Raw genomic sequence first — 72,089 nt, 5'->3', positions numbered from 1 at the left:
ACTATTTGTCTGCTAGAAAAGATATTTCCGCCAGCATTTTTTGATGTTATGGAACATTTGATCATACATTTGCCATATGAACTAAGGGTTGGTGGCCCTGTGCAATATCGATGTATGTACCCGTTTGAAAGGTATATGTTTTTTTATATTTGTCTCTTTAATGACAGATATTTAAAATTTGAAATGTATATTTTTGCCAGATGCATGTTCGACCTAAAAAAAAAGGTTCGTAATAAAGCAAGAGTAGAAGGCTATATTTTTTAGGCGTACACTTTAGAAGAGATTTCAAATTTCTCATCTATGTACTTCGAACCTCATATTCCAACACATTACACATGCTCGCCCCGTAACGATGATGGAGAACAAGTAACTATAGCTGACAAGGTGTCGATATTTCAATCACTTGGGCATACATTTGGTAGTTGCCGATCAAGGCTCTTGACAAATCGAGAGCAAGACGCAACACACATCTATATTCTTTTTAATTGCTCAGGGATCGACCCATACATCGAGTAAGTATATGTAGACGCAACACAATTATAAATCCTTTTATGTTCTATATGTGGATACATGGCTCGGTAATATAAGTATTTGTGGTTTGCAGACTATTTGATCTGGAGTTGCAAAGAGAAGTTTCACATCTCACTGATGCAGAAGTACAAAAAGAACGTGAAACTAAGTTTGTGGAGTGGTTAAAACAGTTGGCAAAGAAGCTAACATAAATTTTGTACTTATAAACAACACTAAGTTACTTAATTGATCGTGATCACAATCATTGTTTATGTCTGTGTGTAGGTCCGCCATGGTGATGTTAAAGATCAAGGAATATATGATTTAGAAAATGGTCCGACCAAAGTTGTGCAATGCTACAACGGGTACATCGTAAATGGCTATCGATTCCATACAAAAGATTACGGTATAAACAAATCAACGATGAATAGTGGCGTGTGTGTCAAGGGTAGCAGCTACGGTGAAAATGAACATGATTACTACGGTGTTATAGAGGAAATAATGAAGTTGACTTACTTAAGCATAAATAACAGGGTAACTTTATTCAAGTGTCATTGGTTTGATCCAACTGCAACAAGACTCGACAAAGCTTTAGGCATTGTGGAGGTGAATCATAAATCCAGATTTGGAACATATGAACCATTCATATTAGTCTCGCAAGCTCAACAAGTTTATTATACTTCATATCCGAGTATAAAAAAGTTAGATAAAAATGAATAGCGAGCAGTTTGCAAGGTGAAGTCCAAACTATACCCTGAGTATGATCAGTTACAGGAAGATGAGTTAGCTGAAGACAACGATTACTATCAATCAGATGATATCTATGACTTCGCTTATGGTCACAATGTTGCGCATGATATGCATGTCATATCTCCATTGGCCGATGAAACATTCATAGAGGAATGTGATCCAAATGATGTACCAAGTGGATGGGTAAACAATGAAGAAGAAGAAAAAGAAAAAGAAGAAGAAAAACAAGAAAGTCAAACAAGTGACGAGGAAGAATTCTCAAGCTAGTGAGCAAAATCTTGTAATACAAACCTCTATTTAAATGCATTACAATACTTAATGTGAATGATTTGAATTATTTGAATATATTGTAATACTTGATGTGAATGAATGAGTTGTATTGTAATACTTGATGTGAATGATTAAAAAATTTATTTGAATGTATTGTAATACTTGATACGAATTATTCGAATGCATTGTAATACTTGATGTGAATGATTTGAATTATTTGAATGTATTGTAATACTTGATACGAATTATTCGAATGCATTATAATACTTGATGTGAATGATTTGAATTATTTGAATGTATTGTAATACTTGATGTGAATGAATGAGTTGTATTGCAATACTTGATGTGAATGATTAAAAATTTTATTTGAATGTATTGTAATACTTGATGTGAATGATTTGAATTATTTGAATGTATTGTAATACTTGATGTCAATGAATGAGTTGTATTGCAATACTTGATGTGAATGATTAAAAAATTTATTTGAATGTATTGTAATACTTGATACAAATTATTTGAATGCATTGTAATACTTGTTGTGAATGATTTGAATTATTTGAATGTATTGTAATACTTGATACGAATGATTTGAATGCATTGCAATACTTGATGTGAATGATTTGAATTATTTGAATGTATTGTAATTTATGCAACGAATGATTTGAATTATTGCAATACTTGATGTGAATGATTTGAATTATTTGAATGCATTGTAATACTTAATGCGAATGATTTGAATGCATTGCAATGCTTGATGTGAATGACTTGAATGCATTGCAGTACCTGATATGAATGATTTGAATGTATTGTAATACTTGTTGTGAATCATTTGAATGTATTGCAATACTTGATGCGAATGATTTGAATTATTGTAATACTTGATGCGAATGACTTAAATATATTGTAATACTTGATGTAAATTATTTGAATGTATTGTATGACATATGTTATTTGTTAGAATATGGTTCGTGGAAGTTACAGTGGTCGCTCATCTATTAGTAGTCAGGCCCAGCCTTCATCTTCACGGGCTCCTGTGATAGGTATATCATTTAACTAATTGGATGCTTGATTAGTTCAAATGTGCATTCTGAGAATTTCTAACATATTTTTTTACAGATGATGTTTCGCCTGTACACGACCCACCTACACCAGTTGATCACACAAGTCATGAGCTAACACAAGAAGCAGAGTCTTCTTAGTCTGGCACAAGAAGACTCATTCGAATAGTGTATATCGATAATCGACCGTAAGTATTTCGTTTTCAATTATTGCATATCTTATAAATATTTTATATTGATATTTACTGTGTACCAATTCATGTGCAGCACGAGGTTTGAGCCATAAGAAGTAGTACGAGAGATTAAGAATTCACTACTTCAACATCTACCAGGACCGGTTGCTCAATGGAAAGAGTACCCAAAGGAGGTGTTAGACAGATTGCGGTTCTCATTCACGGTATACAGTTGTTCCTCATATTTAATGTGTTTTATATTTAATTTTTTTAAGTAATGTCTACTAACTTTCTGAAAATATTTGTAGGCTTCGAATCGCTTCGCAACTATGGTGGAAGAAAATGATGCAAGGAAGGTATGGCAGAAGGTGGCTGTCAATCGATTTGCAGACATGATGCATAATATGAAGACTGCAGCAAAAAAAGCATCTGGCGTAATAGATGATCCACTACAGTGGAAGGGCCATGGCCCTATTACTATCAGGAGAGATTATTGAGATGAAATGTGCGATAAGTGGGCGGAAGATGCATTTCAAAATCGCTCTGCGAAGGCTGCACAAAATCGAGCGAAAATGCCTGAAGCCCATCTACACACAGGTGGATCTAAGACATTTGGGAGCCACCTGAAGAAAATGGTAACTCATCAATATATAATATTAATTTTAAATGTATTATTGCAAACTTGTGAACTAAATCTTGTGTCCTTTAACTTCACAAGAAGCAGAAAAAGGAGGCATTGTACCATATAAGGATGTGTTTGTTGAAACACATAAATAGAAGACCACAGGAGTCTTCGTATCAGAGAAGGTGAGAACGACAATGATATGTATTTATTCTATTAATAATCATTGCAATATGCAAGTTATCATAATGTTATCATTAATTATTAATGCATACTTTAAACATTATTTTGTAGGAGGCATATGAGCAACAGATGATAAAACGATATGGCGATGACGCTACTCAGCATCCATCATTTGATCTTGCAGCATGGGTGACTGCAGCAGGTGAACCCCAAAAAGGTCGTGTGTTCGGGTTTGGGAGTAATATGAACACTTCACCAGTTATTGCTTCTTCATGTTACGACTCACAGACTTCTTTCGCCGACATAAGCTCCAAGCAGCAGTCTATTCTTTCTGGTGATGATGTACGTCAGATCATTAAGGACACAATGAATGACTACTTCCATGACACCATCGCCCCCTTTCTCCGAGATGAGATCAACAATCTTGTGTTGAACAGGGGATCTTCGATTGCAGGTCCCTCTCAGGTATAATCACATATTCAGTTTTTTGTCTGCCTTAGAACACATATGAGCATAATCGAATCACATATATAACTTTTTGCCTGCCTTAGAGCACATATGAGCATGATAGAATCACATATAGAGTTTTTTGCCTACCTTAGAGCACATATGAGCATGCTATAATTACATATAAAGTTTTTTGCTTGCCTTAGAGCACATATGAGCATGATAGAATCACATATAAAGTTTTTTTGACTGCCTTAGAACACATATGAGCATGTTATAATCACATATTCAGTTTTTTGACTGCCTGAGAACACATATGAGCATGTTATAATCACATATTCAGTTTTTTGACTACCTTAAAACACATTTGAGCATGCCAAAATCACATATAGAGTTTTTTTACTGCCTTAGAACATATATCATTCATGATAGAATCACATATAAAGTTTTTTGCTTTGCCTGCCTTAGAGCACATATGAGCATGATAGAATCACATATAGAGTTTTTCTGTCTGCCTTAGAACACATATGAGCATGCTATAATCACATATTTAATTTTTTGACTGCCTTAGCACACATACGAGCATGATCGAATCACATATATAACTTTTCGCCTGCCTTAAAGCACATATGAGCATGGTAGAATCACATATAGAGTTTTTCTAGCTGCCTTAGAACTCATCTGAGCATGATATAATCGCATATAAAAAAAAATTTATGCCTTAAAACACATATAATTCATGATAGAATCACATATACAGTTTTTTGCCTGCTTTAGAGCACATATGAGCATGATAGAATCACATATAAAGTTTTTTTATTGCCTTAGAACACATATGAACACATGATAGAATCACATATAGTGTGTAATTTATTTCATTATATTTTGTTTATTAATAATGACTGTTCTTTTCTTGTGTAGGCTGCTAGCGATAATCAGCGTAGCGGAGCTGAAGGGACAGATAAAGGCAATGAACAAGAAGACGCACAAAATCTTGGCAATGATTAGAGAACTGTGTTGAAAAAGTTCTATTTTTTTTTGTTTCCTAATTGTAATTGTTGAATTGTAAATAATTAAATTTTTTACTTTTAAGGTGGAATGATTAATTGTTGTAGATTCCTTTTATATGGATTTTTTTGTGTAGTTTGTTTTTTATTTACAGGAAATATAAATTGTACAGGAAATATAAATTGTACCATTCTCGGTATTTAATTTTCAAATAATTTTTTTTTTCGTGTTTGCGACGGATTAGCGACGGAAACATCCGTCGCTATGGATATAAATCTAGCGACGGCTTAGCGACGGACGTAAATCCGTCGCCAAGCCGAGGTCACCGTTTAGTACCGGCGGATTGGCGACGGAATACATCGCTCGTTATTCTGTCGCAATTAGCGACCAACCTGGCGATGAATATATTCCGTCGCCAGTTAGCGTCAAAAAATTCGCGACGTAAGCATACCGTCGCCTCGTCGTCGCTAAACCGGTTACCAACAGAATAGCGACGGAATATGGTCGTCGCTAATCCATTGCTTTGTTGTGGTGCTCGTAGTAAGAGTTTGACAATCTTTTCTACTCAAGCAATGCCTCTTTTAACAAATCAATCAGTATATCGAACAATTTGTTACTTCAATTGTTCATTAATTTGATATGTAACAGCTTGAGAACGAAAGCTAATTTTGTTAACTTTGTACAACCTAGATATAGATTGCTCTGGGCATCACCCATTAAGTCTTGAAGGGAACTGTGTTTGCCATCATCATCCAGAGCTGCATCTAATGTTGTTCCCATAATGGCGCCATTCATCATTTCTTTAACTCTCCTGTCATATTTTCACTCTCATTATGATGTACATGCAATGCATCTACGTGAGTTTGGGATATACTCACATAGGATTGAATATATTTTACGATAAAACCATGTTAAATCAAGTATAGTTTGATTAGTGGTAGAACTTTATATTTTTTATTCTTGCATTGCCGACATGGGTATCACATTTTACCAGCGGAATTGACACGTGCATGTGACGCTTCAATGAATCGATCAATTTCAGATGTATAAGATTCAAAAATTTTGTCATGAATGTGTATCCATGATTGATCCATATTCACATACGGTGATCACACTATATTCAATAAGAGAATCTTTTATCAATAGCATTTATAAATAAAAATTCAAATTTCAAATCAAAATTATTATATTCTTATTTTGCATTTAGTCATTCATTTGTATAGGAAAGTAGTAGTCAATGTAGCAAAAGAGTGTCATCTTTTCAGTTTCCTTCTCACTCATAATGGCATTGGATGCAAAAGCATCCTTTTTTTAAATGTTAGACATGTTTGCTTTATATGTCTCAATTCTATATAGTAGTGGCATGTCATACAACTCATGTCACCTTTACGTGGGCATGTTGAAACTGATTTTCTTCACCATATCCAACAGAGCTCTTCTGAAAGGCAAGTCCCAAAAGAGTTCATCCTACTTTCTTCAACAGTAAGCTCTAAAAGATCATGTGCAATAACAAGGAGATTGACCCTATGAATCGTAGTTTTTCTCACATTATGAAACTCAAAACTTAGTGCTATGAGAAGCTCTATCACCTTGACTCCTTCTTGGCCTTAGTATGCATTTCTATACATGTCTTACAATCTTTACACTTTTTACATTTATTGGATTTTATTAAAGCAAGAGAATCCCTTACTATCCATTTATGCACATGTCTTACAATCTTTACACTTTTCACACTTATTGAATTTTATCAAAGCAAGAGAATCCCATAGTTGTTGCATTTCTCTATAGAGATCTTGAATAGGCTTATTTTCTTGCCTCTGATGCCTTCAATTCAGTAGCCCCCGGTTACAACATTCAAAGGTTACATAAAACACCAAACATAGCAATCTCAACAACAAATATGATTTATATGCTCAAAAATTATTAAGATATAGCTAACAATGAGTGCAACAAACAAAAATTTCAATGACAATCTGAAAGTCAAGCTATTAGCACAAAACCTCAAGATGAACAACCATAAAAAAAACTCACTATATTGATGAGTATCATAGACAAGAAAATGAGAACTGTATAGAATTGTTGGCAAACTCAAAATCTCACCAATACTAACATAGTAGGTTTAGTCAATGGCAATGGAGAAGTAAAAAGATGGGTATTTTCTGCTATATATTATCCAAAATCTCAACTTAACTCCTAAACTATATCATCTCATTATAAAACTGGTTTCAAAGTGCTCCTAAAGACAAAAATGACCAAAATAGCATTGTCCCCTAAAAAACTACTCATGATAACAAATTCAATGTTTTCTCAGACCTGGTCCAAGCTCCACATGAAACTTAAAAATATTAGAAAATTTATAGAAAATCAAATACTTGTCCAAATCATATGATATTTGATTTATAGATATTCTAAACTCACCCCTTATCAAACCTCAAATCATAACTATCAAGTTCCAAACTTCACTCCAGGCATCTTCAATGGTGATGTCACCTGCCACAAATCCCGATGCAGATGGATGAAGCCTTCTTCCTTCCTCCAATATAAGTATCTCCTAGATGAAGAAATTGGATATGATACCATGATAAAAACCAATCTATCGTGGAGCAAGCATAGGAGAAACCACAAGAGAGAGGAACTAGAAGCTTCATTAGAATAACAAGGGCTCTAATAAACTGCACACAAGGCATGGCTCTCTTTAGTTACAATTTCTTCTTGGAAAAAATACCCCTAAACTAATAATAGATTTTTACATGTATATGGGGTGCACAATGACTAAGCTGCCCCTCCTATACAAATGCATGATTAAATTCTATAACAACCATATAATGTCGTTGTTATAGAGAAAGGCTATAACGGTGAGATTTATATCTCGCCGTTATATATCAATAGCGGTGATATTATATTTCCATTAAATATTACTATAAAAAAAATTAACGGCAATAATTAACGGCCATATAATGTCTCTGATTATAAACATACATATAACAACGATATCTAAAGTCATCGTTATAGGTTTGTCTATAACAATGATATATTTAATGGTCATATAATGTTGTCCTTATAAGCATACCTATAACAACGATATATAAAGGCACCGTTATAGACATGTCTTTAACGACGACATTTATGTGAGGCCAAGGCATTCACGGGGATATCTAAAGTCATCGTTATTTCTATTCAATAGTGGCATTTTTTTTTGTCATCGTTAAAGAGTCACCACTATTGACTATGTTCCTTTGTGGTGATCCCTAAAGCTTTCATGGAAACCTTGGTACCCAAACATGACTCCTAATAAAGAGTGTAGGGTCAACAAGATAGAAGTCAAAGGTCACGAGCGTTCCGGTGGGTAAAGGTTCCGGTGGGTAAAGGTTCTAATCTCCCAATGATGAATACTGGTAATATTTTTCTCACCTCCAACAAGTTATTCTCTTTGAAAAATATTTTACATGTTGTGACTAATAAAAAGAACGCCTTGTCAGTAGCTTGATTCACAAAAGATGATAATTGTTCAATGGAGTTTCACCCATCTAGCTTTTGTGTAAAGGATCCGAAGAAGGAAAGTATACTCTTAGAGGGGTGTAGTAAAGATGTACTTTACTCATAGCCAACTGGAACTGTGAGTCGATTTATGGTGGTAAATCTTGCATGGTGTAGAGATAAGTGCACAACAAAAATTTGGCACTGCAGATTAGGGCATCCTAATCAGGCAGTTTTTAACTTCTTATGTAAAAACAATTCATTATTTACTCATGATATGGTTTTACCTAGTTTGTGTTCTATTGGTGTGGTTGGCAAGGCACATAAATTACCTTTTAAGAAGTCTGGTAGTCATGCATCTTATCCATTAGAGATTGCTCATGCTAATTTGTGGGTCCCTTCCTTATTTTATCTAGAGAAGGGTATTAATATTTGCTGGTGGTTGATTATTTCTATCATTTTGCATAGTTATTCTCTTTGGTGAGAAAATATGACACTTTTAGCTCTTTTTAAAATATAGTAGAAAAGCAATTGCAGATATGTTAATAAGATATTTCACAATGATGGTGGTAGTGAATTCTTGAGTAGTGTTTTTCAAAAAATTTAAATGATTGTGGGATCAAACGGTGGGTGTCATGTCCTTACACAACCCAACAAAACAGAGTAAGCACAGACACGTTGCTGAGATCAGACTTATCATGATGACATGTGTTTCTCTTCCTTTGGGTTGACGCTTAATTTTATATTGTAGTACATCTTATTAACAAGTTGTCGACTCCCAATCTTGGACACAAAGCTCCTTATGAGTTGCTTCTTGGTAAGATTCCTAACTATGAATGCATGAGAATCTTTGGTTGCACCTGCTATCCATATTTGGTTCCCTATAATCCTACAAAAGCTTTTGTCTAAGTTCTGAGCTTTTGTGTTTCTGGTATATGGAGTCAATTATAAGAGATATTTGTGTTTTTATCATGTGGCAAACAAAGTCTTTATATCCAGACATGTGTTTGACAAAATGAATTTCTTCTATGCTAGAACAAGTTCATTTGTTACTAGTTTAGAGGTGTCCCAATGGCTTAAGTCATGCGGGACAAATAAGTTCAATTGTGAACTAGTCTAGGGCTATAGTTGCTAGTAACTTGGCTGCTTCACAGAGTCATACTATCATAGAAGAGGTCTCACATGCTGATATGGAACCTGAAACAGATCATATTCCCAATCAGGTTGATGGGTCACGACATCATGATATGAGTCCTATTCAAGACACATCATGTAACGTTTGAGTCCACCACTAACCTAGTGCAAAGTTTGTGTCATGCGTCGAGATACAATTAGTTGTTGATATAACACCTTGTATTGACAGTCAGCCTCCTCCTCCCTTGAGAATGCACCACATGATCACATGGTCTCGGGATGGCACAATGAAATCCAAAACTTTTCTCACTGCCAAGGTGTTGCCTTAATTAGTGAATTGACACAAGAGATAGAACCAAGAGTTTTTTATCAAGTTTGTCAAGACAGTAAATGGCATAAGGCAATGATGGAAGATTATGCATCTCCTATTCACAGTGAGACATTGGCACTTGTGGGGTCGGAACTTGGTGGGGGTGTAAGTGGACATATAAAATCAAAAAACATGTTGATGGGTCAATTACATGGTGTAAGGCTAGGCTTATGGCAAAAAGATAAAGTTAGCAAAGAGGTATTGGCTACTTTAATACATAGTATGGTTATCAAACCCACTATTGTTAGAGCATTTTTGTCTATTGATGTGAGTTGTGATTGGGTTCTGCACCAATTAGATGTAAGCAATGATTTTTTGTACAGGTTCCTTCACAAAGAAGTGCTTATGATGCAACCTAAAGGGTTTCAGAGTAAGGAGTTTTCTGATGGGGTCTTGGGCCTAGGTTAGGAATTTTGGGCAGCAGATAGGCTCGCTTGGTCAAGGACTAGGTCAATGGTCAAACTCTAGTAAACATGGTTTTGTTTCTGATAGGGTTCTTTAGAAAATCAGTTGCACCCAAACATCATCATAGAAAATTTCCAAATTTTGAAGGATGATTTTGGATACCTTGGACTAGATTTGGTTGAAATTTCATGGGCAGGAGACACAGGGACAGGGATAACTGATTTTTTAAAGTCTCCAGACAAACAATACAAGATAGGAGCAAATTAGGTTTTGGGACAGACATGCCTGACTTGTAAAATGGATTTATCCTTCAAGAAAGTTCAATAAATCCTGATTTTTAAAGAGTCGACACTAGACACCCTAAAGTGTAGCGAGTCTAAATTTGAGTCTCAAACTCGTTAAGGTTTGGGATGGGCAATTTTATGAAATCTGTCTACTTTCAAGGGTAAGTCAGAGTTCAGGTTTAGCTGAATTGGGTTAGTTGAGGGTTTGCACGACTTGCTAAGGCTTAGCTGAGTGAGTTGAGGACTGCTAAAGAGGTTGGTCCAACTGGAGAAGGCTAAGGCTTCACGGGATCAGCTTGGGAAAGCCAGGAATACCAGAGGCTTGGAGTTGGAACCACCAGATTGAGGTGGGCCTTGGCTATAACCTTGGTCTGCTGGAGCAAGCTGATCCACTAGGGATCAACACACTAATTCATAAGAAGGAACTAGCCCTTGAAAGAGAAAAGCAAGTCAGGGGTAGGAACTCAAGCTAAAGAGGGTTGCTATTTAGAGAGAGAAGGGGGAGGGGGGGCAATTTTAAGAGAGAGATGAGAGAAAAGATTCAAGTTGATTTTACTTTATTTGATAATCCTTAAGCTTAATTAGAACAGAACCCCTATATATAGGCCACAGAGGGGCACTTATTGCCTTACACAAGTTACAAAAGCAAATATAAATGAAAACTTAAAAGTAACTAGGTCTAAAAATGAGCTAGGACTAAATCTAGTTAACCCTACTTGGACCAAGCTAGAAATAGGGGTCTTCATCTCCATTTTTAGCCCACACCCTTACTTCCATTTTTTTTTTGTAGAGCCATTAAAATACTTTGCACGATTTTTAGGACACTCCAAAAATAAAGGAACACGCCCCATAGGGTGGGTCCCACTTGGCTCCTCCCTAATTCTAGCTCTCCCATTTTTAGAGACCTCAGAAATAGAGCCTTCTTATTTGATTTCCTTTCTCTTTTCTTACCGAGGCATTCAAAGCCCTCGAGTTTCATGGAGTTCTAGAAATAGGTGGGGCACTACTTGGTTGAGTCCCACTAAATATTCATGCTCAGAAATAGGAAGGGGTGATCCACAGGTGGATCCCACTTGGTCTACACAACTTGAATTAGGAGGTGGTGCCCCATAGGTGGGCCCCACAAGTTCTAGCACTTGAGATTTTGGATTTGAATTTGGGTCTTCAAGGTCTTTCACAATTGAGCCTGTATCATCCCCTCCTGGAGAATTGCATAGTCCCTTAGGCAATATTCCAAGAGAATGCTTTTAAAGGGGTATTCAATCTCTAAGGTTGGCGCACTCCTTCATAGTTTTTGGCAAATTGTCTTCCAGCCTTGAATACCATGTGACACCCATGCGTCCTTCCAACGCATGAGTCATCTACACAAGTGAGCTTCTAGAAGAGGGAGATCACTTTGCAGGTGGTGGATCCGTTATTAGTTTTTACTGAGATAAAAAATTGAGCAAATTTTCATCCAACTATACGAAAGTTTTATGCAAATTTATACTATTCAATACAATTTTTCCTTCTAATTGAGCAAATTTTTATCAAACTATACGAAAGCTTTATGCAAATTTGCATGATTCTATGCAAAAACTACATCAGTAAAAATATATATTTTTTTAAAAGAGACTTTTGTCGATGACATCTATCGTTGGCTATATCAAAGTTAATAGCGATGATATTTATTGTTGATTTTCTTAATATAACCGATGATATTTATCGTCGATTATTTGAACACATATGACCTTTCAATATATATACTATGATAATTATCGTCGAGTTTAATCTATACCCAATGATAGTTATCGTTAGATATTTTTGACATATATGTTTTTTAATATAAATATAACAATAATTATCATCGCCTTTAAGAGAGAACGGTGATAAATATCATCGATGTTATTAAATTTATTTGACAATATTTATTGTTGAATTTAATTACTATAACTGATGATATTTATCATCGGCTATTTAAACATATATGATTTTTCAATATCTCTACGACGATAATTATAGTCGACTTTAAATAATATAGATGATGATATTTGTCATCGGTTTTAATTAGTATATCTGATGATAATTATTATCGCCTTTAATTACTATTATCATTGATATCCTTGAGTCGATGGTTTTATACCGACTATATCAAATCATTGAATTTATTTTTATAAAAATGATGATATAAAAATATTATCAAAAATAGTAATATAAACGATCATAAAAAGTTGATGCATGTGGCGATAATATTTATCATCATTTATGTTATTGGCTATCATAAATCATATATTGTTGATCATAAATATCATCGACAATGACCTGTTTTCTTGTAGTGCCTGCTTATAATTTTAAAAAATCACATAATTCATATTCCAAAATCCAAATGGATTTTTGAAGTAAAACAACAATATAATGTATGTCAAAACATCCAACGGTATGTGCCGCTATCTATCTATCTATCTATCTATCTATCTATATATATATATATATATACATGCAATAAAAACAAAATCAATTCATAGTATGTGAAAGCATCAATCATCAACCACCCACCCCAACTCCAAAAAGTGCACATCATCCCAGCATGAAAATACATCAAATAACTAAAAAAAATAGAGAAACTAGTAAGAGTCCCATGATAAGAGAAATGCAGTATTCCCTTGAACATCTCTCAGTCTCTCTTGGGTACATCCCTTGTTGCACCCACCTTCTCTTCACCATGTGCTCCTACAACTGTCTATTAACTTCCTCAATGTTAGTGAATTATATGTATACTTTGCCTATGTATTTGTGCACATGTGATTGGCATGCCTTCAAAAAGTTATAGATGCTTCTGGTCCTCTCAACGAATACAACATAATATCTAGGGCAATACATCGTCATCATCATGACTTTTAAAGACAACAATACAAGTAAAACATGTAATATCAATCCAACACACATGAAATACAAATTTTATTGAAACTAATATTAAAACAAAATCAAATCATGCAATTGTAATCATCAAACTTATGTAACAAGTAACAAAGTATTCAAAAGTGGCCAATCATTCTATATTTGCGTTGAATCAGCCTCAACTCTCCTTGTTGGCATGGGATGGGTGCTAGAGGGAAGATCTCCCTCTCAATTGTGCATCAGATAAAAGACATCTTGTCCAAGAGTCCAAAATTGTTATGGGGGAGAAAACAAGATACATGGAAGGGATTGACTTCCACTAACGACCGAATTTTAGAGTGTAAAATATTTATCGTGCTATGGAAAGAAGCGGTTATCCAATTTTTTGGATGGACTTCTTTCCAAAACGTGGACAATTTCTGAGATTGGCAAGTTGGTAGGATAGGATCTAGGGCTTTTGAAAAGAGAACCTGGATCATTGAATGTCAAACTCGAGATTTGGGGTAGGAATGAAAGGTCTATTATCATTTCTCGTGTCAATCTGCCCCAAATGTGGTAAGTTTTTCCAAATGACAATATATGCTAACGACAAACAAACAAACCAGAGTTTCTAGAACCTTCTTAATGACAAAATATGAGATGCCAATGATAATACAAAGTCCTGATGACACTTCATAAGGATTTGACGACAATATAGCCATTTGGTGGTCCTACTGACAACAATGCTTGAACCTCTAGTGACAATCCAGAGTGTTGTTAGTACTTGATCATAATCTAGTTTCTCATTATAAGTAGACTGAGATACCATTGTTTTGGTCATAACTTTTTCTCTAGGTATCAATTGAGATATGATTTGCTGTGTTAAAAAGTTAACATCCTATATTTTAATTCATCTTTTAGTTGAAAACCATGAGGACTGTGTATTGAAGGCAAAAAATATATTTAAACTTGGTTTTGACTCGAAAAGACCTGAAATACCTTGTTTTGGAAATGGTTTTTCCCAAAGGATTATTCGGTCAAAATTGGGGTGTCTACAAGTTATAAATCAAGCCTTATCGAATTGAAATCAAACCAAACTTTATGTTGCTTGAGTTTGATTGATTTCTTTTTCAAACCTAAAATTAGTGTTTACGTTTGCATTGTTAGCATAACAAGTTGACTCAAAGGAGCTTTTAACGAGGCAAATTGAAGTCAAGCTCAGGTGGCTTGACTAAGTAATCAACCCTAGGTAGAGCCAACAGTAGTTCTCAATGGAATAGATAGCCATACAGAATATGTATTTGTGGATGAGTTGAATAGTATGCCATACAAAAAAGGTTAAAACTGAAAACCATGACTGATTCAAACCAAGGAAGCAAACCAGTTTCAAACTATTGCTAATATTCTTAAATGACAATTTCAAATAAACTTTGAATTCTAATTGAAGGAGTTTATTTTGCTAGATTCATTTAATCATTCAAGATAGACGAAAATACAAAATCAGTGGATGAATCATGACTCCAGCTAGGAGTTGTACAGGACCATCTATGTTTTGTAATATTATATTGTCTTTGCAACCTGGACGAAGAATAAAATGCAATGTTATCTGGAGGAATTGGATAATGCAGTGTTGATGTGTTGCCAACTGCCATTATTTAGAGTTATCATTTGCTTACTTTCTCTTGGACTACAAAGAAGGTTATGCACGAGTAAAATGGGCAGCGCTTGTTGGATTACATTGTTGATGTATGACCAACTTCCTTTATCGTTTACGTCCATTCACTTGGTCTTTCGTGGATAAATACGCCTAAGATCACCAACGGGACTCCGCGTGGTTGGTAGGAACTGTCAGTGCAGGTCTCCTTGTGGTGGGGCATTACATTGCAGGTTCAAAACCCAGTGGTACGTTGAGTAATAACTGGTGGGATCTGCCTAACCCTGCTTGACTTTAAAAAAAAAAAATGGATGGCTCATGAAAGGTAGAAAAAAGCCTCCATGCCATTCTTTGGATCTTAGCACGAGCCTCAAGCCTAAGATCAAAATAGGTGCTGACATCCAAAAGAGAGATTCACTCTCTCACCTACCCTTTATTTACCTCTCCCCTCGTACCATATATATATCCCCTTATAATTTCTTGCTAACCATAGCTCACTTTCTTCAAATCACTAGATCCACTTATACAACAAAAAAGATTAGTCATAATCTTAAGAAAAAAATTGTGCATTGTTATCATTATTATAAATTTTTTATTGTTATTTTTTATTCAACTAATCCTTCGAGTGAAGGTTAACTGGAAGGATTGTGATGCAAGAGTGACATGGGTCCATAAAGTATCTGTTTTAGATTTTGGATTTTGTTTTGGATCTTTGTGCTTAGATATTGGATCAATATGTTTGATCCATTATGATAATTAGTTTTATCTTTTTGAGAAGTTATCTAAATATATTAATTAATTTAATTATAATTAGGAAACTCTCATCTATAAAAAGATTAGAGATCTAGGAGGTTATTCAGAGTTGATTTGAGAATATTGAATTGAATTATTTCTTGTTTTTCAGTTGGTTTTCAGTTGTTTTCCTATTATTTTCTGTTTTTTACCACTTTCCTTAGATTTAAAATAAAGGTAATCATAGTTTGTAGTTTTATCTTAAATCAAGCCATTTGGATTTACATCAGATTTGCAGTGATGTAGAAGTCGGTGCAGGTTTATTTGGCTTTCATCAAGAGAAGTCACTTTCTCCGTGTAATTGACAAAGTGCACATTCAAAGTGCCTTTTCCTTTTTGTCCCCTCATGAGACTTGATGTTGATGGGGCAAGCGAGAAAAAGGCAAATTTGAATTGCAAAGCCAAAGGTGGGGAAATGATTTCCTAAAAATAGGGCAAAAGGTAGAATGAAGAAAGTTTTCCAAGTTAGGGAAATGATTCTTTAATCTTTTCTACTTTTCCAGTTGGCATTAGTAAGGATAAAAAACATACAAGAGGGTTAGTTATTGGTTTGCTTTGCACACAAAACTAGAGATCTAATGAAAAATATGCAGAAATTGAAAAAAATACTTATACATTCATTCCATCTCTGAAAATAAAAGCCTTTACAAGAAGTATTTATAGAGAAAACACAAAACCCTTAGAACCGAACACTAACTACAATCTAAAATCCAATCGAATGCCAACTATTAAATTAAATCTAATTAAAAAAAAACAGAAGAAACCAATTGTATCCAAATGGATTCTGGACCCAAACATGCATCGCTTTTATCCTGCATCACACCCCTACCAGATGAAAATGAGTGGTTTCTTGGAACATGTTTCTTCAATATGGAAATGCAAATTTTTTAGCATAAATTTCTGAACATAGTCAGATAATTAAAATTTTCAAGCAATATAAAAAAAACCTACTTATATATCATAATTGCACGTTCCAAAACCTGTTTGCTACTAAACAAACCATATAGATCACATCTGTAGGCTTTGACTTGCCAAACCAAAAATTGTAAAAGAATGACATTTTATACCCATCATGATGCAATCAATGGCTAATATTAACTATATGTATCCATAATTTGTCAAGACAAAAATTCGGTGAATCAGTTGAATGATCTTCCCAACAAATAATTTTCAATTCAACCATGTTTAAGAGGGGATGTTCGGATGGAAGACGCAAGTAGAATCTCTAAATTTGACTGAACACAGAATTATGATGGGAAGATTTAAATATCATAAATATGCATGTCCACCCACAGAAAAGACAGGTGAAGTGGTAGGGCCATATCAGATATATTGGTCGTTGATGTTCGGGGACAGAATTCTTTTATGCTATGCTTCCCTGTTGGTTGGTGAAGCGTGGCCTTCGGTGACTTTTGGAACTTGGATGCATGAAGAAATCTCGAATAGCCCATTCGTTCATTCAATTGCATGGGAACAATTGGTAGCACGCATTCCAAATGAAACTTCAAGTAGAGATGGCAGTGGACCGGGGGAAAGCGGGGGCCCGCCCCGCCCCGCCTCGCCCCGTTTGGACCAGGGATGAAGGGTATGAAACGGGGATGGAGGCGGGGACGAAGGTTAAAATCCATCCCCGTCCGGGGGTGGAGGCGGGGATGGACATGCACTTTTCCCTGCCCCGCCCCGTCCCCGCCACGATCCCCGCCTCATCCCTGCCCCAACCCCGCCCCAACCACTTTTCCCCGCAATATCCCCGCCCCGCCCCGCCCCGCCCCGCCTCATCCCCGTTTGAACCGAGGATGGAGGACATGAAACGGGGATGAAGGCGGGGGTGGAGGATAAAATCCATCCCCGCCAGGGAGGCGGGGCGGGGTGGAGGATAAAATCTTGAGGCGGGGCGGGGGTGGAGACCTTGTCCCCTGCCCCGCCCCGCCCCACTGCCATCCCTAACTTCAAGGATATTTGGCATTTGTACCAGTGCATGGCTAGATGTTTCTTCATTTCAGGAAAACATGATGCAAGTTTTGATCAAATCTGACATTATAGTTGGATTTAATAACCCTTAGATCAAATTTTTCAATGAAAAAAATATGATTTTTTAAATCAGTAAATTTTGTATTTTGTCAACTGCTATTTTTCAATCTGACAGAAAATCCTACACACAAATCAGGGTGATTTAAATGTGAATCTCACTAAATGAATGATGTAAATGACATCTATGGAGTCTGATTTAATCAAAAACAACTCACATCAATGAAATCCCAAGGAGGGGTATAAAGATAGAGATGACGTAGGGGAGTAGTGTAACTGATTTGAACTCGAAACACCTCCAGGGATTAGGTATAAAGCAATTGCACGAGATCAAAGCAGGTTATATGTTCTCCCCCCGAACAGGCCAGTTAGCTACATCTTGTGTTCGGGGGGTCCCAAAAAGCACCACGTATTTAAGCATGTGTGTCTCGTATCCCCAAGTTTGTCAGCATTAATTAGCATTGGAGTTTGATGCGATTGCAAAGACTTAAGTACCCTCTCCTCCATTGGTGCAAAAAAAATGACGATTCTAGAAAAAGAGTGGTTGTAAAGACTTAAGTGCCCCGAAGATGATTATTTAAGACTCAGTCTCTGCACTGTAGAATTATCCAAGAAAGAAATCTTTCTTGGAGGAGGCCATGAACATCAACCCTCTCACTCTCTCTCTCCCTTCTCCTTCTACTTTTGTGGACATCCAGCATAAGATCCTACATTGCTCCATCAAGCACCGACTGACCTGCACATTGACTGTTGTGGAGCCTGATTCAGAGTTTTTACCCTTACAGGAGAAGGGTTTGGGGGCTCCTCTCAGCGTGGGTAGCATCATTCAACTAAATGAGTTGTTGATCCTGATTTAGAGTTTTTACCCTTACAGGAGAGGGGTATGGGGGCTCCTCCCAGCGTGGGTAGCATTATTCAACTTGAAGAGTTGTGGAGCCTGATTTAGAGTTTTTACCCTAACAGAAGAGGGGTCTGAGGGCTCCTCCCATCGTGGGTAGCATCATTCAACTTGATGAGTTATGGAGCTTGATTCAGAGTTTTTGCCCTTACAGGAGGAGGGTTTGGGGGCTCCTCCCAGCGTAGATAGTATCATTTAACTTGATGAGTTGTGGAGCCTCATTCAAAGTTTTTGCCCTTACAGGAAGGGAGTTTGGGGGCTCCTCCCAGCGTGGGTAGCATCGTTCAACTTGATGAGTTGTGGAGCTTGATTTATAGTTTTTACCCTTACAGGAGGGGGTTTGGGGGCTCCTCTCAGCGTGGGTAGCATCGTTCAACTTGATTCATTGTGGAGCCTGCTTTAGAATTTTTGCCCTTACAGGAGGGGGGTCCGTGGGCTCCCCCCAAGCACGGGTCCCGGGTGTCATGGTCAAAAAATGCACAAAGTGTCGTGGTGAGAAAGACATATGTTTGTTCCAAGCAAGGTTGGAAGAAATCAATGGAAAATCCAACAAGGATCATGCCAGAATCAAGACGTGGATGTCAAGCGAGAATGGTGTTGTGCAACTCAAATAAGACAGAATAATAGGGGTCTGGTTTTTAGTTAAAATAGAGAATGAAATGACAATTAAAATCACTGAAAATTTACAGGAATAAACTAGACTCAATAACGAAGACACCACTTTTTACGGATTTAGAATATGACCTTTGGTTAGGGAGATATGGCCCTGACAAGTTGATCCTAATTTGGGTAGCGATTTACAGCAATTTGCTTACTGAATAACACTATAAATCGCTATAGTGATTTGCGAAAGACACTACAAATCGCTATAGTGAGATCCAACAACACTATAAATCTCCGTGGGGCTCGTTGGAGACTCAAAAACACTATAAATCGCTATAGTGATTTGTGGAAGACACTATAAATCATTGTTGAAAAGTCAGATAACACTATAAATAGTTGTGGGGCTCGTTGGAGACCCGAAAATACTACAAATCGTTGTAGGAAAGCCCTATAATACTACAAATCGTTGTTGAAAGGCCCCAAAAAAATTTGGTTCGGAGGGCACTGCCACCCGATCCCCCCGCCAGGGGAGACCCCCTGGACCCCCGCCCGTTGACCGCGCAGCGGGATCCGCACCGGGGGGAGCCCCCGGACCCCCTCCTGTAAGGGAAAAAACTCTAAATCAGGCTCCACAACTCATCAAGTTGAATGATGTTGCCCACGCTGGGAGGAGCCTCCAAACCCCCTCTTGTAAGGGCAAAAACTATAAATCAGGCTCCACAACTCATCAAGTTGAACGATGCTACAGTCAGTGTACAGGTCAGTCAGTGTTTGATGAAGCAATGTAGGATCATCCGTTGGATGTGCACAGAAGTAGAGAGAGAGTGAGAGGGTTGATGTTCATGGCCTTCTCCAGGGGAAACTCTTTGCCTCCCTTGATTTCTTCTCTAGAGAGAGAGAGAGTTTTACAGTGTTTTACGGAGAAGGAAGAAGAAGAAGATGGCGATGAAAAGTTCAAACAGACATTTTTGATGGCTCAGGTTTGTTTCGTCGGATGACCATCGCATCGTCGACTCACCATCGGATCGTCGGCTCACTATCGTTTCGCCGGATCACCATCGGCGAAATGATTAAGGTTCGTTTTGTTGTGTAGACTTTGAAGAGTCAACATCATTCTCGACTTTCTGGATGGAGGACATGTTTGTCCTTTTTTTGAACTGTTTGTTTTTTCTTTTTTGAATGAAGAGCATTTTTGTCATTTTCTCAAACCGTCGCTTTATGAGAAAAATAGTAAGAAAGGGTAGTTAAGTCTTTGCAATCACACCAGACTCCAATGCTAAGTGATGTCAACATACATGAGAATACGAGCCTCATGTGCTTGTATACGTGGTGCTCATTCAGACCCCCTAACACAGACGTGGGATTCAGTGAATCATCGGGGGAGAACATACACCACCCTCCCCCCGAGATGGGTGCTGTTGTGGATCAGAAAACATACCAGTGAAGCCCACACTCGGACTAGACACTTATTGAGCAAGGAGATGGGTAAGCACACATGCTTTGTGCATTCACATTGCATTGCATTTAATCCCTGCACGTTGATGATGCGGTGCTGCCTCTTTTGAAATGCTTTAGCTGAGGGCATCAAATCAAGATTGTACAGCTGAAAGTCCCAGTCATAGAGGGTGGATCACATAAAAATGTGTGATTGGATTCAAATCGTAGGCTTAAGCTGAATTGGACCGTGCCATTGCATGAGAAGGAGAAGCACATGTTTTCTTGTGCAATCACATTGCACTTGGAACCAGTCATAACTGTGGCCGAGCCAGAAGTCCAAATTAGAGAGAGAGAGAGAGAGAGGGGGAGGGGGGGGTTACGGGCACAGGTGCTTTGGCGTTGATTCTCCCACTTGCCGAAATAAAGGATGAGAATTATAGATAAAAAAGCATTGCATATACAAGATGAAGACGCATGCATTCTTCCAGTGGACAGGGCTGACTAGACCTGTTAAAAGTACGTCTGATTAAAACCTTGCGTGCTACTATTTGGAGAATCTTGAATGGTCCAACTCTGTCATAAAAAAAAACACAAAGGAAGGGGTGGCTGTTGTTTTGGTAGGGGTCTGCCTAACCCCATCTTGCCTTTAAAAAAAAAACACAAGTCAAAAAAAGGCAAAAAAATATTCTTTAAAAAAATGGAAAAAACATGATAAGACATAAAAAAGAAGAAAAGAAAAAAAGGTTAAAGCTTCCCCTCCAGTTGATTATGAAGGATCCAGACATTCTCAAAAAGATTTATGGAGGATCTAAGGGATCTTGTAAACCTGGTACTTGAATTATGTAACCTGCTTTCTTCTTTACATAAACTCCAGAATATGATGTATTGGAAAGACAAACCTTGATTGCATATTCTAAGTGGCATTTTTTTCATGCTTTCTTACGAAAAGGATCATATTTTATAAGAAAGAGAGGCTCTTTCCTAAAAAGGGTGAAATTAACATTTCCATCAGAAATATGAGATGGGGCTTTCATAATAAATGCTAAAAAAAAAAACTTTCTTGTCAAAATAGGTTCACATCTCCCTCCATAGGAAAGCATTTACCCTCTTGGGCATCTCTTTCAAAGGAAAGTGGTTTCCCTTGGGGAGAGGTGTGTGGTTTCCCTTGGGGAGAGGTGTTGCAAAAATGCTCCTCAATTTTGTGAATCAAAGATGTACTATTTGTCAGGAGGGGGCATTGATTCCCCATGATTTTTATTTAAAAAAAAAACGAAAGTCCCAAGAGCTGGCGGTCATGTGTCATATGGTCGGCCTGTTGTTATAACACGATTATATTTTGCCATTTTCAAAAGTATAATCTGATCCAAAAGTTACTAACTCAAGAAGCATGGGCCACTGGATTCCCTGTTTCCCTAAAAATGCATGTCCTTGCATGGGATTCAAACATCATTCAAAGCCATAGTTGCTAGAAATGCGTAAGAGTACCAGCTACTGGTATTGTTACGTGAGGGGTTTAAAAAGTCTTATGTATACTTTGAAACACATATTGTGTGGCTTCAAAAGATATTGATAGAAAATTTCTATACACTATTACTGTTCCCAAAAGAATTCGTTCCTTCTTAAAAGTCCTAGAGAAAATAGTGTCTTACTATCTCTTGTCAAAAAAGAAAGAAAAGAAAAGTAGTCTCTGTACTGATAGAAACCAGTTTGATATAATAAAAACTTGTCTCTACTAGAGATGGTATAAGTTTTATAAAATTAGTTGAGATAAATTTCTTAGTTCACGTCAACATGTGTTGGGACGTTGCAAGTTCAAAACTGGTGGGGATCTGCCTAACCCCAGCTCGCCTATCACAAAAAAACATTAGTGCTTATATTTATGGTCTGGAAATGAGTTTCATACCTGTACTTGGTATAAGTATACCTGCTACGTAATGCACTTTATGCAACCATGACCAAAGCGTAACCTGGTTGGATTTTGTACGGCCCCTTTCACATAAGATGAATAGTCGGACTCGGTTGATGATTTTCATGTCTAACCCAATAAAATCTGAAAACTGGAAAACATTGCGAGTCCAAGGCTATAAGGTCGCATCTCTTTGTGCAGCCCCATTAAGTAACTGGTTCTCAGTGGTGGTTTAATCCTAACCCGACCCGGACCAAACCCTATATGGTCTGCATACAGTGACAAATAAGAAGACCCGTGTAAACCCCCCCCCCCCCCCCCCCGCGACGAAAACATCAGAGAGGATAGAGTAAAAAAAATAAAGGGGGAAGACGGTTTCCCATTTGAGGGAACCGCCACCGAGGGACATGAGGATAAACCTCAACCCCCACGATCTTTGGGAGGGGGTGAGGTTTATCCTTATCCCCCTCACCCTATGTGAGGGCTATAAAAGCCCTCACGTAGCCCCCCTCCTCCATCAATCAAGCGTGCAACAACGGAGGAGGCGTAGAATAAAAAATAAATAAAATGAGTTGCAGAGAAAGGAGAAGTGTACCGAAGCTCACCACAAGCAGGTAAGTGTCATGTTCCTCTCTTTGTTTTTCGATCAAGAAGAGGGCCAGCAGCCATGGCCGCCGGCGAGTTGTAGTAAAGAAAAAAAAAGGAGGGACTACGATGGAAAGAGAGAGAGAGAGGGTCGGCCAGCCCCATGAGGAAGGAGAGAGAGGGCCGACTCACGGGTCGACCCCTCTACGTCTGAGCGTGTTTTCTTTTAAAAAAAAGCAGACCATGTCGGTCTAGGTGCGACCTAGGTCAGACAGGGTCAGTCTGGGTCTCACCCAGACCGAACCAGATATATTAAAACATAAATTGGGATGAACTAATTCAGCCTGAATTGGTTCAGATCGAACCAGTTCGAATCAACTCAAATGGACCGAACCGGTGTAGTTCACAGTTTGGATCTGATTGGGTCTCGGTTCTTAGTTCAGAGTAAGTCTGATCTGGATCAGGCCGATTTTGGATCCAGACAATCGACATTGATCCAAATGAAACTGGATTCACAAATATCTAGGTCTGGATCCTGTCTGACTATTCTAGATCAAGAATAAAACTAAATCTGGTTCAGATCAGTACCAGATCTAGATCAAAACTAGATTTGGATCCAATTGAATGGATCAATTTTGAATCTAGGTCTGAATCCAATCCAACAGATCTAGATCCATATCAGAGCTCGATCTTGATCCAACTCATAATTGGATGGACCAGTTCTGGATCTAGTCAGATAGATTTAGATCCATATCATAAAATGAATCTGGATCGAGTGTATGATTTAATTTTGAATTTTGAGAATAATTAATGAAATGGTCAAAGTACCTTCGTGTGTACCCAAGATCCATTTTGGTAAAATCGGCATAACTTTGCACTTTAAATTCAGAATTCAGTGAGGTTTGGTGCATTGGACTCGTATCGTAAAGGAGCATCTACTTATTCTCTGGTTTTGGTCAAATCAATGGCATAAAAGTTGAGGTCTCATGAGTCAATTTGGGAGATATATTTTGATAATTTTGTTAAAATATAAGATGTTATATGTATTAATATGAATATGCTTATGTAATAACCAAATCATACTATTAGTGCATCTTAAGACTTTATTGCAACTAGAGCACAATATTCGTATTCGAGGTAAAGAACATTATAAGTAATTTTATTTGTAAATAAACCTTTTTGCATTGCATGTTATTGTAATGTTGTAAATTTGCATGATTAGAAAGATAGCTTTAAGTGTGAACATGATATACACAAAATGACCATGCATGAAAATATGAGATGATTGCATACACATGTTAGTCGTGATATGTCATACATATTAGAAAGACATTATTTTATGATAGCATATCTATGTGATGAATTGTTAATAGCATGCATCATGATGAGATTATGATTAGACTTGAGTCTCTTTATTCTATTTATATCATATGAATGGTTATATTAAGATTAGCATGCATAACTCCTTCAATCCCAAAAATAGTAACCTGTGGTAAGGGCTACCTAGTTTGTGGCCAAAGTGCAGCCACCATGGATAATGGGTCGTCGATGATTTAATAATGTAGAGACTCTACATCGTTATGTGCTTAGTATGAGATAAGTGTGAACCCTAATGTTATCCTAACATTAAAGAGTAAGATTTGTCATGATCATTTCACGATATCACTCATGAGAGAATGAATGAAATATGAACTTGATAATGTAGTTCAATGTAATGAACTTAATTTATGACTGAGGGTTATACTCAGACAGTATTTGGGACTATAGACGACCATGGATGGTTGAGAACCATCATGGTTAGGATATAGCATGAATGATGCCAAGATTGAGATTGAGCCTGACCTCCCGGCTAGCTACCAGTGAAGTCCCTTTTTTATTTCACTGCAGTGTCTGGTGGTCCGGGGATCACTGGGAGTATATAGTTCATTGTCCGACCAACATATAAAATTGGAGTGTTCTATATGGGTTGCTATGCCCATAGATGGCTATGACCGGTATAGCTAACCTAGGATTAGTTTGGTGGGACAGAGTGTTTGAGAAAGTTAATGAAAGATAATTAAAATATGCAAACTTGTGTGGTATCTCGAAAACTAAACTCAGACTATTGAATTAGAACCCATTACAATTGTAAGTTGAAGTGTTTCTTTGCTTATAATTAATCCTTACTGGGTTGCAGACTCACCCCTCTGTATAATTACAACTATAGGCTTCAGGTGCTCTAGCATAGGCAGGACGTGATCGGCTACTTCTTTTTTGACTGAGCACTTAATAGTTTTTATTTTTCTTGTCATTGAACATTTATATACTTGTTATTTTCTCATGTTATAAATGATGAACATTGTGAAAGAAAGTGATTTATTAGCAAAAGAATGAAAAAAAATTAGCTATGTTTTCTCTGTATAAACTCTATGTGTTTTTTCTCTAAGAAGTAATATCAACCGAACTCAGACTCACGAGGTCTCAAATCAAGGTATTGCAAAGTGGTATCAAAGTTCGGTTCACACCAAAGGGTTCATCATTAATAATAAGTTCAATGGCATAGAATAAGATATAAGTCTCTGCTCGATAAGAACATGTTAGTGATTAGATTATTTTGCGATTATGAATGGCTAGCGAGCATGATAATCACAAAGTTCCTAGGGTATAAGACCCTTTTGAGCCATCGATCGTAGGGAGAGAGGAGTTTGTCACTATAATGATGGTGGCTAGTAGAGTCATGGCGAGCATGACTCAAATAGTTAGAGAGTTGACATCACGACCCCCACTGATTTATATCATCGCCAAAAAAAAGTACTGACAAGACTATCGTAATACTACTTACAAGCGACAGCCATAGCCTAACGAGAGAGAGACTCACTAGTCCCACCATTAGAAAGCTTGGTCAGTGCATGGGCGACTGACGAGAGATTGGATGGCAGCTCGAGGAGGAGTCGCAAGGAGAGCATCTCCTAGCACAAACTTTATGTCTTGGAGAGGGTCTAGAATAACTAGTGCACGGGGATGACATATGTTCTGAGTCAGCTATACGACTACCATGAGTACAACCAATCGAGGAGTTTTGTATCCAGTCAAAAAAAAATTCTGAAGAAACCAAAAGAGCTGCAATTCAGGCCACAGAAGCGAACGAGAGTGACCCAGGATCAGAACAGGTATGAGTAGCATCAGGAGGTTCATTGGAAGGAGGCGAGGATGAGGATCCCACTGTTTATTATGACTCACCTACCTACACTCCTGCTTTGCCCTAATACGACTTGAATACTCTTCCTAAGACCCACCCTCAGCAGATTCGAAGGAGTTCAAGAGAGAACCAAGCTTTGGATGGATTAAAGAGTGATATGACGATGCATTTAACAATGCTTAGCCTTACTTAATCTAGTTCTTTATTTTTTATTTTGATTTGTTTACTTCTTGCTTGCCTAGTAATATTTATGTATTGGGATGTTTAATGAAATAAAATATTTGAACAAATGAGTGTCGTAATCACTACCATGTGATGGAATCTTGTGCGGGTATAAATGATTCAAATAATAATAAACTTATTATATGATAATTTCAATGCAGCATATATGGCTACTCATAGGGTGAACATCTTATCTGTTTAAGGACACTATAGCTACTATATGAGAGATGTGGCAGCTCGACGCAGCAGTTGGGGATGGGGAGCACTTTGGTGGACCATCCTAAAGGGCGCCATTATCATCTCCCACCTCAGAAGATGCACCAATTCAAATAGCGCCTTTATCTTTTTGAACCCCTAAGAGGCATGCTCTACGCGGTGGTGAAGAAGAGAGTATGGAGATCCTACAAGGATCACTAATAGGAAGCTCAACAAAAGAAAGTACAATGATACCTCCTAAGTATACCACGAACCACATTTTGTACGAGCTCTTGCAGGCGACCTGAGCTCAACAAGATTAGCTCCAAATGATTACTTTAGCATCACCTCTTAGGCTGAAAGGTTCAAGAACATGCAACCTCTACTTTTCGATGACACTCATGATGGCGTAATCACAAAAAAAATTGGCTCATGCAAGTGAAAAAGGCCTTAGATGTCATTTAGTGTGTAGAGGATCAGAGCATATAGATAGCAATATCGAATTTGACCAGCAATATAGAACACTTGTGAAGGACTATTCGTGACACCCAAGAGCAGAACTCATATTTGCCATGGTCTACCTTTGTGGGGAGGTTCTACAAACAATTCTTTCTGAAGTGTCAAAGGGTGGAGAAGGAAGATAAATTCAAGAAGCTGAAGTAGGGTTATATGATTGTAGCCTAGTACATAACTTGTTTAACTCTCTTTTTCGTTTTGCCAAGTCCTTGGTGGCGAATGAAAAAGAGAAGTGCAAATGATTTGAAAAGGGCTTGAGACCCAAAATTTTGAGGTTAATAGGGCCACAACAGATAAAGAAATATAGTTGGCTCATGGACTATGCCTCAAGGTACAAATTTTGAGAGTTGAGAATGAAAGAGAAACCCCAGGAGAGAAAAGCACAAGACTAAAGACAAGGACAAGCACAACAGTGGTGATGTGCCAGAGTCCTTTCGAATGAAGTTTCAATATAAAAAGCGATTTCAGCGATAGCACAAGAGGCAATATGGAGGTCAGGCCAGTGGCCAAACCCAGGGTAGGCAAGTCAAGAATGTGGGAGGCTAACAAGCTAAGAGGCAGAAGATTCAAAAGTCGGTCCAATCGGATAGTGCATGCAGAACTTGTGGTCTTCAAAGACACGAGGGAAAGTGTGACCTAAGGAATGTCAGGTGCTTCAACTTCCAGTAGATGGGTCACTATGCCAACTACTGCCTACAACCTGATCAGAGAAACAGTGCAGTCTCAAAGCAAAAGCTCGCAGTACCATGTCAAGACTACGCGGCTTCTCTTCAAGAAGCGCTTGTCAGCTCTAAAGTGGTCGAAAGTACATTCTATATTTCTGGTATTCTAGCACATGTGTTGTTTGACTCTGGAGCTACACATAGTTTTACTACATCAACTTTTGAGAAATGGATGTCAATTGTATATTCATGATTGAGTATTTCTTACTTAATTGAAACACCTATAGGCGAGTTCATTATAGTGGACAATGTGTATAACAATTGTATAGTAAAAATAGAAAACCGTTAGTTGCCTATAAACTTGTTACAACTCAACTTCAAAGATATAGATGTTGTCCTTGGTATAGACTGGTTGTCGGACCACCATGCCACTATTGATTGCAAAAAGAAGTGTATCAGTTTTCAAACCCTCTAGACTCCAACTTTCATATATCAGGGTTTATGAAACTACTCAAGCCAACGATCATATCTTGTTTGAAGGCTAACAAATACATTCAAGAAGGATGCATTGGATTTCTAGCCTACGTGAATACCGAAGGGAGAGAAGACATCACCATATCAGATATGGAAAGGCGAATGTAGTCATTGACTCTCTTAGCAAAAAGTCAGGAGCATTGTCAAGACTCACAAATTGGGATTTATTTTCTTCTGTCACGCATCAGAAAGTAGAAGCTTGATTCTTACCAGGTTGGTTATTGTTTGTGCAAACCACGTAGAGGTCAGAATTATAGGAGCAAATTAAGGAAAAATAATCCTTGGATCCAGAGTTAGCCCAAATTACAAAAAAAAAAAATCAGAAAGTGAGGAGTCAAACTTAAAAGTTGATAACCAAGAACTCCTCAGATTTTATCATAAAGTGTGTATTCTTGAGGACGATCAACACCAGAATCAGTTTTTGGTTGCGGCACACCATTCTAGATATGTCATCTACTCTGTCAGTACCAAAATGTATCGAGATTTGAAGGATACGTTTTGGTAGAGCGAAATGAAGAGAGACATTGTCAAGTTTGTGAGCAAGTGTTTGGTGTGCCAACAAGTAAAGATTAAGCACCAATGACCCGGTAGACTACTACAACCACTCCTCATACCTGAATGAAAATGGGCAGATGTCACTATAAACTTCATCTTAGGACTTCTAAAGACCAAGAATGAGATGGATTCAATATGGATGATTGTAGATAGGCTAACTAAGTCAACTCACTTCTTGGCCTGTAAGACAACTTACTCTTATGATCAGTTAGCCCAACTTTTTTATCAAAGAGATAGTTAGACCTCATGGAGTACCCGTTTTGATTGTTTCGTATAGAGACTTCAAGTTTATGTCACGATTCTAACAAAATTTTCAAGAGGCAATCAGGACGCAGTTAAAGATGAGCTTGACATTTCACCCTCAGTCAGACAGACAGTCAGAATGAATCATTCAGACCCTATAAGACATGTTATGAGCATGTACTTTAGAGTATAGTGACTTGTGGAATGATATCCTACCTCTAGTGGAGTTTGCCTACAACAATAGCTTTCAAACAAGCATAAGCTTGGCTCCATTTGAGGCAGTGTACGGTCATCGGTGTCAAACACCCTTGTGTTGGGATGAGGTCAAACAAAGAAGATTGTTAAGGACTAATTTGATGCAGTGTATCACAGACCAAGTGAGATTTATTCGAGAGCATCTTCTGGTAGCACAAAGTCAACAGAAAAGTTATGCAAACCAAAGACCTCACGAGATAGAATTTAACCAAGGCGATCATGTATTTTTTAAGATATCTCGATAATGCACTTTGGTCGAAGAAGAAAATTGAGTCCAAGATATATTGGACCCTTTGAGATACTCGCGAGAGTTGGTCAGACAGCATACCAATTGCCCTTGCCACCTTCCTTGTCCCAAATTCACAACGTGTTTCACATCTCTATGTTGCAGAAATATGTGCATAATCTCTCCCACATACTAGATGCAATTGAGTCAGTTTTGGAAATACAAGATGATTTGAACATTAGTGAGAAGCCTATAAAAAACTTGGGTGTGAAAGTATAAAAGCTGAGAAACAAAGAAATATCTCTAGTATTAGTCAGATGTGGTCATCACAACAAAAATAAGGCTACATGGGAGCACAAATCAGACATCTGTGCATAATTTTTATAATTGTTTTCAGGTAAGATTCGGAATGAATCTTCTTTTAAGGATGTAGAATTGTAAACCCACCCTCTCCCCTGACGAAAACATAGGAGGGGATAAAGTAAAAAAAGAAAAAGAAAAAAGGAGACGACTCCCCATTTGGGGGAACCGCCTCTGAGGGGATGAGGATAAACCTCACCCCCCATGATCCGTGGGAGGGGGGTGAGGTTTATACTCATCCACCTCATCGTCTGTGAGGGCTATAAAAGACCTCACATAGCCCCCCTCCTCCATCGATCAAGCGAGTGACAGCGAAGGAGGTGTAGAAAAAAAAGGGGACAATGAGTTGCAAAGAAAGAAGAAGCATACCAGAGCTCACCGCAGGCAGGTAAGTGCCTTGTTCCTCTCTTTGCTTTCTGATCAAGAAGCGGGTTGGCAGCCATGGCTACCGGCTAGTTGCATTGAAGAAAAAAAAAGGGGACTGCGATGGAGAGAGCGAGAGGGGGGGGGCATCCCCTTTGTCACAAGGAGGAAGGAGAGAGAGGGTCGGCCCCTCTATGTCTGAGAAGACGGAAAGGGCTCTTTACCCCCTTCCACGTGTTTTCTTCAAAAACAAAATTGGGTCAAACCAAGTTAGTTCAGACCAAATCGGTTCGGACCGAACCAGTCTAGTTTATATTTTGGATCTAACTGGGTTTCAGTTCTCAGTTCAAATTTGGTATAATTTGAATCAAACTGATTCTAGATCTAGTCAGTCTGGACCGATCCAAATGGAATTGGATCCACATATATCTGGTTCTGGATCATGTCTGACTGCTCTAGATCCATAACAGAACTAGATTTGGTTCAGATCAGTATTAGATCCATATTAGAATTGGATCTAGATCCAACTAAATGGATCAGTTTTGAATCCAATTCAGAACTAGGTCTGGATCCAGTCCAATAGTTATGGATCCAGATCAAAGTTGGATCTAAATCCAACTCATAATTGGATGGACCATTTCTAGATCCAATCATAAATGGGTCTAGATTTAGTCAGACAGTTTTGGATCCAGATCAAAAAAATAAACTGAATCGAGTGTGTGATTTAATTTCAAATTTTGAGAATAATTATTAAAATGACCAAAGTACCTTTGTGTATACCCAAGATCTGTTTTGGTAAAATGGGCATAACTTTGCATTCTAAACTAAAATTGAGTAAGGTTTGGTGCATTGGACTCATATCGTAGAGGTGCATCTACTTGTCCTTTGGTTTTGGTCAAACCAGGAGCATAAAAATTGTGGTCTCATGAGTCAATTCGAGATGGGTATTTTGGTCATTTTATTAAAATATAAGAGGTTATGTGTATTAATATGAATATGTTTATGTAATGATCAGATCCTACTGTTAGAGAATCTTGAGACTTGATTGTGACTAGATCATGGTATTTGTATTCAAGTTAAGGGATATTATAAGTAATTTTAGTTTTGAATAAACCTTTTTGCATTTTATGTTATTATAATATTGTGAATTAGCATGATTAGAAAGATAGTTTTTTAGTATGAACATGATATACATAAAATGATTATGCATGAAATTATGAGATGATTACATACACATGTTAGTCGTGATATACCATGCATATTAGAAAGATATTATTTTGTGATAGCATATCTGTGTGATAAATTACTAATAACATGCATTATGATAAGATTGTGATTAGACTTGAGTCCCTTTATTCTATTCATGTCATGTGAATGATCATATTGAGATTAGCATATATAATCCATTAAATCCCAAAAGTGGTGACATGTGGTAAGGGCTACCTAGTTCGTGGCGATAGTACAACCATTATGGAGAGTAGGCCACCAGTAATTTAACAATGTGGAGATTCTCTGTCGTTGTGTGCTTAGTACGAGATAAGTGTGAACCCTAATGTCATCCTGAGACTAAAGAGTGAGATCTATCATGATCATTTCACAATATCATCCATGAGAGAATGAGTGAAATACGAACTTGATAATGTAGTTCAATGTGATGAACTTAATTTAGTCAAGCTATTTCTTGAACCTCTTGCACTATGTCCTAGATCATTGTGCTCATACAATCGATCGAGTTCACTGATACAATCCTAAATTCTGCAAACTCAGATCCAGCTCTTAGGGTTCAGAAAGTGCAAAAGGATCTCATGCAGGATGAACAGGATCCATTACCCAAGCTTCACTTGTTGCAAGTTGTGCCTCGTCAAAGCAACCACCTCCATGTGGGACCCCCCTGGGCACCTCCTTCATTGATTGCAAGTGGGACCCAATTGGGGTATCCGCTCTAGAAGCATCCAAGAGGAGCGTGTGGGCCACAGCTCTTGGCGCCAACCAAGGGCACTCAAGCCCCTTCAAGGAAGTCATGTAGACCTCTTTGGGCCTCCCTTTTTGGTATCCCAAATGACCCTTGGTAGTTGGACCCCCTTTAAGCCATAGGGAGATATTTTCTTAAGTTGGAGTAGGTTTTATCTAAAGTAGAGATTTTGCTTTAATTATTGTTTTATTACTTGAGAAATTTCTTGGGCTATTGTAATGCTTTTATGGAGTTCACTTGACCTATAAAAGGGGCTCTCTTTTGTATTTGAAAAAAAAATAGAATAAAAAATGTTTCTCTCTCTCTCTCTCTCTCTCACTCTCTCTCTCAAGAACTTGCCTCCCTAAGGGTGATTTTTCATCTCTCTCTCTTTTACCCCTTGGCCCCTAGGCTCTCTTCCCTACTTCCTTACCTCTGTGAGTTCCTACCCCATTGACTCATTCACTCTATCTTGGGCTCTTCTTTTGTTTACTAAGGTGGTTTCAATTTTCTGAAGATCTAAAATTTGACTAAGTGCTAAGTAGAACTAATTCTACTTAGTATTTGTGTGGATTGTATCAACTCTCTAGTGAACGTGGACCATCTCTGCATCAAGCGAGGTTCTTGAGCTTGCCCGAACATATCAGGCATCTTTCAACTCTTAGGACACTATCCCCAAACTATGTAAGTTCTTAGAACCCATTTTATAAACTCTGTTTAAGACTAAACCTCTCATAAACTCAAATTTATAAAACAACATTTTATTATTGTAATTTTCAGAAATTAAACCAACTTTAAAATAACATTTTTTTTTAAATTGTTTCTAGTTCAAACTTGAAAATTCAAACCTAGCTACCCCCTACATGTTCTCAACCTACCACCAAATCTTGGAGCATAATTCTTCTCTGTTTAGGAGAATTAAATCTGAAACCAAAACCTATTATGCCCAAAACCAGTCCAAAAAAGACATGATCCAAACTTGTGTTCTGAATTTGCTTATTTTTAATTCCCAAATGAGACAAATCAAAACTCTCAAATTTCACCTCAACCTTCTTTGACCCGTTTTTAATTTAATTGTATTTTTTGTGAATTTTTTTATTTTTATTGTGAGAGAAATTATTAATTCTCTCAAGGTCTATCAGAAATTGAACAGAATCCAATTCTCAAATAAACCCAGAACTTCCCAAAATTTTATCTTTGCAACCCCAAATGTTGCGACCCTTAAATTTTAACCTAACTTTTCCTAACATGTCCTCAATCATCTTCTATTTTTTCAGTATTTATTATGTTATATTTTAGGAGAAAAACTAACCCAAGTTTATCTAAACTCTAAAACCTAAACGTAGGCCACCAGAACACATCATGCACACAATTTGTACTTTTTTTATGAGCCTATCTGTTGTAAGTTGAAGTCATAATACAAGTGTTTTCTTGCTCATATGATGTTGAACCTGAAGCTCATAATGGATGGTGGTCCTTGCGATGTCTGAAACGTAAAAGTTGGGAGCACCAAATCTTGCATGTGCAAGAGAGAGCTTTTTTCGTCAAGCATCGCAAGGAAACGGCTCTACATGTGTGCCTAGTCATTGACACTGCAGAAAATGGCTAATGGTGTAAGTGTTGTGTTTTCAATGATAATAGTTCAATTTGTTCGTGGTTGTCTGCCTTCCTTGGATGACAGTGCACCATACTTTAGAACTATTGTTTTTAGCATTGACGTTGTGATGGTGGCTGCCTACCACACTTCATTTTGAAAGCCAAGGATGGGGGTTTCAAGGACACATATCCTAATGACATGTCCTTGTATACTGTCACTATTCTCAAATGAACAAAAAAGTGGGGTCATGACAAATGTGATGGCGGCATCATAGCAACTGCCCTTCATGTTGCAAGGTGCAATACCTCAGGTGGTGCTATATTGGGACCAGACAAATGACACGAATGGGGGCTCTTGGGCAGCCAACAAATTCATGAGTGAAGGGGCAAAGTTGCTGCAATTATTAAGCAGCAAATGGAGTTGTGTGTGAATATAGAGCTTGTTGCAAAGACATTAAAAAACATGGAGCAAGTATTGTGTGTTGAGTGGTTAGAAGTTCTTGAACTCTGATCATGTGAGGGTCGTGTAAAGAAACCTTTTAGAATGGTCCCGTTGTTTGAGAAGTTGGCTGATCTTGCAGCTGCACCTGCTGCTCTAGCTCGACGATCCCTTCAGTTAATGGTGTAGAGGACTGATGTTACTGATGAATCTATTATGTTGGACCCACACACATGTAGTTGTCACTTAGAAGTCATTGACAAGGTTCTACATATTTTGAAACTTGGTGTCCATCCAATGGAATTGTCATACTAGTTGGCTGCCTTGAGTGGACAGTTCCACCATGGAATCACTCCAACCCTTGGGCTAACATACATCATAACTTGAGTTTGAATCTCAATACAAGCCCCAACATAGAGAAGCTTGCAAATGTGGAAAGATCTGGTGCATAAGCTTAGGAATGCTAACAAGCGCATAGAATCATGCAAATTTGCATAGTACTTCTATATAGTTTGATGAAAATTCACACAAATATAAGAAAAATTGCATGAAATCGTACAAATTGGCATATAACTTTGGCATAGTTTGATAAAAATTCACTCAATTAGAAGAAAATGTGCATAGAATCATGCAAATTTTTATAGAAATTTTGCATAGTTATATGAAAACTTGCTCAATTATTGAAAAATTCATATGGAATCGTGTGAATTTTTTATAGACCACTTTAATTAATACAGAAAATATAACACTTCAAACTCTGATATTACATAACGCTTCAAACACATTTCAAACCTCAATTCAAATTGCAAATTTTCCTGTTTTTATATAAACTGCTCTTCAATTCAAATAATCGTGCATGTACAATTGAAAACACTTCATAACAACAATTTTTACAGTAATTTTAATAATGCACAATAAAAAGTTCCATCGATAATCAGTAAAATATAAGAATGCCCCTTGGTTTAACCTCACTAATATCTAACACAACTTAGGCAAAGGTAACCTAAGGTTAGATGGGTATTAAAATGCATCAAAACAAGGATAGACTTGATTGGACAAGACATTGACCATGTCTATCATGACTCATATGGTCCCATGTTCATCTATGTTATGTCCAATAGTGTTAAAAAGCAGCAGAATGGCTTAGTCATGTCCCTTTGACAGGAGATATTGTTCATTACATTGATATTTCTCTGGCACAAAAATGTTTTATAATTAAGTGAAACTGAAAAAGTGTTGTCCAACTTGAAGGTTAGACAACACACAAAGAGAGAGAGAGAGAGAGAGAGAGCTTCAACCAAGCCCTAAAAATGAATCCACATAGTGTATCAGTCATGCCCTCCCCAACCGAAACAATCCCTCTCCAACCAAGCCCTAATAATAGAACTGACGAAGTGATGTAGCCATGCCAACCTTGAAAATGAAGAAAAAAGTTTAGAAATAGGATAGGGCCATATAGCATACAAACGTGATAACTTTTAGAGTTGAAACAATGTATTCAATAGTGGCTAGTTAAAAAACTCTTTTAAACATTCAAAGGGTAGCATGTCGATTTGATCCAAATAGGCTGACAAGAACAAAAATAGTCAATAACATGAGCAACTAAAAATTAGGAAACTCATGTCTCAAAAAACAAATTCTTACCTACTAGGTTTTACAGAAATTTTGCAAATGAACACACATACAAGATAAAAGAAAGAATTGAAGTGTAAAAAAATGTTCATAAGGGTTGCCACTATATGTATGCCTAGAAGATGATGCAACTAAACAAGCATGTTGTGTCACCGAGCCCTCCAAGTGAATGCATACACAACCAATTAGAATGCAATTGTCTAATACAAGTTGTTGAACAGAGAGTGAGGGAGAGATTTTTAAAATGCAAAAATTCAATGAGGATAACGGGAGAAGTAGAAGCCAAATGCATACCATATGTGTACCAAATTTGTATCCTATATTACAACTCAAATTGTGGATTCAATTTCATTAAACATCAAATATTTTGATTGTCTCAAATAAATCATGCCCTCTGCACCAATTTAACGCTAATAATTGATCACAAAAGAAAATGCATAAAAATTGATTACTTTCTCCTCTATAACCCAAACATCTGCAAATACATTATTCATACAGAGAAAGAGATGTTATACAGAGACCTTCAACTGAACCTTGAAAAACAATCTACAATGTTCTCCAACCGAAACAGAAAAATAGGGACAGAAGAGAGGAAAAAATATAGGTAGATGCTATTAGAGGCATAGATGATTACCAATAAGGAGAGTTGAGGCTGATTCAACTCAAATATGGAATGATTAGCCACATTTGAAGACTTTGTTACTTGTTAATGATTACAGATTGCATGATTTGATTTTGTTTTAATATTAGTTTCAATGAAATTTATATTTCATGTGTGTTTGATTGATATTATATGTTTTACTTGTATTGTTGTCTTTAAAAGCCACGATGATGATGTTTTGCCACAGATATTACATTGTATTTTATGGGAGGGTTAGAGGCATCTACCACTCTTTGAAGGCATGCCAACCACATGTGCACTGATACAAATGATTCACTTGAAGAAGTTGATAGCTGGTTATAGGAGTACATGGTGAAGAGAAGTTGGGTGCAGTAGCAAGGGGTGTACCCAAGAGAGACTAGAAGATGTTCAAGAGAATAATGCATTTCTCATCATGAGACTGTTACTAGTTTTTTTGTTTTTTCTAGTTATTTGATGTATTTTCATGCTAGGGTGATGTACACTTTTTGGAGCTGGGGTGGGTGGTTGATGATTGATGCTTTCACATGCTATGAATTTATTTTGTTTTTGCCATATATATATAGTGGCACATACAGTTGGATGTTTAGACATACACTATGTTGTTGTTTTACTTCAAAAACGCATTTGGCTTTTGGCATATGAATTATGTAATTTTTTAAAATTATAAGCTAGCACTACAAGAAAAAAGTCATTGTCGATGATATTTATAGGATTATGTCGGGGATCTTCTTATGCCTCTGAAAAAGAGAGCATTAGAGATAAGTCTAGGTTCACCCTAGGTCAGATTACCTTTCTACGGCTTTCTCCAAATATTGACCTCCTCATTTCAAGAGATATGATATGACTTTCTCACCCTTTCATGTGTAGCCTTTTTGTCTCTTTTTTATTTTTTCATGTGTGGCCACTTTGACACATTTGTTTCTTGAGACTATGCTACCTGAACCTACGACTAAGTGATAACTTTACACATAATCACCAAGCCTAGGCGTATGTCAAAGACTTTTCTCACTTTGGGTACACAATTTTTACTCATTGTCATCTTTTTGACCTTATTCTCCTCCCAATTGGTTTGGCTGCTAGATGAAGTCCACCTTAGGTTAGTGACTAGAGATTCCCTGAAATCAACTAAAGGAGGTTGAGAAGCAAGGTCAAGCAAAAGGTGACTTTTGCTCTTAAGCCCAATGAGTAGGTCATCTAAGGAAGTCCTATATGTTGTAAACTCCCATGATTCATTTCTAGAGATCCTTGGCCAATATACAATGATTTTGGCAACTTTGCTTCATCGTCATTTTCTTTTTAGACTTCTATAGTTTCTTTCTAATATCATCTTTAAGGCAAAAAGTGCATTTTCACAAAAAAAAATCTTCAAAAGAGATATCCAATCTAACAGTAAAACTTTTTCAAACACATCACATTGATTGGATAAGGTAACTCAACTCCTTTCAAAATTGTTTAACTAGTAAGAATTCTCAAGCAAGAATTGTTTGACGACATAAGGTCCTTCTCAATTTGGATGTCATTTCTCTAAAGGGTGTGGTCTAGTATGGTGAATGAATTTTAGGACTATCTCGTTGACTTGGAAGGACCGCTAAATCGCATGCTTAGCGTAGTATCTCTCCACTCTTCTCTGATATTCCTTATTGTGCTGAGTGGCTAGAAGTCTCTTCTCATCAAAGAGATCTAGTTTAGTCAATCTAAGATCTTTTTGAGCTTCTAAAGGCATCTCTAGAGCAACAACTACCCTGAGTGAGGGTAATTGGACCTACAAAGGCAACACAACCTGAGCCCCATATACCATCTCAAATGGAGTGGCATTGGTGAGTGTGTGGTGATAAAGCCCAACTCCTCAAGCATCCGGTTTATTGGATCTAACATGCAATACAAGGCAAGCATAAACATAAGGTTGTGCGCATGGGAAACAACACCACAATATTAGTGGGGAATCTAGCGGGTGTGTCCAGCTAGGCAGGCGGACACACTAGAACATGCAAAAAAGCATACGGCTCGAGGGAGAGGGTTGTGTCCCAAGGTAGGGGATACAGTCACGTGAACCGTGAAGGAGGAAGGGGCAAGTCTGAGTAAGGACTTGGCCAAGGAAGTATGGTTGGGCATGTCTCAGGGATAGGACACGTCTAGAGGGGAAAATGCAGGGAGAGATGAGAACCTCATATGACAAACATGGTTGGAAGGGAGAAATCCATTCCTAAGTAGCCATTGTTGGATGGAGATTGATGGTGGTTTAAAGGAGAAGAATCTTTCACCCAGGGAGCACTCACACACAAGAACCAAAATAAAATTTAGAGATTGAACTCAATAAATCTCTTTGAAAATAATTAATAAGGTGCATGCTTATTTATGAAACAAAAAGAGAAAATAGGAGAGCTAATCTAGAAGAATTAGTGTTAATCTATACATCTACAATCTCACCCTAGATGAAACTCCAGGGAGATCGTCCAACTATTAAGAGAATCCTGGGCTAGTTGGGAGCACCTTGGATTGGACTCCAAGGGCCCCCCCACTCTGGAGAGAGTCCTGAGATAAGTGGGAGTCTCTCTCTCTCTCTCTCTCTCTCTCTCTCTCTCTCTCTCTCTCTCTCTCTCTTCTGCACAAATCCCAACTGGGTGGATCAGGGATGGATCTAGGATCTTGCGGGTCGGACCTTACACAGAGGTTTGTAACAATTCACCTCTCTCATACATGCCTTGTCCTCAAGGCGAGAACTCTAGATACTAAGCATCTATCTAATCTTCCTCTTTCCATGTCGCTTCGTCTACACTACTACTCGACCACTAGACCAGAATCTTTATAACTATGAGATCATCCTTCCTTCCTTTTCTCTTCTCAAAGACCCTGATCGGCTAGGGTGAGGTGACACCAAGGTTGGGCACCCATTGGGAGGCTCTCCTCTATAGGGATTAAGGCACAAAATATGAAACACATGGTGTACCTGGGCTTCTGCGAGGAGGTCTAAGCAATAAGCCATTGTCTTGATCCTCTCTAGTATAAGAAAAGGCTTGTAAAAGTGGGGTGCCAACTTGTGTTGTTGTACTCATCATATTGTGCTTTGCCAGTGTGGTGTCAACTTCAGGAGCACAAGGTCACCCATCTGAAACTATCGCGGTTGATATCTCTAATCATATGTCTACATTATTTTCTCATGTACGGCAACCATATTTTTACGCAGTAAGCATAAAAGGTGGTATCTCTTTAGTAAAGTCGACTCAACTGTGTTTGCTCGTGTAGCTCCCACGATATAGTTGGCTACAGTCGGTGGAGTCATTCATATACAGCCTACAACAGGGTTGCCTAAATGGAGAAGTGGTAGGCTATGTTGTAGGACCACGGAAGGAGCCTCACTCATGCCTTGGGTGTGTCACATACGAAGGCGCAAAGGTAGTCCTCCAAGCATCGATTTTGTACCTCGATATGTTTGTCTATTTGGAGATGGTAGGTGGTACTCATGGACAACTTGGTACCTTATGATCAAAAGAACTCTACCTAAAAAGGTACTGATGAAGACTGGATCTCTATCACTAAAGATGGTATGGGGCATCTCATGCAGGTGGAACACCTCCTGTACATACAACTCTGCGATGAATGTGGTGGTATATAGGTGGGATATGGCCAGGAAGTTCTTGTACTTGGACAGACGGTCCACCACAACCATGATTGTGGACTTTCCCTACACATAGGGAAGCCCATCGATGAAGTTCATTGACATATCCTCCCAAACATGATTTGGCACTGGAAGAGGCTGCAATAATTTGGCGGGGGAGGCAGTCTCATACTTGACCATCTGGCATACATCACATTGCCCCACAAATTGTCGAGCCTACTTCTTCATACCCTTCCACACAAATTCCCTACTCAAATGCTGGTAGGTTTGTTGGACCCTCTCATGTCCCAATACAAGAGTTGTGTGGTACTGGGAGGAACTATTATCCGATCATGGTGCATCATCAAGTTCCCTCAAATTTCGAGTATGGAAGCCTCACCTCTCTAAATTTGTACATGTACTATAGAGACAAAGTCATACGTTGTATACTCCTAATGGAGGTCATCTAGGAAGGGTAAGGTGATGGTGGTCATGCTGTGACATGTCAACTCGTCCTCGTGTTCCCATCGCAAGAAGGCATCAGCCACCTGATTGTTGACTCCCTTGTGGTACTAGATCTTAAAGTCATACACCAGGAGCTTCGAGATCCACTTCTATTGGGTAAGAGTATTCACCTATTGGTCCAATATATACTTGAGACTCCTATGATTTATTCTAACTATAATGTGTCGATCAATCATATATGGTCTCCACTTGTTTACAGCTAGGATGACAGTCATAAACTCCTTCTTGTATATGGATAGTCTTCGCTTCACAATAGCGATGACCTTGTTAAAGTAAGTGAGGGGTGTTCTTGCTGCATAAGAATAGCCCCTATATTGAGCCCAGAGATGTCGATGTCAACTATAAAAGTTTTTGTGAAATCCGATAAGGCCAGAATGGGCGCCCGAGTCATAGCCGCCTTTAGAGACTCAAAGGTTGTGTTTGCCTCTTGGATTTGGTGAAAGGCACCCATCTTCAAGAGGTCTATCAGGGGATGGAAGATCTAAGCATACCCTTGAACGAACTTTCAGTAGTACCCGGTAAGGCCTAGAAATCCCCATAATCCCTTTAGTGATTGGGGTATCGACCAACTCTATATCACCTTGACATTTTCAAAGTTTATCTCAATGCCCTGACCTGAAACAACATATCCCAAGTAATGGACACGGGTCTAACCAAAGCAACACTTGGTCCGCTTAGCATATAACTTATGTTCAGCTTGGATCTTCAAGGTAATATGCAGGTGCCGCATATGGTCTTCCCAAGAAGGGTTGTAGATCAAGATGTCATCAAAGAATGCCAATATGAATCATCATAGATAGAGCCCAAATATATCATTCATCAGGCTCTGAAACGTTGTTGATGTGTTAGTGAAACCAAAAGGCATCACGAGAAACTCGTAGTGACCGTCATGAACCCAGAAGTGTATGTATCAACCACAAAAGTCTCTTTGAAATTTGATAAGGCCAGAACATGTGCATAATTCATTGCCTCCTTTAGAGACTCAAAGGTTGTGGTAGCCTCATTGCCTTCTTCAAGAGGGTCGCCAGGGGGTGGGCGATCTGAGTATACTTTTGAAAGAACTTTCGATAGTACCCGATAAGGCTGAGAAATTCCTACAGTCCCTTAAGTGACTAGGGTACCGGCCAACTCTGCATTGTCTCTACCTTTTCAAGGTTCATATCAACACCCTAACCCGAAACAATATGTCCACAAGTAATGGACACGGGTCTGACCAAAGTTGTACTTAGTCCACTTAGCATATAATTGATGTTCAATGAGGATCTCCAGGGTAATCTGCAGGTGGCACATATGGTCTTTCCAAAAAGGGTTATAGATTAGGATGTCATCAAAGGAGACCAGTATGAACTGTTGTAGATAGGGTCAAAATACATCATTTATCAGGCCCTGAAAAGTTGATGGTGCATTGGTGAGACCGAAAGGCATCACTAATAACTTTTAGTGATGATCGTGAGTCTGAAATGTGATCTTATGCAAATCGTCTAGGGCCCATGTAGATTTGGTGGTAGCTGGATTGGAGGTCCAGCTTCGAGAAGTAACGCGCCCCATGCAACTCATCCAACAACTCATCAGTTATTAGAATCAGGTACTTGTCCTTAATCGTGATCTGATTAAGGGCCTGGTAATCTATACAGAATCGTTAAGATATGTCCTTCTTCACCAATAGAAACAAAGAAGAATACGAACTCTTGCTAGCCTCGATTATCCCATCTGAGAGCATCTCTCTCACCAAATGCTCAATCTTCAAGTTTTAAGTATGTGCATACTTGTAGGGTTGTACATTCGCGAGCTTAGACCTAATGGGTTTCGGGACCTAAGGAGCTAACAAAAGCTAGTTTAAGGCTAAGTAAGGTTGGTAGAAGTACTTAGGAAGTATGTATCATGTTGGGATGGGATTTCACATGTTTTGGATCTCAAACACATGGTATGCAATGTGAAGATGCCACTCGGCTCACTAAGAAAGCGGAAAGCACGGTCCAGGCATTGGGGGGAGCTCAGGCTCCAAAGAAGGGTTGGATATCCAACCCTCATATACCTAATGTGCAAGGGGATCAAAGGTCATGAGAGATGAGAGAAAGAGAAAAGAAAAAGATAGGCATTAGAGAGAGTGTGAGAACTTCAATCAATTAATAATTTAATAATCAAATAAGTTCCCCCAGACCTCCTTATATAAAAAGGGTTGGGTTGAGTCCTAATTATTTAGTACTTCATCTAATTTAAAAAAGTCAATAACTCGTCTAAGTTAGGACTACTACCTATCTAAGAACTTAACACTAATTAATCAAACTAATTAAAAATACTTAATTAAAAAACAATTAATGAATTTCTAGAAGGCAAAGACGTCTCCTAGGACTCTCTAGATTCACACCCCACTTGTATGGGGCCTCTATGCTAATTGGCCTACCTCCTTGTAATGCCACATGTTTGGCTTCTCCTTTTCCTAACTAAGACTGAACAATTAGCCTTTTCTTAATTGGAGAAGCCACATCAGTTGTCATGTCATCACCCAGGGACCCAGAAAGTATTGGTCAACCCTCGTGGGGCTATGGAGGTGGAGTATGGATTCTAAGCACTGGATCTATATCATCTTCTAAATTTTAGGCTGTAACATTTTCTGACCTCTTTTACCAGAAATTCAAAAGAACAAAAAAATTAACAAATTGAGAGGAAGTCATCTTTCCAATACCTCTAAAATCATTGCGATCTGACAGATGGTTACAGAGATACACCTTTTGGACAGCAGGCAGGTCATTAGTTTCAAAATGCATAACATTTTTTCAGTTTCGGTTTTAAATCCCAGAAACAAGAACCCTAGAAAGTATTTGGATCTGGATCAATACTAAAAAATTGAAAATTCAAGTTTTTCTCAATGAGTTACAGACCAAAGAACAAAGGTTTTTTCTAGAAAATAGTCAAAATTATGATTGTTTTTTCTCTTCAAACATACTTTCAGAGACTTTAGTGATAGAATCTGCAAATACGCCAGACATGTGAAACGTAGTGTCAGCCATCTGATTTCTAACGAGTCCTAGAATATTCAAAAGAAATCTATGGGCAGAGAGATATAGTTATGTCGACATGATAGTTTCTTGGGAAACATAACACAGGCAAACGAAAATTGTTGGATTTGGATATGAGTTGGATCAAGATCCAAAAACACAATGGTACTAACCTTGCAACACTAAATCTCAAAAATTTGAATCTTTGAGTCAAATGAACAGTCCCAATATGATCGTCATTCTGTGGATCCCTCCTAGATTTTTGAAAATAAAAACAACAAGACTTTCACTAAAAATATAGTTTTTTTAAAAAATAGACCCAAGACCCATATCCGAGCTTGAGATATAGGGGTTGTTCATCAAGATCTTGTATCTTTCCTCCTCTGTTGAGGAAGGATAAGTCGGACCATGGACCTCAGATTAATGTTTTTTGGGGTGATGGCATTGCAAAATTATATACCTTAATTGTAGACCTAAAAAAAGGTGAGTTTGGTAGTAGAAACCACCAACACTCGAAAAAGACACAAAACATGAACAATATGATATTGTTAGAATAATCTAGACTTAAAAAAATGAATAAAATAAATGAAATATAAATTAAAAGGCCCCAAATCTCACCTCTGACTTAGGTAGCTCTTTCTATGGTTGGTGAGTGCGGGAGCACATACAATATTTCAGCTAGGTTTGTGATCCAAATAGGTGTGAGATTGGGGGATTTGAACCATGGACTAAGCTAGGCTAGGTGTGGTGGGCTAGACTAGGCCGTGTAGGAGTTTTTGCAAAGTAAGGATGCTAATACTAATTGATTTTAGACCTTTGAAATAGGGAGAAGGCTTCCCTATTTATAGATTTTTAGCATATTCGGATACATTATGTGTATCCATGTAGGGTTTTTGCAGAGTAAGAATGCTAATGCTAATTGATTTTAGACCTTTGAAATAGGAAGAATGCCTCCCTATTTATAGGCTTTTAGCATATTCAGATATTTTTTCTGTGTATCCGAGATCCAAAGAGAAATCTATAACTAAGATTAAAGTGATTTGAATTAAGGTTTAGGATTAACCATAGGGGAGGAAATTTAAGATTATGATCTTGGTTTTAATGGGAGGTCACTAATGGGGTAGGATATCAAGCTTTGTGTTTTGGAAGGCTGGCATGTAGATGAGGGCGGGATGCATTTTCCAAGAAATAACCAAAATTTGATGATGAAAAATGTGATAACAACAAAAGTTTTGTTAACGAAAAATGTGTTTGTTGTTAATGCATCTGATAATGACAAATCATGAAAATTGATAGATGATGATGATAAATTATGGGGAGTGACTGCTCTTAACGATAAATAAATGTGATGTTAAGGGATGTTGATGTCACGACCCTAAAAATGGCTGATGATGGCGACAATTCGAAGAAGTTGACAACAATTCAAAGTGTGATGACAATTATTGAGAAAAAGAAGTGTCATCATCACCTAAAAACTCATTTTGGTCATAACTTTTGATTTTGGTATTTGTTTATCCTAATTTTGGCTTGTTAGAAAGCTTAGAACATCCTCTTTAACTATTTTTTTGGTCAAAATCTCAAAGAGGTGATTTTGAAAGTCAAAAACCAAATTGAAGTCAGTTTTGGTAAAGAAAATGGAGAATTTAACATGAAAATATCTCAGTCTAAAATGAGGTGTCTACACCAACCAAACAAAAATCACTTTGATCTGACACTAGAGTGAAAATTTCTAGCTAAAACAAGTTAGACTTTATAAAAAAAAATTTTGAAAAGTAGGGCCCATTTTTTGTGCATTTTTTACCAACCATACAGTTGAATTTGGTTTTTTACCCAAAATACTTTTGAGGAGGATTTTAGCTTTCCAACACTCTAAATTGTGCATCAATCTGATGCACAGTTGTAGATATGTGACTAAAGTACTATGAGTGGGTTGAGCTACCAATTGGGCTAACAGCAAGACCCCCTCTTGTCGCTAATCAAGTCATGACAAGATGGGGTCTTACTGCCAGTTATGTAATGGCAAGAACCCATCTTGCCGCCAATCCCTTATTTTGGCAGTTTTAACCTATAGATCAGCCTCCTTTTCCCATTTGCTTCCAATCTCAAATTCTCCTCCTTGAGACCATTCTTAGTAGGTTTCTTGAGGTTTTGCAGGGGATTTTCTCTTGGGTTCCCAAACGTCTCTCTCTCTCTCTCTTTTCTCTCTGTCTAAAATTTTCTCTCTCTTTCCATCTTTTGACCTCGAAGTGTTGCCAAGGAGCCCAGATCAAGCCAACCTTCACCAAGGAAGGAGCCCAGAAGTAATCTCTAATTTCTTCCAAATTTTTATTAAATTTTCATTTGAATTCCTAGCTTTCTTGGAATTTTTTTTCAAGATTTTGGTTTTCTTATGTTCTTTTTTCCAAGAAACCTTCTTTCTTGGAATCTTTATTCCAAGATTGATTTTCGTATGTGGGCTCGAGACAATGTCACCATGTCATATTATCGTGAGGAAGGGCCTAGGGGGTCCAAGAAACTCAAGTAAATTCTCTCTCAACTTTCTTGTTTTCTTTCTTGAATTTTCTTTGGATCTTGCTTTATTTTCTTGAACTTTCTTGGGATTTTTTATACCATACACTTTTTTGCTAACTCATACACACATTTTTGATTCTTGAATCTTGGATCTTGCTTGAGTGGCTCCACCATCCAAGCTTACCTCATAGGTGCGCAAAAAAGCATTCAAGAAGGCTTGGAGCAAAACTTTCTCAGGTAAAAATCTCAACCTTGGATGAGTTATGTTGTGCCATTTAGGAAAGAACAGCTTGACCTTGAATCAAGCAAAGGGATCCTATCACTCTTTAAAAATGGAAGTGAGTTTATAAAAAAAAATTCTAAATTAATTTTTTCAAAAATATTTTCAAATCTTGTTGGTGATTTTTTTCATCAACATATCCTTTTATTGCGACTATGATGGGACCCACTTTCCTCCATTGTTGAGATCTTCTTAAGAAAGTCTTTTCTTAAGAATTTTTGAATTCTAAGCACCTTTCTCACATACATTGCTAGGGATTTACTTGGCATTGATCTTAGGAATCAAATTTCTCACCTTTAGCAATTTCACAAAAATGGTCTGTAAAATAATGTATGCTTTGTGTTTGTTGTTCCTTCTTTTTATCCTCTTTTCTGCATTGGATTAGACCCACTATGATTTTTTGCATGCAAAAGTTCTTTAATTTTCTTGTCCTATTTCTTGGATTACAAGATCCCCCTACTATGTACCAAAAGCCCTAGGCTTGGGTATATCGATAGGTGACCCTAGATTGCTAGTGTCATTGATCACACGTACCAAAATCCCTAAGCTTGAGTATATCACGAAGGTCCTAGAAGGGAACCCTAGAACCTCCAAAGAAGCCTCCTAAAACAAACCCTTTATTAGGAAACCAATATTTTTTAAAATTGTGTGTAAGTTGTTCATCTGTGACACCTTGAATGTTATCCTAAGCCGTGAGTAAATCTAAGAAGGGTATAAGTGATATGGATGAGGAGTTTGACTTGGGAAAAGGGATACATGACCTTACCACATCTAGGGTACTCACCATGGCTGAAAAAGGTAACAAATCTGAGATCTAAGAGATACCTCCAAGAGAGAGGAAAGGTCCAACTAACCAAGAATAAGATGAGTGAGAAATAAGCAAAAGAGGAGCCTAGAAAGGATAAAACCCAGAAAAATGACTTGAGAAAAAGAAATCTTGGAATATGATGAAGAAGATTGTAAAAAAGAAAGAGAAAGTCCCTAGAAGGAAAAATGCAACTGAGTCACCCAAGGGGACTTAATGAGAGAAATAATAAAGATCATGGAAACCCTAGGTGAAGAGTTGAATGGTGAAAGAAACTTCCTCCCTAAGAAAGACAAATCCCCAGGAAAAAAATAAAGTGGCTAATGATAGGGGATGTCCCCAGATGTTTGATGAGAAAGACTATCCTAGAAAAGTAAGATTCAAGGAAGTCAAGAGCAGAAAAAACTATGAAAGCTCAAGTGAAAAAGAACATTATCCCAAGAAAGTGAGGACCCTAGAAACGAGGTACAGAGAAAAATGGCCCAAGATCAAGGGACCCAAGAAATACTATGAAGAATCTGATGATGAGGAATATTATCCCAAGAAAAAGGCTTACGCAAGATATTATTAAGAAGAACACAACCTAAAAGGGAAAAAAGTACCTAAGAAATATGAGGATTCATCTTATGAGAAATATATCCTCAAGAAAAGAAGACCCCAAGAAAAAGATGAAAGACATAAAAGGAGAATTCCAAGAAACTAGCAAGATTACTCTACTGATGAAGAAGAAATTCTCAGGAAACCTAGGTACCATAAAAAGATAGAAGAATGTCAAGATTGAGAATAAATGGCCCAAAGGAAGCTTAAATATGAAGATAATTCTTAATATTCAAAAGAAGAATATGTTCCCAAGGTAAGAAGAATCCTTCAACCCATGAAAAGGGAGGAAACCTAGAAAAATGAAGAATCTCTATAAAGAAAAGAAGGAAAGGTAGAAAGGAAACAAGAAAGAATTCCTTGGGAACTGAGGAAAATAGCCAAAAATAGATTAATAGAAAACCCTAAAGATAAAAAATCCTAAGAAAGAAGAGAGCTACTTCAATGCAGGATCAACATATCCAAGAACTTTAAAATACAGTAAGGTAGTTGACATTCCAAATGAAAAGCCTGGATACCAAGGAGTATGATTCAAAAGACATCTTGATTCAAGGAGATGAAGATCCAATCATGGCTCCAAAGAAATTTATGAAATTTAATGGAACTGGTGACCCCTATTCACACATGATGGTGTTTGTAAACAAATATTCTACACTTAAAGAAATAACCAATGCTTTCCTCAAAAGATTTTGATATAATGTGGAAGCACTCCCAACTATAAATCCTTATATGAGACTAAACACAACAAAGATGAGAGTGCAACCGAATTCATGAAAAGATGGAGAAAGGTTTTCATCAAGATGGCTGATCCTATTTAAGAAAAGAATGTTCTTATTATAATTTTGGATAACTTTGCTCAAATACTAAAAAACCTGATAAGCATAGTTCAAGTGAATAGTTTTGAAGAGTTAATAAAGTGGGCCGAATGTATTGAAATAGGATTAAAAAGAGATCTTTACGAGGGTATCACTATAAAATCAGGATCATATAAAGAAGAAAATTACAATGAGGGGGTTATTAGAGAAACCAAATCAATATTGTCAATGTTGACACCCAAATTTTTATGGGTTCTCAACCAACAAGCATGTTGGCCCCGACACAATAAAGTCACCTCGAGGAGATCTCGCCATGGAGAAGATAGAAGGGATATCCAAAGAAGGTTCAATGGGGATGGGATGTTGACCTATCTTCTGATGAATTGTACTCCTATAGAAATCCAAGATACCATGAAAAATACATGAGAGATCATGAAAGGAAGTATGAAAGGAGAAAATTCAGCAAATATGATAACTATTCATCGGATGAGGAGGAAATCCCCCAAGAAATCAAGGTATCATGCCAAGAAAGAGGAATCAGACAATAAATTAAAGAGAAACTCAAAAAAAAGAATCACCAAGTATGATTATTCATCTTTTGAATCATAGCCAGAATCCATTTCTAGGAAATATAATATCCCAAAAACTCAAGAAAGAAGGAGAGAAGAATCTCCCAAGAGAGTGGAAAAGGTCCAAGATAGAAGAAGGGAAGAATCTCCCAAGAGGATGGAAAAGGTTGAAGGAAAGAAAAGAGAAGAAATTATTGTGAAAGAAGAGGCAGCCAAGCAAGAAGCCTGGAAAGAAGAAACCCTTCTAAGAACTTTTAAAAAAGGAGATACATTGGCACAATCAAAAATTGTTGAACTAAGGGATTCAGTAAGACAACTAACTCTCTAGATCAAGAGTCGGGATACAAAGAAAGAATATGATACCAATGATTTTTTATTCCAAGGAGAAAAAGAGTCAATTGAAGCTCCTAAGAAATTTGTCAAGTTTAATGGGACTGAGAATCCTTATTCACATATTACAATGTTCGTGAATGAATGTTTAAAATTTTGAAAGAATGATTGTTTGATGACAAGGTCATTCCTGAGAAGCCTAGATGGGGATGTGCTTACATGGTTTTCGACAATGGATTTGCAAAGAATAAAAACATTTAAGGAACTAAACAATGTTTTCTTGGGCTGATTCAAATATAATATGGAAGAACTTCCAACCATTAATCATTTATATGAGACAAAACATAAGGATGAAAGTGCAGCCCAGTTTATCCACTGATGGAGAATATAGTGTATAACAAGATGGATGAGCCAATTCCTTGAAGAAATGCCTTGACAACCATTCTTGACAACTTTCCCAGCCACTAAAGAGTCTAATAAGCACCGTCCAGGTCATGAGCTTAGAAGAACTCAAGCAAAATAGATTAAAATTGGGATAGAGTGAATTTATGAGGAGATAATTATTAGGCAAGGGTCAAACAGAGATGTCAACTTCAAGAAGAATGGTTTTCTAAAAGTCAAGTAAACATTGTCAACAACAATTATCAAAAGGGCAATAAGACTTGATTGCCTAAGAATGACAGAAAGGACCATGGCCAGAACCAGGCTCCAAAAAAAAATAGGTCCAGATAGAATTAGTACAATCTCAACTGGCCTAAGGATAAGAAATTTATAAAAATATGGCAATCCTATCAAGAAGTCATGAATATATTAATTCAGATTGGAATATTGAAACTGCTACCAATCTCATATCTGCTAGTGATAAAGGGAAGAGACCCAAGAAAGTTACGGCAAGTTTCATAGATTACCTGGACACGATACTGAAAATTGCTTAATCCTAAAGCATATAATGCAAGACAATTTTGACAAAGGAGAGTTGAGGGCAGGAAAGCCATCTACCTCCAACCAGGATTTAGGCATATATGAGAATCACTTCCCAAACTATTATAGTGTCCAAGATGTGGGCATAGGGTCATTCGATCAAGCTCATAATCGGCCTCAACCTGTCAATTTCCTTGAAATCATTCTATTCCCATCTTCATCTGGAAGTCCTTTAAACACCATTTCCATATCCTTAAAAACTGTGGAAAGTTCTTCCCAAACAATATCTATCACTCTACTTCAAGAAATCTTTCTTGAATCCTATGAAGACTATTCCTTAGAAAGACTATTCTAAGGAAGAAAACTCTACCCAACCATGTCTAGAAGACTATCCTTTTGAGACACCAACTGCTTCTCCCACAAAAGTCCTAAATTATCATAATGGGAACCAAGAACATAACCTGCTCATATGAATCTAATGAGATAGAAGGAATTGTTGAAGTCAGAGAAGTGACCTCCTTAAAACTTCCTTTGATAGAGGTTACACCATCCGTCCTACACCTCCAAAGTCAGAGTCATTCCTAAGGTTCAGGTTGATCTAGGAGATAGAGCCAAGGTAATACCAAGATGGACCTAGATTATGGTTATTAAAGTAGGATTCAAACCATTCTAAAAGATGAAACCATATCTAGAATCTAGAATCAATATCATATATCTGGATCAAGAAACGTGACAAATCACTAGAGGCCCACCTCAAAATGACTCCCAAAAACCATTTGCAAAAATCTTACCTATGGTAGCTCTTAATCCCAATGCAAACTGAGGGGAGGCAAGAGAGTGGCACCTCCACCAGAACAATACTAGAAGGAAAACCAAATTTCTCTTGCAAATCCTGACCCTGGTGAAAATCAAGAATGGAAGTATGTCCTCAAGCATCATCTTTACCATGGCCCACATATCAATCCTGGATTTGATAAGAGCCTCATCTGAACACTAAAAAACACTAGATGAGGCCCTTCAAAATACAAGAGTTCCTAGATCCACATAACCAGAAAATCTGTTGTCTTTAGTTTCCCAAGTCATGACCAACTTATGCATGGTATTCTCTGAAGAAACTCACCCAAGCCTACTTTTCCTCACACAAAAGCTCTGTACATAATTGTTCAAATCAATGGCATTTCAGTCGCCACTTACTTAATAGATGGAGGTGGAATGAATATTTGTCCAAATATTGTTGCCAAAAGGTGAGGAATCCCAAGGTCGAAATTTGAAACTCATTGTATCTGGGTATGATGAAAATACTACCACAACTAAAGGACCATGCTTTATGTGGATGTTGGACCAATCTGCCACTTGATTGGTAGCAAGATTGGTCTTGCCGCCAGTCCAACTGGCAAATCGACTCACTCCTGGTATTTTGGTCATATCTTTGCAAGCTGTCATATTGATATGCAGCTTAAATGTATTGAAAAACTAACATCATCCTAACTTTTTTTGGTGGAAAAACCAAAAAAAAAAAGTATCAATTGGGTCACTGAGAGTGGGGCCATTAGCAAAGATCACCACAACTTTGTCTTTCTAGAAAATTTTGAGGCATTAATGGTAAGTGGATGGTACAATTTTGAGACCATGAATCCAAAGTTTTCTTAAGAGAAGGTTGTAGGATACTGGGATATCAACTACATGGATGAGATTGCCACCATTCAAGTGGCAGCAAGACCTAGTCTTGTGGTCAATCCCTTATTTTGGTTGTTTTAAAAGGGGCTCCCAAACCTATGAATAAGTCTCATTTTCCCATTTTCTTTTGATCTCAAGTTCTCCTCCTTGAGAGCATTCTTAGTGGGTTTCTTGAGGTTTTCGGGAAGATTTTTTCTTGGGTTCCCAAAAGCTCTCTCTCTTTTTTCTCTCTTTTTTCTCTCTTTCCATCCTTCCACCTTGAAGTGCTGCCAAGGAGCTCGAATCAAGCCAACCTTAGGAAGGGGGCTGAGGTAATCTCTAATTTCTTCTAAATTTTCTTTTGAATTTCTTGCTTTCTTGGAATTCTTTTTTCAAGATTTAGGTTTTCTTTGGTTCTTTTTCGCAAGAATCCTTCTTTCTTGAAATCTTTTGTCCAAGATTCATTTTTTTATGCGAGAAAGCTCTTTTTTTCACTGGGTCATCATCATCAAAGGCTCAAGACAGCATCACTGTGCAAGATCATCGCAAGAAAGGGGCTAGGGTTGACAAGAAACCTGAGTAAGTTCTTTCTCCTACTTTCTCATTTTCTTTCTTGCATTTTATTTGGATCTTGCTTTATTTTCTTGAATTTTCTTTTGATTTTTTATAGCATACACCTTCTTGTTAACTCATACACACGTTCTTGATTTTTTGGCCCTGCATTGGTGGGTCCACCATCCAAGCTAAACTCACACTTGCGTGAAAAGGCATTCAATAAGGCTTTAAAAAATACTTTTTTGAGTAAAGATCTCAACCTTAGTTGAGTTATATCATGTCGTTTGGAAGGAAATGACTTGATCTCATACTGAGCGGGTCTTTAAAAATGAAGGTTTTGTAAAATCATTTTCTAAAAAAATCTTTTTTAAAAATATTTACAAATCTTGTTGGTGAATTTTTTCTACATGATGATGGTGAGAGCATGGGACTCACTTATCGGGTCTTTTATTCAATGATAGACTTCTCTCCAATGGTTTATGAAGTCCAGAGCATCCTCATCTTTTCTTTGCTTCAAGTCATACAATTAACTAATTGTGGGCAAGGCATCAATCTTGTACCTGAACATCTTGGATCTCATAAGGTCTTTGCTCGTCCTTCGCACTTCGAACTTGATGACTGATGTTTCGTATCTTCTCTTCCAAAACACAGACCCAGTCCTCATACTCATCGGATTGAGTTTGAGGGAGTCAGTTTTGAACTTAAGAGACTGCACTCTCCTGCTTGACTTGTATTGGGTATACTTGAACTGGGGATTTTTTGACGAACCTTAATTTGTTGCTACTGCTGTAAAGCTTTGAACTTCTTGTCGTTCTCTACGATCTTGGTTGGATCTCTTCAAGCATTGCAATGTTAGTTATTGTTGTTCATGTAGTGGTTAGTTTCTGGCTTTTTATTTGGGGAGGTCTAGACTTTGAGTATCATTGCAGTTAACTTTTTACATTAAATACATAAGATACACTTTACTTTGGGATAACATTTGGTAATGGCGCGATCATGTAAAAACGCCTTTGGATCTACATAGCATAGATTGTTTTGATCCGATCTGACCTCGTGGATGGATTCAACATGTTCAAAATAATGGGAACCGGCATTTGGGTCATGTTTTTTTGATGAAAAACAAATTTTATGACCCGAGAAAGTATCACACATTGTAAGCTTGAAATGTAAAAACCCACCTATAATTGGACAATTTATGAGTCGATTCCCACTAACCTAAACATGTAGATCACACCTGTAAGGTTAGTTCCATGAAAAAGAACAAAATAAATAAATAAATAAATAAAATTGATTTGTAGTTAATGGCAACATGACCAAATGTAATCCCCTTTGTTCAGACTTTTAAAATAGGGGTAAGTTAATACTTCTACTTCAACAGTTATAGGAGTAGAATGATAACTTCAAAACATGAATTAGTGAGGACAACCCAAACTCAGTTTATGAAAGGAAAAATTTTGATTAAACAATGACACTCATACTTGTGGTTTGTGAATTAGACAGAAAAGTTTTGGGGGAAATTGAATTTTTTTCTAATCTTTTTAACAAGTCTACCACCTTGCTGACATGCCCAAGTAATCCTTCAAAACTACGTCATGTTAAGAATAGATCATTAAAATCAACAATATAATTAATGACTTGGATACCACGAGATAGGCACTTTTGTGTAAGAGAATTGAATGCATGGGCATTGAGCTCACCAGTGGATGGCAACAAGGCATACGACATATCTGCCTTCTCATTGCATAGGTCCCAGGAGGAGAGGCTCGTGTCACCTTATCAGCTGTACCATCGATGACAGTAATAAAAATGATAAGTTTTACCAGATTGGATCTGGAAGTCCAAAAAACCAGATCCAAGACTGAAAGTACCTAAGGCAATTCCATGTCACACTGGGTCTTCAACACAATAAAACAAGCTTATTACAGTTCAAATGGCACGTCAAGTACAACCACTTCGTGTTAGACACAGGTCACCATCCTGAGCCAATGCACAGCCACATATGATGCTACATTTGATGGACTCACACAAGGTATATGGGCCCCATTCAGTTGTAGAGGATGAGCATAACCTCTAGTGATGGAAGTGTACAAACGTTCACTAGTCAAACCAAGCATTGCACTTTCTTATGATATCTTATACAATCAACTAGACCATGTTCATGTCTTGAAAACTTCTGGCAAGGACTTGCCATCCAACCCCTTGGTAAAAAACTTAGTGAAGAATTCCTTCATGGTGAACTGACGGTAGAGAGGAGGACTTTCAGGGGAGAGCAGCTCCGGCAGGGGGCCGTAGTAAGTGTTTTCCTCCCTCCGGCCTGGAGTGTAGAAAATGGCGGTCGAGACCCGAGCGTCTCGAGAACGGTTGGCGACAACGCAGTGCTCCACACTCTGGTACTGCCCATTGGAGATCATCTGAAAGATTCACAAGTTTAATAAAAAAGTTGCAACGCTAAGAAATTCTCATGTAGTTTCTCTGTAAGAGCTTCGGCAGTCTGCAAACAAGGTCTTGGTCGGAGCCCAAAACACTCCAATCTAACAGGAGATTGGGTCTGGACCTATAAGCTTATTGAGTCAGGTCACTAGACTTGGAGTTGTCAGTCCTAGACCTGATGTGGGCATATCCAGGCTTTACCTGGACAGGCAGATTTGATCAAATCAGGCCTTTTACTAGGGGTGTCAACAGGTCGGGTTTGGTTCGGACTCGGGTGGAATCAAACTTGAACCAGATTTTTTGGTATAGTATCGGGTCTGGATCCGAGTTTAATGGGGTTCACTATAAGAAAAACTATAGAACTACATGAACCAATCCCAGACCATACCCAGTAAAACCATATTTTTTATCATTTTTACATTAAAAATTTGCAGGTCATAATCAAAACAGGCGTCGGGTGCGAGTTTGGCATAAAATTTCACAAACTATACCCAGGTCCATGTATTAATTGGACCTTCAGGCCCAGACCCGAGTCTTAATCAGGTCATATCATTTAACACCATACCCAGATCCTATAAGGTTTGGTTCAGGTAGGGTCGGAGGAAAAACGAGGCCCGTTGACACCCCTACCTCTTATTGGATTGAATAACATTGCCGGATTCGTAATATTATCTTAACCGAGTAGTCCAGAATTCAACCCGCTGGAGGTTAACACCAAGCTTGGTTATATAACAACCAAAAAAATCTATATTAACAAATGAATTGGGTCCAAGTCTTGCTCAATCAGGTCGATCTAGAACCATATCCACCTACACTAGAACGGTGTGAATCTGAACCCAGTATTTTCATGGCCCCATATGCAGGCTTATCTAGCAGTATCTAGTGCATTTGAATTTTGAAGTGTGCTTGGACTCATGTGACCAATGTATAATGAGGCATCGTTAAGTTTCCATGAAACTTTGAAGTTTTTCATATTTCTTAAGATTAATCAGCAAAATATTGGCAGAATGGATATATTTAAAAGAAAAAAGGGTATGTATACAAAAAGGAATAAAAATATTTAAAAAAATGCAAACGTATAAATGCTTTTTTTATCATGAGATATGCTGATAAAAACATAAATATCACAATAAATTTCACAAATTGAAAAAAATCAAAATGTTGTTATATTTTGAAAATATCCCAATATTTTGCCTGCATGAAAAAGCCGACAAAAAATCACAATATTTTAATGATAATTTCAAAAATATATCATGATGTATGTAACACTGAGAGGGTGGTGTATGTCCGCCCCCGATGATTCACTGAATCTCACGTCTGTGTTCGGGGCTTTGAATGAGCACCACGTATACAAGCACATGAGGCTCGTATTTCCGTGTATGTTGACATAACTTTGCATCGGACTCTGGTATTGTTGCAAAGACTTAAGTACCCTTTCTTGCTATTTTTCTCATAAAGTGATGGTTTAAAAAAATGACAAAAATGCCCTTCATTCAAAAAAGAAAAAACAAACAGTTCAAAAAAAGGACAAACATGTCCTCCATCCAGAAAGTCGAGGATGATGTTGACTCTTCAAAGTCTTCTTCTTCTTTCTCCGTTCAAAAAAAGGATAAACACGTCCTCCATCTAGAAAGTCGAGGATGATGTTGACTCTTCAAAGTCTTCTTCTTTCTCTGTTCAAAAAAAGGACAAACATATCCTCCATCCAGAAAGTCGAGGATGATGTTGACTCTTCAAAGTCTTCTTTTTCTTTCTCCGTAAAACACTGTAAAAACCCCTCTCTCTCTCTCTCTCTAGAGAAGAAATCAAAGGAGGCAAAGAGTTCTCCCTCGAGAAGGCCATGAACATCAACTCTCTCATTCTCTCTCCCTTCTCTCTCTACTTTTGTGCACATCCAACAGACGATCCTACATTGCTTCATAAAACACCGACTGACCTGCACACTGACTGTAGCATCGTTCAACTTGAAGAGTTGTGGAGTCTGATTCAGAGTTTTTGCCCTTAAAAGAGAAGGGTTTGGGGTCTCCTCTCAGCGTGGGTAGCATCGTTCAACTTGATTCATTGTGAAGCCTGATTTAGAGTTTTTGCCCTTACTCGAGGGGCAGCGCCCTCCGGACCAAATTTTTTTGGAGCCTTCCAACAACGATTTGTAGTATTATCGGGCTTTCCTACAGCAATTTGTAGTATTTTCGGGTCTCCAACGAAACACTATAGTGATTTGTGGAAGACACTACAAATCGCTATAGCGATTTGCGGAAGACACTACAAATCGCAAATCGCTATAGCGATTTGTAGTGTCTTCCGCAAATCGCTATAGCGATTTGTAGTGTCTTCCGCAAATCTCTATAGCGATTTGTAGATTCTTCCGCAAATCGATATAGCGATTTATAGTGTCTTCCGCAAATCACTATAGCGATTTGTAGTGTTATTCAGTAAACAAATCGCTGTAAATCGCTACCGAATTAGGACCAACTTGTCAGGGCCATATCTCCCTAACCGGAGGTCATATTCCAAATCCGTAAAAAGTGGTATCTTCGTTATTGGGTCTAGTTTATTTCTGTAAATTTTCAGCGATTTCTATTGTCATTTCATTCCTCATTTTAACTAAAAACCAGATACCTATTATTTTGTGTTATTTGAGTTGCACAACACCATTCTCGCTTGACATCCACATCTTGATTCTGGCATGCTCCTTGTTGGATTTTCCATTGATTTCTTCCAACCTTGCTTGGAACAAACATGTCTTTCTCACCACGACACCCTGTGCATTTTTTGACCACGACACCCGGGACCCGTGCCGGGAGAGCCCCCGGACCCCCCTCCTGTAAGGGCAAAAACTCTAAATCAGGCTCCACAACGAATCAAGTTGAACGATGCTACCCATGCTGGGAGGAGCCCCCAAACCCTTCTACTATAAGGGCAAAAACTCTGAATCAGGCTCCACAACGAATCAAGTTGAACGATGTTATCCATGTTGAGAGGAGCCCCCAAACCCTCCTCCTATAAAGGTAAAAACTCTGAATCAGACTCCACAACTCATCAAGTTGAATGATGCTACCCACGCTGGGAGGAGCCCTCAGACCCCCCTTCTGTAAGGATAAAAACTCTGAATCAAACTCTACAACTCTTCAAGTTGAATGATGTTACCCACGTTGAGAGGAGCCCCAGACCCCTCTCCTGTAAGGGTAAAAACTCTGAATCAGGATCTACAACTCATTTTGTTGAATGATGCTACCCACGCTGGGATGAGCCCCCAAACCCTCCTCCTGTAAGGGTAAAAACTCTGAATCAGGCTCCACAACAGTCAATGTGCAGGTCAACCGGTGCTTGATGGAGCAATGTAAGATCTTTTATTGGATGTGCATAGAAGCAAAAATAGAAAGGAGAGAGAGAGAGAGGGTTGATGTTCATGGCCTCCTCCAGGAGAGATTTCTGTCTGAGATAATCCTGCAGTGCAGAGACTGAGTCTTAAATAATCATCTTCGAGGCACTTAAGTCTTTACAACCACTCTTTTTCAAGAATCATCATTTTTTTTTTGCACCAATGGAAAAGAAGGTACTTAAGTCTTTGCAATCGCATCAAACTACAACGCTAATTAATGCTGACAAACATGGGGATACGAGATGCACATGCTTACATAAGTGGTGCTCTTTGGGATGGGGGACATATAACCTGCTTCGATGCTTAACTGCTCACAAAATCGTCTCCTAGTCGACTTGATAGCCCTATTGAGCATTACCAACAATTGGGCACAATTGTACTAACAAGATCTCGATATTCCGTGAAACTTGATCAACTGAGATTGGTGAAAAGCTTCACCTGCTACTTGATCACACCCACCAAGTCACCTCTACCAGATGATTGAAGCCAGCATTGGTGACATCGGATTTACATCCCTAAGGCTCTTGTGAGAAATTGGATCCAGATAAAAGATCAATTAGGATCCATCCAAACGAGAGAGAGAGAGACTACCTGGAGCAGGTCGCCGATGTTGATGACGAGCGCGCCGGGAATGGGGGTGGCCTCGACCCACCGGTCGGCGTGCTTCACCTGTAGACCACCCACCTGGTCCTGTAGGAGGACCGTCAGGACGCCGGGATCCGCGTGGCCGGTGAGCCCCCACGTCAGCTCCGGCTGCGGGCACCATGGATAGTAATGGGCCACCAGCTGCTTCCCCTTCATACAGGTCAGCTCCTCCAGCCTGTCGGACCCCACGCCCAACCCCTCGCACAGCAACCGCATGAGCTCCCTCGCCAAGCCATCCGAGAGCTCCCCCCACCGCAGGATCTCCTCCCTGCAGGCCGATGGGATCTCCTCTCCGGTCACCGGTTCAGGCCCCATCCGGATCTGCAGCGTGTCGCGCCAGCTCGCAGCCTTCGTCACGAAGAGGTCGAAGTTCGACGAGAACGCCACGCCGCTTCCCATATCCCGCCGGTAGAACTCCGCCTTCCCGGATGCCGGAAGCTCATTGAACTCCCGGACGGCCGCGATCGTCTCCTCAAGGACCTCATCAGGGATGCCGTGGTTGATGACCTGGAAGAAGCCCCATGTCCGGGATGCCTCCGCAATCTGGTCGACAATTGCCCCCCGGATGTCCGGATCAGAGGCTCCAGAGAGGTCAATCACCGGAATTTCGAGAGGGGAGTCAGTGGGAGGAATCGGATCAGGAGGGAGCTCGCCGGGCGGGTGAATGAAGAAGGGGGGGATGGCGGTGGCTCCGGCGTCGATGAGGCCCTTGACGCCCATCTTGGAGTTGTCGAACTCCTTGACTTCCTTCTTCCGGTCGTAGCCCTCCACCGCAGCGGCCATGTCCTTCTTGCAGGCGATGTAAGAGAGTGCCCTGCGAGCAGCAGGGAAGGTGGGATGCGGTGGGTGAGGAGATAAGGGTTTTGGCAGACAAGAGAAGGAAACCATGCCCCCCGATTGATTCTGACGGACGATATAATAATAGACGTCCTCCGGTTTACGGTATCGACCTTATCGCATAAGTGCAGAGAAGTCTCTCTCTCTCTCTCTCTCTCTCTCTCTCTATATATATATATATATATATATATATATATATATATATATATATATATATATATATATATATATATATATATATAGGGATGGCAGTGGGCCGGGGAAAAGCGGGGCCCCGCCTTGCCGCGTTTGGACCCGGGATGAAGGGTATGAAACGGGGATGGAGGCGGGGACCAAGGTTAAAATCCATCCCCGTCCGGGGGTGGAGGCGGGGATGGACGTGCATTTTTTCCCGCCCCGTCCCCGCCACGAACCCCACCCCGACCACTTTTTCCCACAATATCCCCGCCCCGCCCCGCCTCATCCCCGTTTGAACCGGGGATGAAGGCAGGGATGGAGGATAAAATCCATTCCCCATCGGGGATGGAGGTGGGGGTGGAGGATAAATCTTGAGGCGGGGCAGGGGTGGAGACCTTGTCTCCCGCCCCGCCCCGCCCCACTGCCATCCCTATATATATATATATATTAGTGACTACATGTGTCAATAATAACTAGAAATAAGGGCATTTTTGTTTTTGCAAATTAACCATGTGAATGTGTTTAGCATGGCTAATTTAATAGGAATCAACTATTGGATAGTGTATTTTCAATAAAAAAATGTGATTTTTGAATGTTTAAAAATTATGAGCATTTGATTTTAAAACCTTAAAAAAACTTATTTATGCATCAAAATCAAATGATTCAAAAGTAAGTTTTTATATAACATCCTTACGGTTAAATTCCCAAAAAACTATTGTGATACTTCTTGCCATACCTCTGTCGCTTTGGCTATGAGACCTAGTTGTCGGAAGCTCCTCCTCGCACAAACCCAATTAACTTAAGTTTGATGACCCATCGCGGTGCTTCATGATGGGGGCTGCAGTTGTTTGACAACACTACTGAAGGATCGGAGAGGATCAGGCAGCTAATCAAGTGGGATTGTTTGTGGGATCACGCGTGGGCATTCTTGTTTCGGGCATTGTTCTACTTGGCCTTGATGTTTGGTAGCAAGAACAAGTGGATGTGAGTAAGTATCAGGCTAATTGTGGCCAAGTAATCGGATCCTTTTTTTTTTTAATATGTCAATATGGAAGGGATGGAGGGACAGTGGAACATACTATGCACCATATTATAAGGCCTTGTGGCCATAAGGTGATTGTTCGGGGTCATTCCAATAGTCATAATACTCAAATGCAAGAGACTCTCTTGGGGGATGAAGGGGTTTTTTCTAGGAGTATGTCCCAAAAACTTGAACTCTTCATAACTATAAATGCAGTGAAAAGAGTATGGTACGGAGATCATAAATCATCCAAGGAATCATACAAGCATTCACAAAAAGTAACGGTTTCATTTACTAATGGCATTCAAACTTGTGAAAGGGTTGAGAGTGTGGACTCTCTGGTGATTTTGAGCGTAATAGCAACATCTTCACTCCCGCTGCAATTCTGCATTCGTGCATAAAGGTCTCAACATTGGTATCAAAGCAAGTTCGACAAATCCCTGACGATGTTGAAAGCAGTTTGTGCGTGTAGGTGTGTTGATGCAGAAATCAAATGCTGGTGACAGTAGCATCTCATCGCCAGAAAAAGGCGCATAAAGAAAAAACAAAATTCGAAACAAGAGGTCAGGTTTTATTTTTCTAATTTAGACAAATCGGTGAACCAAGCGTTTCTGATTTGCGTAAAATCAAAAAAAAAAAGAGAAGAGGAAGAGGGTTTGGTTCTCTCTTTCCTCTCTCTCTGCTGAGAGTTGTTATCGAACGGAAAATGCCTGCAAAGCCATCGGTTGAAGTCGTTGAAAGAAAAAAAAAAAAAAAAAAAAGGACCAAAATCACTCACCCTTTTCGATTGGAGGCCTGATTTGTCATCAGATTTTCGCCTGTAGCGGCAGACAGAGGCCACAGAGGCCTTCTGAGGTCATGCAATGACTGTCGGTCACCTAGTCTGGTGTGGCATGCTATCATTGGACTATCCAGACTGGTAGCCGTGTGTCGTTCGGTGCGATGTGCTACCGTCAGACCGACGCCAGATTTTCACTTGCAATGATAGACAAACAACAAAATGAAAAAAACAAAAAAAAAGGGAAGAAGTAGAATGAGAACAGGATCTTCACCTCGTCAGGGCATCACCGGACAAGTCGAAGGAGGTGGTCGTTCCTTGCCAAACTATCGGGCACCGAAAAACCCGACGCCTCTCTAGCACCGCTTCGACGAGTTCTTATCTTTCTCATAACAAAAGAACAGAAAACAAAAAAGGGGAATCCAAATCGGGTTCCCCTTCGTTTTAATGCATAAGCCTTTTTTACATAAAATAAAAAAAAATCCAATTTAAACCTAAAATTTCTTGTAGATTCAGAAAAAGGGTTAGTTTTCTTGAAAAACAAAAAATATTACACCAACTTTTTTGAAATTACAGAAAAGTGGTTCCTTTCTTCTCTATTAAACTCAGTAAATTTCATATATATATATATATATATATATATATATATATATATATATATATATATATATATATATATATATATATATATATATATATATATATATATATGAATCTTTTCTGAAATTATAAAAAAAGGGTTGAATCTTTCTGTTTAACTCAGAAAATTTTCTTTTTGAGATTTCTATTTTTTTTTTGCTTAAAAAGGCTTTTGCCTTTCTAGAAATTGCAAAAAAGTGGTTTATCTTTTCTGATAAACTCAGAAATTTCATAAAGTGTTATGCTCTATTGAGTTTTTGTAGAACATGGCCTCTAAACTTTTTTGATATAACAAAAAGAGAGTCAAAACTTTTTGTTTAACTCAAAAAGTTGCAGAAATAGGTTTATGTGATTTTTGTTTAAACAGAACCGCTCATATTACTTTCTAAAATTACAGAAAAGTGGTTCTGAGTTTTTGAAAACCACCTGTTACTTTTTTTTGTCAAATAGTGCTTAAATTTAGCAATTTTTTAGAATTTCTTGCGTACTGAATGACCATATTGCATGGTAAACTAGTTTAGAAGGATTAAAACTAGTTACATTTACAAATATTAGTTGGAATAAGCTTTATTAATTGTAATATTTATTTATAATTAGGAATATGGCAAATCAAATCTTCGTGGCTGAGTTATCCAAAATCAAAAAACTCAATGGGACAAATTTTAGAATGTAGAGAAGGAAGATGAAATATCTATTAATACATGACAAGACCCTACATATATTAAACAATATAAAATCTTTACTAACTGATAAATCGAGTGAAGAAGAGAAGAAAGCTCATAATAAATTTATCGAAGATAATCAACTTGCTCGAGCAATTGTTCTAACATTTATGAAAGATGACCTCATCCGAGTGTTTGAAGAGTTTGACACTGCAAAGACAATGATAAAAGAAGTCAAAAAGAAGTATGATATGACTTTAGAAACCCACATTCAACTTCTTTTGAAGCAATACAACTCATGTAGGATGAAGGAGACAGACAATGTAGTCGATCATATGAATCAAATGATGGTAATGGCTTAGGACTTAGCCATAGCTGGAAATGATATTTTCGAGCGCATGTAAATCTTCATCATACTAAACAGCATTTCTTCAACTTGAAAGATGGTGTCAATTGTCATGAGATTAAATCAGAAAAGCCTTACTCTAATTGATCTCCATCTACAATTAGCCCTTGAGCCAGAGCACATGTCAAAAGACAAGAAGGAAGAAGTTATGAATATCCAAGAATCCTTCCCGACAATCTCTCACAAGTTCAAGCCTAAAGGCAAGTTCTTCAAAAAATTTAAAAAGAATAAATTGAATAAGAAGTGTCCAGTGCAAACCAAAAACTTCAAGACTGCAGCCAGAGGAGCATATTTCTCTTGTAAAAAAATTAGGCATTTCAAGAATAATTGCCCAAATAGAATCAAGAAAGAGAATTCAGGAAAGAAAGTAATTGAAGAATGAGAATTAGTATGCATTGTGTCTAAATCATTGATCGTAGATAGTGATCTCTCAGGGTGGTGGGTTTATTCAGGGATGACGCGACATGTGTCTAAGACAAAGAAAGGACTTGTAGAGATAAAAGAATTGAAGTTTGGAGATCATAAGGTGTATATGAGAAACAACACCTATAGTGATGTGGTCGAGATAAAGGCCTATAGGCTTCAGGTTGAAGGGAACAGTCTGCTACTAACAAATGTACTTTATGTACCTTTCATGAGAAGGAATCTTTTAGCGGTGGAAGATTTTGCTAAAAAGGTCTTCAAAATCTACTTTCGGAGTGACAAGGTTACTATTGACAAAGATAAAAAAGTGAAGCTCAAGGGTCGCTACAATGTTGACCATGGTCTCTTTCGTCTTAATGTAACTCTTTCTATAAATAATACAATGAATATTTCTGACTATATTGATTGTGCATTTAATGTTGATGCATATTTATGGCATTTAAGGTTAGGGCATGTAAATGTCAATAAAATAAAAGAATAATTTGCATGGAATTATTATATTCTCTTAAAAATGTAGAATTTGAAAATTGTGAACCATGCATATCAGGTAAAATGACTAGAAAATATTTTCTTAAGGGTAGTAGTGTTGAGAAACTATATTTTGATGACACACAATATGATACACTGTCATATTTGATTTAATATGATATGATAATATGTCTTCTTGAAAAATGTTATATTATGACTGGATATGCTTTGCCATGTATCTAACGAGTATTTGATGCAAGGATATCTCACCCAAAAGGATGGAGACCTCCTGTTCAAGTACAACCGTGGTGCAATCATACTTCTTGAAGAAAAAGCTTGATGAGCCATGCATTCTTAAAGATCATCTAAAGAGATCGGCTTCCTCAAGATGAAGACTTTTTTCTTCTTTAGAGTCATATGTAACAGAACCTTCAGAAGCAAGCATATTGCATATTACATACTTTATCATAAAAGTCACTCATTCCCAAAAGCTATATTTCATAAAAGTATACGATAGTTTCAAAAAACACCTTTTTAAAAACCAATAATTGTACCTTCTTACAAACCTTTATGGAAAAGGTATTTTGACATGATATATTAGCTCATGATTTCAAAAAGCAATAATTGTACCTTCTATCATATATAAGACAACTTGAAAAGAAATAAAAAGAAATAATTTCAAGTGTGTAAGAAAAAGACAAAACCTAGAAATCGGCTAGACAAAAAAACAAATATAATATGTTTTGAAAAGACTTTAGTTACATTTTTACAACTCAAAAATGTCAACTTACTTAAAGTCATCATTCTCTTTGTAAAACATTTAATACCTCCTCTAAAAATCTTTTTAGAAATAACTATTTTAATCCCACTCAAGAATGTCGACTTGCTCAAAGTCTCCATTCTCTCTGTAGACATTAAATAGCACATCATAAAGCAATTCTTGATATGACTATTTACAAATAAAGATCTCAAAGCATTTATTGTACTTACACTCATTTAAGTAAAGAAGTGACAATTTCTAAATAAAATACTTAAGTACTACAAATCATTAATTAGAATAAAGACAAAACTAAATGATGGCTTACACATCCAACGTTCAATGTACTATTATAAGAAAAAGACTTTTTACATAAAATATATCATACCTAAAATATTACAACGACTAGTGTACCCCAAATACTACTGTTATGGAAAGAAGACTTTTTCGAAAATCCATAAAGATGTTTTTTTATATGACTTGACATCTCACATCTCAAAAAGACTATCATTTCAAAAAGGCAACGACTATTTTTCTAAGGCTATATAAACACAATCAAATAACTTATTCATCAAGGACATGTGAGCTTACAACGAGAAAAATTCCTATTCGATATTTGAAAGAGTGCCTTGAAAAAGAAAAAGAAAAGAAACAGAAAAAGTCAAGAATAGCTCTTTGACAAAGAGTATCTTCTGAGTGAAAAGAACAGAACATTCTGAGAATCCTTCATTCGTGCATTCATATCATTTTGAAGGTTCTATAGCAAGAATATCACTTTATGTTACTCATTGTATTCCTTCTTTGTTGAAAGAAGTAGACATCTGTGAAAGAGGGTGTGCCCCTTCTCTGTTGAGAGAATAAGACCTCTGTGAAAGAGGGTGTGCCCCTTCTCTGTTGAGAGAAGAAGACCTCTGAGAAAGAGGGTGTTGTACTATTTATCCGGTAACTCGGATGTTATAGTGGAAAGCTCAAGTGGTTTGCTTAGGGACTGGATGTAGGTCAAGGTTTTGACCGAACCAGTATAAATTATGTGCTTTATGTGTTGTGCCTTATTGCATTCGATTTTTAATTTATCGATCGACATAGAATTTCACTATTCACCCCTCCTCTAGTGAAATTTCAAGTAGGTCATGTGGCTTACTCGTTTTGGTACACACATATATTTGTGGATCTTTTACAGTAGAAATCCAAGTCATTAGATCTGATAGAGGAGGTGAATATAACTCTGATGAGTTTAAGACCTTCTACATTGATAATAATATAACTCTTCATACAACTATATCTTATACACCATAACAAAATGGTGTAGCAAAACAAAGGAATAGAACCTTAATGGATATGACAAGGTCTATGTTGACACATGCAAATCTTCCCAAGAAATTCTAGGGATAAGAAATTTGCATTGTTATGTATATCCTAAACAAGGTTTCTTATAAGGTTGTAAAGCTTAAACCCCATGAATTATGGACCGGTAGAAAGCCAAACTTAAGTCATTTGCGAAAGTGGGGGTGACCTACTCATGTGTTGATTCCTAGTCAAATGAGAGACAAGTTAGATAGCAAAACTATCAAATGCATCTTCATGGAATACTCAAAAGGATCAAAAAGATATCAACTATATAATCTTAAAAAAGAATTTATAGAGAGTAGAGAGGTAGAATTCCTGGAAACTCAAGAAAGCAATTTTGATCCTGAAAATGATGGTGTCTTTCTTGATATCATAAATGATCTTAGGGTACCAAGTCAAGAGTTAGAGCATAACGATCTAGTTGTAAATAATGAAAAAAATTTACAACCAGTAATTAGACAGAAAAGAACAAAAACTCATTTATCTTATTTAAATGATTATTATACATTCTTGAGTGAAGAATTATGTTATTCCATGGATTTGGATAAAACTCTTAACAACTTGAGTTTTAAAAATGCAATTGCTTCTAATGAGTCTGAATTATGAAAGGAAGCAATGAAAGATGAGTTAGACTCCATAGAAAAGAAAGAAGTTTGGGAACTAGCTATTTTGCCTAGTGGATATAGGACAATTGGTAGTAAGTGGGTTCTCAGGAAAAAACTCAAAGGCAGATGGATCTATTTAAGATTAGTAGCAAATGGTTATTCTTAATGAGAAGGGATTGATTATGAAAAGACTTACTCTCATGTAGCCAAACTAGCATTTATTCATATTATTTTAGCTTTGGTAGCTTATTTTGATCTTGACCTATATCAAATGGATGTGAAAATGGTCTTCTTAAATGGTGAATTAAATAAAATTATTTTTATATAGTAACCAGAAGGTTTTGAAATTAAGGGTCAAAAGGATAAGGTATACAAGTTAAATAAATCATTGTAGCGACTTAAGCAGTCACCAAGACAGTGGTATTTGACTTTTCATAATGCTATAACCAATTTGGATTATGAGGCAAATAATTTGGATCACTCTATATATACCAAGAATAGTGGGAATAAGTTTATTATGTTATCCATCCATGTTGATGATATATTAATTATAGAAAATGACATAGACATGATAAATATAACTAAATCATGGTTAAGTTCTCGATTTAAAATTAAGGATATGGGTGAAGCTTTATATATTCTTGGAACTAAGATAAAGAGAGATAGAAAATTGAGATTGCTATGTCTAAGTCAAGAAAAATATCATGACCACATTCTAAAGAAATTTAAAATGAAAAGTACCAAGGCAAAGAATACTCCTGTAGTAAAAGGCCAAAATCTAAGTAAGAATGATTGTCCAAAAAATGGATAAGAAAAGTTGAATGTTTTTTATACTCAAACAATTGGAAGCCTGATGTATGCAATGCTTTGCACTAGACCTGATTTGAGTTTTGTTGTAAGTCCAGTGAGTAGATATCAAAGTATTTTTGGGCTTTCTCACTGAGAAGCAGTAGAGAGAATTTTTTTATATCTAAAAGGAACTAAGGAACTCAAGTTATGCTATCAGTCAGATAGTTTAAAGCTTGTAGGCTACTCAGATGTTGACTTTGTTGGTGATAGAGATGAAGCAAAGTCCACCTCTAGTTATGTATTTATATTAGGAGGTGGGGCAATTGTATGGTCATGCAAGAAACAAGGGTGTGTGGCACAGCATACACAGAAAGTTGAGTATATTGCCTATAACATGGTAGTTACATTTGGTATATGAATAAATTATTTTCTAAATGAGTTGAAATTGGACATTCCAAAAGATCCAATTCAACTTTATTGTGACAATAAAGCTCTTATAAGACTAATACAAACAAGATTGATAACTTTAAAAGTAAGCATATTGAAGTTAAATATCAATATATTCATGATATGCTTATGAAAAATGAAATAGCAATGAACTATATTCCTTCAAGTGCCATGGCAGTAGATCATCTAACCAAGGCATTCATTGAGGATGTTTTTACTAGACATGTGAGTCAGATGGGACACAGATATGTCTAAGTAGTGAGTGAGTAAAGATCACTCGGAAAGTGTGTATGCAAGATTCTGGTTGAGAACAAGCGTATAAACATAGGAAATCTCTTATGGCCAAGTGAGAGATGTAAGGCCATGTAGCCATAAGGTGACTGTTGGGGGCCATTCCAACAGTCACAATACTCAAATGCAAGAGACGTATCACTTGAGGGATGAAGGGATTTCTCTCAGAGGTGTGTCCCAAAAACTTGAACTCTTCACAACTATAAATGCAGTGAAAAGGGTATGGTACAAAGATCATGAATCATTCAAGGAATCATACAAGCATTCACAGAAAGTAACGGTTTTAGTTACTAAAGGCATTCAAGCTTGTGAAAGGGTTGAGAGTGTAGACTCTCTAACGATTTCAAGCATAACAGTGACATCTTCACCCCCACTGCTATTTTGTATATGTGCATAAAGGTCCCAACACATCGTGGTGAAAAGTTGTATACTTTTGTTTTTTTTTTGTCTACCTCTTATTCCAATGGGTATTGAATGAAGTAGTTTATGTCCTTGTTTCAAGTTTGGTTTTATAATTCTAATTTATACAGATTAATCATGATTTTCTCATTTGTATATATCATGCATGATTTTGTCTAAAATTTTCCTTTTTTTGTTTTGTTGTCATCATTGATATTCCTAAATTAAGATTTGGTGAAGACAAGCACAATTCTATAAAGGGTATCAAGCAATATATTCTTTGAACACTTTGTTTTCTGGTTTATGGATCAGCAGTTGTGTACAAAAGAGGCCTATGTGTTGATCCTTGGATGTAGCCTCATGCCAAAAAAAAATGGAGCCTAGATTTGTTTTTTGTTGGGATTGATCTATCACAAGCTCTACCTATCACGTGGAGCTTCTAGCTATGCATTAATGGCTCAGGTGGGTGTATATCAAAACGGTCCTTCATGAGAAAGGAAGCACAACTTCTTTCACGAATCATGGGATGTGTTTAATTACCCCTTTGTCAAGGAAAGAGGTTGTTACCTATTGAGTTTACCCATTTGAAATTATTGCTTTGATATTGGGGTTGGAATTGTCATTTAATCATACAAAGTTGTTTGTGCCATGTCAGTATCGTCCCTGAATCATTGGCCATTGATTCAGCTATATCGGCTTATATGATACTCAAGTAAATCATTCTGTATCGGCCATAAAATAATAAAAAAATAGTAATTTTTTTTGTATCAGCCATAAAATAATAAAAAAATAGAAAGGGTTGTTGCACAAAATATACTTCTAAGTAATTGTTCCATAGATCTAGGATCAATTAGGATTGATTTTGGTTAGTTTAGAAAATGCATTTTTGACTTGAACTTACCTTTACCCTTGATTTTTTGCTTACCTTTAGAGCTTCCACCTTCCTTCCTATAAAATGAGGGAATTTACCAAATTATGTGTCAATCATAATGTGACACATGTTAAAACCATTAAAATAATAATAAATAATAATCTTTATTATTTTTTATATTTATTTAAAAAATAGCCTATTCAGGGTAAAGCATATCAAATTTCTGTTGATAGGCATTGATGCTGATAGCATTGGTCTATGCTCTCTCTATATAACGCCCCCAAAATTTTAACCTTAATTATTGTTCAAATATTAAAATTTTGAGACCAAATTTTTTTTATAAGTAAATCAGATCTTATAATGCAAAAATGATTTTCAAAAATGATTAAGACTTTGGGTGGGGTTACAATAAAGATAACAATCAAATTAAAATATACGGGATATACACATTTCAAACCACATACAATATAAAATTGAAATATAAAGAGTTTTAATTTTATTTCAAATCAAAGTATAAAAATAATAGTTCAATCTCTACATAATCAAGTACTTAAAACAAAAAGATCATGTCTACCAAGATTGTAAGGTAAGAGTGAACCCTCGAGGATGCAGCTCGACCAGTCCTTTGCTCCAACTACTTATCATACTTTACTTGTATTACCTGTCCCCCATAAAACGGGGTTAGGCTCACTAAAGTCTGATAAAGAACCCAAACTCAAACTTAAAGAAAACATATCAAGCATTTAAAGGTAAAGACATAATGTATTATTCATCAATCGTCAAGTGATAGACAAGGAAATAACGTCCTATGAGTCATTCATTTCAAGCATTCGAACATAAAGCATTTAAAAGCATTTCATCACTTAATATTATATTCAACCTTAACTCACATAATAAAGCATAATCTATATGCATTCAAGTCATACAAGTCATCGCATAAATATATATATGCATCTAAGACATTCAGATTATTGCATGATTTTCATATGCATTCATAATTCTTATAAACAATAAGTCAAATCACATTTGACCATTCTATAGTAAAACACACGCACATACCTTCTAAATAATTTAGTTAGATATTTATGATACACATCAATCATGATACATAGGTGTGATATATTCACTCAAACAATCATAATGCAATTATTTGCAATGAAACTATGTAGGTGTGATGTATCATTCACCTAATAAGTCAAAACTAGTCATTTATAGGGGTGATGTGTCATTCACCTATACGCTAACACAATCATAATCTCATATCAAGATCCAAAATCAATAAGGATCTGATTTTAACATCTGAGTTCAGTATGTAATCATGCTACAATAGAAAAGCCAAATCAATTGATTCATAACTGGTTATCTCAATCAACTCAGAAGATCATAATAATTCATCATAACATTTCATTTAATCATGTAAATATTCACAAGGTTCATGCTGGATTACTTAGTCTGAGAAATGTATAACCTCGCAATGAGTTACTGTCCTAGACAGATGGTCTACCTGGTCTTAGACAATGCATACTTTTTTACAAGA

At 37.5% G+C, this 72,089-nt stretch overlaps 1 protein-coding gene across 1 annotated transcript; it reads right to left on the bottom strand.

The window, feature by feature from the left end:
* Positions 1 to 55,074: 55,074 nt before the first annotated feature.
* On the bottom strand, positions 55,075 to 60,715 carry LOC149816676 (1-aminocyclopropane-1-carboxylate oxidase homolog 1-like). Its single transcript, XM_089988016.1, has 2 exons — positions 59,582 to 60,715; positions 55,075 to 55,589 (listed from the first exon to the last, which is right to left on the bottom strand). The coding sequence occupies exons 1-2, from the start codon at positions 60,521 to 60,523 to the stop codon at positions 55,335 to 55,337; spliced, it is 1,197 nt and encodes a 398-aa protein (XP_089844142.1). The 5' UTR covers positions 60,524 to 60,715; the 3' UTR covers positions 55,075 to 55,334.
* Between the last annotated feature and the right edge of the window lie 11,374 nt (positions 60,716 to 72,089).

This window comes from Nuphar pumila, chromosome 14 (genome assembly GCF_984573655.1).
Source record: "Nuphar pumila chromosome 14, dmNupPumi1.hap1.1, whole genome shotgun sequence".
Taxonomy (NCBI): Eukaryota; Viridiplantae; Streptophyta; class Magnoliopsida; order Nymphaeales; family Nymphaeaceae; genus Nuphar; species Nuphar pumila.
The sequence above is the reverse complement of the archived record's forward strand: the minus strand, read 5'-3'. Positions and strand labels throughout refer to the sequence as shown.

Excerpts from the sequence above, each read along its gene's own strand:
- LOC149816676 (XM_089988016.1), bottom strand. The coding sequence starts at position 60,523 with ATGGTTTCCTTCTCTTGTCTGCCAAAACCCTTATCTCCTCACCCACCG. Across the intron at positions 55,590-59,581 it reads ACATCGGCGACCTGCTCCAG|ATGATCTCCAATGGGCAGTA; the intron begins GTAGTCTCTCTC and ends TGAATCTTTCAG.